The sequence below is a fragment of the Trachypithecus francoisi genome, unplaced genomic scaffold (genome assembly GCF_009764315.1).
Source record: "Trachypithecus francoisi isolate TF-2019V2 unplaced genomic scaffold, Tfra_2.0 Lachesis_group0, whole genome shotgun sequence".
In the NCBI taxonomy this organism is placed as follows: Eukaryota; Metazoa; Chordata; class Mammalia; order Primates; family Cercopithecidae; genus Trachypithecus; species Trachypithecus francoisi.
The window spans coordinates 21216534-21286519 of NW_022681453.1; the positions used below are offsets into that span (position 1 = coordinate 21216534).

General features: G+C 54.0%; 1 protein-coding gene across 3 annotated transcripts; it reads left to right on the top strand.

Moving 5' to 3' along the window:
* Positions 1 to 25860: 25860 nt before the first annotated feature.
* PRKCD (protein kinase C delta) lies at positions 25861 to 57588 on the top strand. Of its 3 annotated transcripts, none has more exons than XM_033210128.1 (19): positions 25861 to 26091; positions 29682 to 29793; positions 43020 to 43153; positions 44522 to 44721; positions 46169 to 46229; positions 46406 to 46568; positions 46663 to 46694; positions 48069 to 48154; positions 48395 to 48524; positions 49788 to 49888; positions 50518 to 50614; positions 50841 to 50941; positions 51079 to 51252; positions 51516 to 51607; positions 52234 to 52296; positions 53595 to 53733; positions 53925 to 54113; positions 54747 to 54875; positions 56983 to 57588. In XM_033210128.1, exons 3-19 carry the CDS (start codon positions 43039 to 43041, stop codon positions 57139 to 57141), a joined length of 2031 nt encoding a protein of 676 aa, XP_033066019.1. In that variant the 5' UTR covers positions 25861 to 26091; positions 29682 to 29793; positions 43020 to 43038; the 3' UTR covers positions 57142 to 57588. The 3 variants fall into 3 exon arrangements, with proteins under 3 accessions (XP_033066019.1, XP_033066021.1, XP_033066020.1); XM_033210129.1 differs by having other exon boundaries at positions 25862 to 26091; positions 44522 to 44655; XM_033210130.1 differs by lacking the exon at positions 29682 to 29793.
* Positions 57589 to 69986: the final 12398 nt, after the last annotated feature.

Here is a 69986-nt window from a genome sequence, read left to right on the forward strand (position 1 = left end):
GAGCCTGGGGCACCCCCAGGTCAGATGGAAGAAGCAAAGAGGGAGGTCAGACTCCCTGAGACACAGTCACGTGTATGGGGAGCAGCTGCCCTGAACTCCAGGGTTACCCAAAAAGGACTTCAGAGGCAGTGGCCCTGGCTCAGGCTACTAGACCATCTTGGGAAGCCCTGCCGCCTCTGCGGCTTTCTGGCCTCCGTCCTGGCTGGGCCTCAGCCCTCTCAGCCCACACCACATTAGCCAGGAGCCTTCTCACTGATCTGCCGAGCTCATGACTGAGAGGAAGTATGTTTCCAGATAAGATGAAAATAGATCCTTCTCCAAATATGCTCATCATGGCTAAGAAAAATAAATAGAACCAAGAGGGAAAAGAAAGCAGGGAGCAGCCATCAGAGGAGGCCAGGCCTGGATCGCCTGGAGAGGCAATCTGCCCATGGGTGGGGGTTGAGCTTGTGCAACAGAAGGGGGTGAGTGTGCATGTGTGTGTGATCAAATGAGTTTGCATGACTACATGAGTGTGCAGGTGGGACAGCAAATGTAAGTATGTAGATGAGTGTGAGTGAGTGGTTATGTGTGCATGTGTGTGAGGGTGTGTGCCTGTAGGAGGGTATGTATGCTGGTTGAGCATGTGAGCATATGTGTGAGAGACTGTGTTAGTGCATTTGTGAGGTGAAAGTGTGTGAGCATGTCGCAGCATGAGGGATTGTGTAAGCATTGTGTGGGTGTGAGTGATGCAAGTTAGTGCATATATGGCTGTGTGCAAATGAGTGTGTGAGCATGTATGAGTACAAATGTGTGTGATCGTATGCCTGTGTTCATGAGTGTGTGTGTGCATGTGTGAGAATGTGTGTGAAATAGGATGTATAGGAGTACATATGTGTGTGTGTTCATCTGTGTTGTGTGGTGTGCTTGTGTGACTATATATGGGCAACTGTGTGTGGAGGGCATGCATGCAGGTATAACTCTGTGTGTGTGTGTGTGTGTGTGAGAGAGAGAGAGAGAGAGTATGAATGTGTGTGCATGAACTGAGCATGTGTTCCTGTGAGTGGTTGTGGTACTGTGTGTATGTGTGCCCTGAGTCACGTGCTAGGGTAGGTGGTCCCAAAGGAAGGGAGAAGGGAGAATTCTCTAGGCTTACTCACTCATGGCTCAGGCACAGCCAATCAGAAAATATTTCAAAATAGACTTGTCTGCATTTGTCATGGCAACTTCCTGCTACCCAGTGGCCAGAAGGCTTCCTAGAGTTGCAGCTTGTCAGGGACCTTTCAGAGGCACAGAATATTGGAACTCAAAGGGGTCTTGAAGCTCATCTCCCCAAAGACCTCATGTTACAGGTGGGGAGACTGAGGCCCAGGGTCACATAGCTGTTGAGGGCAGAGCTAGGCTTGGAACTCAGGCCTTCTGTCTAGTGTGCTTGTGCCTCCCCCCACCTCTGCCTCCCGGGCTGTCATTCATTCATTCATTCAGCAAATGTCTACCAGTCCCTATAAGTGCTGGGCTCCAGGGTACAAATCTTGCCTCAAGGAGCTTTCCTCCCAGTGCAGGGAGGTGGGCTGAGAATTCTAGATCCCAATAAGTACCCTGAAGACAGGAAGGTAGGGTGATGTGATGTCAAGGCCTGCTTCAGCTGGGGGTCAGGGAGGGCCTCTGCAGTGTGACACTGTGGTGGAAGCCAGGTGGATGGAGCCTGCACCTCACAACCAGGTATCCTGACCCATTTCCTAATCAGCCTTGTGGGAGCTGATGGAGCAGTCAGAAGAGCCCCAGGTCAGGAGGCCTCCTCCATTTTCCAGTTCTGATGAGAAGTGGTGGAGAAAAGACTCTTCCTTGTGGGTGCTATAGTAATCCTCCTTCAGAGAAGGCCAAAGCTGGGAATCAAGTGGGTCCTGAGGCTGCTGGGGACGTGAGGAAAGTGTCACCTTCAAGTCATGCTCTGGAGATCTGGTCTCATCCTCATGAAAATCATAGACACCGATGATGTTAAATAATTGTAACCACTGATGTTAATGAAGCTTGTAGCTTGTCTCAGACATGGGCTAGGGGCTTCAGAAGCATTATTGTTTTTAATCTCCTCAATGTATCTTAGGAAATGAGCAGATATCACCCCCATTTTACAGATGAGGAAAGTGAGGTCCTGCTGAAGTAACTTGCAGGAGGTCATACCACCAGGAAGGGGCAGAGCCTCAGGGCTTTTGTGACCCCAAAGACTGGCACCTCTGAGCACATACCCAGCCCCTCCTGCCTACCTGACTTCATGTCTCACTGATATGGACGCTTCTGCCTACACTGGCCCTCGCAGATCACCCTGCCTGCCCTTGGAGCTCCTACTGACTCAGCTTCACGACCTGCCACAAACCCTGAATATACCTCCCTTTGCAAAGGCCGTGATGAACATCAGTGTCCGAACAGCACCTACTGCTCCCCAGGAGCATCGGGACCTTTACAAGCACGATCTCATTCTTCAAGAGAATCCTCCAAGGTCAGGCTTTATGTGTCTCATCTTTTTTCTTTTTTTTTTTTTTTTTTTTTGAGACGGAGTCTCGCTCTGTCGCCCAGGCTGGAGTGCAGTGGCCAGATCTCAGCTCACTACAAGCTCCGCCTCCCGGGTTTACGCCATTCTCCTGCCTCAGCCTCCCGAGTAGCTGGGACTACAGGCACCAGCCACCTCGCCCGGCTAGCTTTTTGTATTTTTTAGTAGAGACGGGGTTTCACCGTGTTAGCCAGGATGGTCTCGAACTCCTGACCTCGTGATCCGCCCGTCTCGGCCTCCCAAAGTGCTGGGATTACAGGCTTGAGCCACCGCGCCCGGCCTATGTGTCTCATCTTACAGGAGAGAAGGTAAAGGAACTGGCTGAAGGTCATGCAACCATAGGAGGGGATCAGGTAATCTGACGCCACAGCCTGAGAGTCCCCCATGCCTTCCTCTGCGGGTACTGGCCAAGAGCTCAGCCTGCTTCACCTCGCCTAAGCCCCCACATCAGTCACTGCTTCCTGCCACCAGCCTTGACCTACGCAGAGCTCAAATTCATGCCTCAGCAATGCTACAAATGACAAAATCCCCGACCTTTGAGGTCACTCTCGAACACTTGTAACCTCAAATATGGAGACGGTAAATGCAGAAGGTTTTCCATGTCTGCACTTCAGGGCAGTGAGAGAATACATCTAAAATAGCACAGCCTCATTTTGGAGTAGGGACCCTGGGCAAGTGACTTGACCTCGCAGAGCCTGTTTCCCCGTCTATACAATGGGATTATACAACAATGCCCACCTCATAGGTTCCAAGTCGGGTAAAACCAACATAACATAATGGTGTCTGGCACACAGCAGATGCTCAGTAAGTGTTCATCAGGTTGTTGGAAATTGGCCTCAAGTCCCTGAGGGTTTGGCGCTATTTGGAGTCTGGACGATGGGATGGAGATTTCAACTTCCTGGGTTTCTGGGGCATGGCTTGGAGGACCTCTGTCCTCAGCTCTCTTCCCAATCCCCTGGTGATTGGGCTCAGCAGGCACTGGCTCTCCCTCTGGACACTGTAGAGGCAGAGGGGCAGCAGCACAGGCCCCAACCTCTCCAGCTTGCAGACAAGCTGGGCAGGGGAAGCAATGGGTTTTCTAGCCAGCTGTGCTGCCGGGCCTGCAGTCAGGGAGGGAAGTATGTTCTCAATGGGGAAGTTTCTGCCGCAAACATTTCGGTTGAGAAACATGGTGGGGAAAATCCAGCAGGCTGCTGATCTCCGGGTGGCTCATGCAAACAACTGCCTCCTCCCTTTGTCCCTCTAGCCTGGGAGTGGTGGTAGCTTCCTACTGGTGCTGCCCTCTGGACTGCCTTTCCATTCCCTTGATAACTTCTCCAGTCTTTCATCACTTGTATAATGGATTCCCTACCTTCAATTCCCTCTATTTGAAATACCTAGAATGGCTTCTTTTTTCCTTTTGGACCTTGAAGTCCGGAGAAGTGAAGTCGGACCTCTGTTCTTTTGGAGATCTGCCTCCCTCACCCTGGCTCTGTGCTAACCTTTTTGCCAGCTGCCATCTCCTTTGTGGAGTTCTGTCTGAGAATGCAGTGAGCTTAAGGAAGCTCATCAACTGATTGTTACTAAAGTATTACTGACTGATACTTGGGTCATGTGGAAGAAGCTGGAACATCACGGGGTCTGTCTAGCAGAGTCTGAGGCCACAGAGGAGATGCAGCCACAGCTGGAAATACTGCCTCAGGTGTCTCTCTTCCTGCCTCCTTCCATTTTCCCCTGCAGGCCAAACTAGGCCACACATCATGGGAATACAGCCTGAAGAGGCTGGGCCCTTCTGCCTTAGACAAAGATCAGAGCAGGGGAAGGATGAAGAAGGATTTGAGGCAAACAGGCCCAGGATGGGCACACTCCCCTTCTGTGTACTGTGGCAGGCGATTGGACCAGATGGTCTTTGAGGACCCTTGTTCTCTGAAAGTCTACAGATCTAGAACTCTTAGGGCAATGACATAATTTTCCTGGGTTCTGTCACAACTCTGATCTTATGAGGCCTCCTGATCCCTCCTCTATCTGGCCTCAGTGTGCCTATCTGCTCCGTGGAGGAGTTGGCCAGCCTGGTCCAAGAAGGCCCTGGAAGAAGACCCAAGTGTGTAAGCTGATTGCTCATCCACGCTTCTCCAAGGAATCTTCTGCCCTCACCATCCCTGACCACTGATGCCTTCTTCATTCTGCTGTCCCAGACTGTAGTCCTGTGCCCGCTTCTCTCTCTCTTTTTTTTTTTTTTGACTGAGTCTTGCTCTGTCATTAGGCTGGAGTGCAGTGGTGTGATCTCAGCTCACTGCAACCTCTACCTCCTGGCTTCAAGCGATTCTCCCGCCTCAGCCTCCCTAGTAGCTGGGATTACAGGTATGTGCCACCACACCCGGCTAATATTTATATTTTTAGCAGAGACAGGGTTTTGCCATGTTGACCAGGCTGCTTGCAAACTCATGACCTGAAAAGATCCACCCACCTCAGCCTCCCAAAGTGCTGGGATTATAGGCGTAAGCCACCACGCCTTGCCATGTACCCACTTCTCTCCATAGCTGTGAGCCCATCAGCCATGAGCCCAAACCTGCCAACCCTGTGAGGCCAGGAGTGACTCCAGATGTCCAGGCTCCACCTTCTGTATGGGGATAAGGAGCCCTTTCCCCTCAGAGGACTAGGAGGCACCTCCTAGCCTTGGGCAGGAGTCCTCTTGAGCCCTGCCCCATCTGTCCAGGACTCCTCCTTTCTTCTTCTCCAGAAAAGAAGAATGGGCCAGTTTCTAGAAAAGTTTATAGAAAGACTCCAAAAGAGGTGTAGACTATAAGAGACAACAGGACTCCCTCCACAGAAGCAGAGGTCAGACCCTCCCAAAGCTTCTGCATACTCTCAGCTCTCAACCCAAGTAGGTTAAAATGCACCCACTTCCCACATTATAACTTTTGAATCACTTTGTATGAGTTAAGGTGTGCTACAGTTGACAGGTTGTCCTAATATTACATTTTGCAGATGTTTAATTAAACATGCAGGAATTTCAAGCTTCCTGTGACTGAGCTCAGCTCAGGCCTTTTTCTGTGTGATCTCAATCTATTCTTCAAAATTGTATTATTATTAACCCAATTTTACCAGGGAGAAAACAGGATGCAAGAGGTCCAGCACCTTGTTGCAGGCCACACAGCCAGGGGCATGGTGGCATGTGCACTGGCTGCTCTTCCTCGGCCCTGGTGGGCCTCTCCCTCAGCCTGACGTCTGTCAGTGCCTCCCTGCCACCGCTCCAGTTCCTGGCTTTGCCCTGGGCTGACGGGGCCAGGGACTTCAGGCCCATGGGGCTCACACCTCTCTAGGAGAGTGAATGATCTGACCTGCTGCTGGACCAGAGCCCTCCTCCTGGCCCAGTTAGGACCATGGTGCCAGCACCCCAGGACCCCTCCCTGGGGTGAGCTGCAGGGCACATAATTTACCTGCCAGGAGCCCAGAGGTAGGAAAGCAAACACCATAAATCATCAGGATGCCCATGTAAATATTTTATAGCTGGGACAGTAAATAATGCAGCTCCCTAGATATGCCCCACCCAGTTCATCTGTCCCACATCCAGCACCCAGGACAGTCTGGGCCTCTCTCTTACCTTGTGTTTTTAAAACAAATGCTGTGGCCCAGTGCTGGGCATTTTCACATGCACATCTTCACTGATTAGCCTTTGCTCAGGCCTGGAACAACTTTCTCCCTCCTCCTTCAGGAGTCACCTCCTCCTGGAAGCTTTCTTTGATTTCCTGAGTGGGGTCAAGGTTTCCTCTGGCTCTCAGTCCCTAGGCTTCCCCATCTGGGCTCTGCTCACTCTGTGTGATCATTTCTTGGCTCCTATTATGATTCCTGGTGACTAGTCTGCCCGCCCTCTGACCGTCAGCTCCAAGAGAGCAATCATATCCCCAGAGCTGAGGGCAGAGGTTGGTGTAGAGCAGATGCTCAACAAATAATGTTGAAGGACAGAATAAATTATCTTGCTTAATCCTTAAATAAGTCTGCGGTATAGGCATTATTCTGTGTATTGTTTCTATTATCCTTATTTTACAGACAAGAAAACAGGCCCAGGTGGCAGTACAGGGATTGACCTCAGTCTGTCTGGCCCAAAGTCTAACGCTTCAATAACCCATCTGGGAACTTGACTCTTTCCTCTGAGGACCCCAAGTTCCTTGAGTCAGGGACCCTCTGTTTTCGCTCAGGGAGGCTCTTGACCCCTCCCATCGGCTCTGGTGCCCAGTGGGCGCTAATCCTGGTGTTTGAATGGCTGGAAAGCGCAAGGGAGAAGTCAGACTTCAGTCCTTGACCTGGGAAGGAATGCACAGTGAGCACCTTGGGAGCAGAAGGCTGGGCAAGGGGACCTGTGATCCCTGCATCCCAGAGTAGCTCTGAGAAGATGTATGTCTGGGGAGGGTCTCAAGTCCCAGATGGAGGCGGGCGTGGAAGGTGCTCTGATGCAGCAGCCCAGATGCCTTCCATTCAAAGGCACTGCGCCGCTGTGAGGCCGCGTCCCTAACCAGGCTATCGCAGCCTTGCAGGAACTTGAGACAGAAGACAGATGATACTGTCTGCCTTCTCCCCATCTTGTGTCAGGCATTGAGAACGAGGACAAAGAAATCAGGGCATGGGCAGTGCAAGGGGGGGACAGGACACGGACAGCTTTGCACAAGAAGCCCTGGCCTGACCCTGGCCTCAAACCTTGGCAGGAGGTGGGCTGCAAAGGGAGGGCCAATGGATTTCAACTGATGTATCAATTCCAGCTGGTCGCCAATGGCTCCCTGGAGCTGTGTTGACAAGGATTCTGAGCTATATCCCTCCAGGCTTAGCAAGAAGCACTGTGATCACTTAGCAATATCTGCCTCAAGCACAGAAGTGGGCACAGTAGCTCACCTACGAATTTGCCACCCCCTCCTTCTACCTTTCCTCAGCTCTCAGCAGAGTAGAGATTTAATAAAGCTTTGTGGATTCATTGTTGACTAACAAGGTCAGTGCAGAAGTCATTTGGAGTTACCATTTTCTGCGTAGATGAGAAATATGAACACATGGCCTATTTACTATTGTCTCTGCAAGAACCAGAAAGGAAACCAGGGAGAAGAGAAAATGACAGACAGCAAATGAGAAGTCAGTTAGACTCCCACAAGAACTTCCTAGCAGTATGGACTGAGACCTTAGCCCAGGGACAAGCGAAGTCACAGCTCAGCCCTCACGAGTCAGCAGAGACTGTGAGTCTCTGCAAATTCCAGACAGCAAACTTGGCTAGGGTCCAGGCAGTGAGTCTTGTGTGGCAGGAGATGGGGCGCAGTAGACTCACACACCCCCACTGGGCCCAGGACAGTGCGAGGGGCACAAAGGGGTCCTGGGTGGAGCCTCTGCCCTCACACCACTTCCCATGCTGTAGGTGGGGAAGAGCAGGCAGGGACACATAGGTTCCCTCTAGGCCGGGAAGATCTGGGCAGGCTGCAGGGGAGATGGCATGGCCAAGAGTGCCGGCTGTGAGGCAGCCAGATTGTGTGCCTACCCTTGCCTTCCCCAGTCTCTCGTCTCCCCCCAGATACCCACCCGTGAGGCTACACAGGCTGACTGCACAGCCTTCAGGTTGGCGAATGAGCTTTCAGAAGGGAAATTCTGTCCTTCCCCTGCCAGCTGTTGACGCCTCCACGCCAGTCACTTGTCTTACTCCACCCAGGCCGGCTACCCACTGTCTCACTCTTGCCTCTGTGGCTATAGGGACAAGCTGGCCTAGTGGTTGTGAAGTCTGGCCCAGAATCCAGGGTACTGTGGGCGACCAAGGGCATGTCACTTAGATTCCCCGGGCCTCAGTATCCCCTCCTGTAAAATGGGACTAATGATGATACCCACATCATAGGGGCTTTGTGGGAGGCTTGTGAATTAAGGAACATCAAGTGTTAGTTCAGGGCCTGGTAGATAGTGAGTGCTTGACATGTGAGGGCTGGAATTACTGTTCTTGTTATGAGGTGAAGTGGAGACCGAGCTCTCTTCACACCCTCTGCAGGTTCTGGAATCCACCCAGACCCCCCGGGGAGCACAACCAAGATCCGGAGGCCTGTAGGCTGATGGGGGGCCCTGGAGCTGGCACTTGGAACACTCTGCACTATGCCTGGTGCAGAACAAGGGGGGCAGGGGCAGGGCTCCCTGCAGCCTGTGGCCCTGGGCCTGCTGAGCTTGGGGCTATAGGCAGAGCTGGCCACCCCAGGCCACCTATAATTACCTTTTGGCAACGCTCTGCAGTACTGGGTGGGGTAGCAATTTTCAGGTTTTATTTTGATGCCCAGACAGTGCCTTTGGGCAGCCTAGCACCAGCTGCTGCCAGACAGGGTCAAAAATTGAGTTCTTCAGGGAGGAGGCCCTTCCAAGGAGGCTGACCTCTGAGTGCAGTGTCTAGGGTTCAAGATCCCATGGTCTCCGCCAGGCACGGTGGCTCACGCCTGTAATCCCAGCACTTTGGGAGGCCGAGACGGGCGGATCACGAGGTCAGGAGATCAAGACCATTCTGGCTAACACGGTGAAACCCCATCTCTACTAAAAATACAAAAAATTAGCCGGGCGTGGTGGCGGGCGCCTGTAGTCCCAGGTACATGGGAGGCTGAGGCAGGAGAATGGCGTGAACCCGGGAGGCGGAGCTTGCAGTGAGCCGAGATTGCGCCACTGTGCTCCAGCCTGGGCGACAAAGTAAGACTCCATCTCAAAAAAAAAAAAAAAAAAAAAAAACAAAAATCAGCCGGGTGTGGTGGCGTATGCCTGTGGTTCCAGCTACTCAGGAGGCTGAGGCAGGAGAATTGCTTGAACCCAGGCGGCAGAGGTGCAGTCAGCCGAGATCACACCACTGCACTCCAGCCTGGGCGACAGAGTGAGACTCCACCTCAAAAAAAAAAAAAAAAAAAAAAAAAAAGAAAAAAAAAGAAAGAAAAGATCTCCTTTGAAACCAATGAAAACAAAGATACAACATACCAGAATCTCTGGGACACATTTAAAGCAGTATGTAGAGGGAAATTTATAGCACTAAATGCCTGCAAGAGAAAGCAGGAAAGATCTAAAATTGACACCCTAACATCACAATTAAAATAACTAGAGAAGTGGCCGGGCACGGTGGCTCAAGCCTGTAATCCCAGCACTTTGGGAGGCCGAGACGGGAGGATCATGAGGTCAGGAGATTGAGACCATCCTGGCTAACACAGTGAAACCCCGTCTCTACTAAAAAATACAAAAAAAGTAGCTGGGCGAGGTGGCGAGCGCCTGTAGTCCCAGCTACTTGGGAGGCTGAGGCAGGAGAATGACGTAAACCTGGGAGGCGGAGCTTGCAGTGAGCTGAGATCCAGCCACTGCACTCCAGCCTGGGCGACAGAGTGAGACTCCGTCCTAAAAAAAAACAAAAACAAAAACAAAAACAAAAAAAAGAAAACAAACTAGAGAAGCAAGAGCAAACACCTTCAAAAGCTAGCAGAATGTGAGAAATAACTAAGATCAGAGCAGAACTGAAGGAGATAGAGACACAAAAAACCCTTCAAAAAAATCAGCAAATCCAGGAGCTGGTTTTTTGAAAAGATCAACAAAATTGATAGACCACTAGAGCAAGACTAATAAAGAAGAAAAGAGAGAAAAATCAAATAGACACAATAAAAAATGATAAAAGGGGATATCACCACCGACCCCACAGAAATACAAACAATGCAATAAAAAATGATAAAAGGGGATATCACCACCGACTCCACAGAAATACAAACTACCATCAGAGAATACTATAAACACCTCTACACAAATAAACTAGAAAATCTAGAAGAAATGGATAAATTCCTGGACACATACACTCTCCCAAGACTAAACCAGGAAGAAGTTGAATCCCTGAATAGACCAATAACAGGCTCTGAAATTGAGGCAATAATTAATAGCTTACCAACCAAAAAAAGTCCAGGACCAGACAGATTCACAGCCGAATTCTACCTGAGGTACAAGGAGGAGCTGGTACCATTCCTTCTGAAACTATTCCAATCAATAGAAAAAGAAGGAATCCTCCCTAATTCATTTTATGAGGTCAACATCATTCTGATACCAAAGCCTGGCAGAGACACAACAAAAAAAGAGAATTTCAGACCAATAACCCTGATGAACATTGATGCAAAAATCCTCAATAAAATACTGGCAAACCAAATCCAGCAGCACATCACAAAGCTTATCCACCATGATCAAGTGGGCTTCATCCCTGGGATGCAAGGCTGGTTCAACATATGCAAATCAATAAATGTAATCTAGCATATAAACAGAACCAAAGACAAAAGCTACATGATTACCTCAATAGAGGCAGAAAAGGCCTTTGACAAAATTCAACAGCCCTTCATGCTAAAAACTGTCAATAAATTCGGTATTGATGGAACGTATCTCAAAATAATAAGAGCTATTTATGACAAACCCACAGCCAATATCATACTGAATGGGCAAAAACTGGAAGCATTTCCTTTGAAAACTGGCACAAGACAGGGATGCCCTCTCTCACCACTCCTACTCAACATAGTGTTGGAAGTTCTGGCCAGGGTAATCAGGCAGGAGAAAGAAATAAAGGGTATTCTGTTAGGAAAAGAGGAAGTCAAATTGTCCCTGTTTGCAGACGACACGACTGTATATTTAGAAAACCCCATCATCTCAGCCCAAAATCTCCTTAAACTGATAAAAAACTTCAGCAAAGTCTCAGGATACAAAATCAATGTACAAAAATCACAAGCATTCTTATACACCAATAACAGACAGAGAGCCAAATCATGAGTGAACTCCCATTCACAGTTGCTTCAAATAGAATAAAATACCTAGGAATCCAACTTACAAGGGATGTGAAGGACCTCTTCAAGGAGAACTACAAACTACTGCTCAAGGAAATAAAAGGGGACACAAACAAATGGAAGAACATTCCATGCTCATGGAAAGGAAAAATTAATATCGTGAAAATGGCCATACTGCCCAAGGTAATTTATAGATTCAATGCCGTCCCCATTAAGCTACCAATGACTTTCTTCACAGAATTGGAAAAAACTACTTTAAAGTTCATATGGAACCAAAAACCCTCATTGCCAAGACAATACTAAGCCAAAAGAACAAAGCTGGAGGCATCATGCTACCTGACTTCAGACTATACTACAAAGCTACAATAACCAAAACAGCATGGTACTGGTACCAAACCAGAGATATAGACAAATGAAACAGAACAGAGCCCTCAGAAATAATACCACACATCTACAACCATCTGATCTTTGACAAACCTGACAAAAACAAGAAATGGGGAAAAGATTTCCTATTTAAAAAAATGGTGTTTGGAAAACTGGCTAGCCATATGTAGAAAGCTGAAACTGGATCTCTTCCTTACAGCTTATACAAAAATTAATTCAAGATGGATTAGAGACTTAAATGTTAGACCTAAAACCATAAAAACCCTAGAAGAAAACCTAGGCAATACCATTCAGGACATAGGCATGGGCAAGGACTTCATGTCTAAAACACCAAAAGCAATGGCAACAAAAGCCAAAATTGACAAATGGGATCTAGTTAAACTAATGAGCTTCTGCACAGCAAAAGAAACTACCATCAGAGTGAACAGGCAACCTACAGAATGGGAGAAAATTTTTGGAATCTACTCATCTGACAAAGGGCTAATATCCAGAACCTACAAAGAACTCAAACAAATTTACAAGAAAAAAAGACCCCATCAAAAAGTGGGCAAAGGATATGAACAGACACTTCTCAAAAGAAGACATTTCTGCAGCCAACAGGAACATGAAAAAATGCTCGTCATCACTTGCCATCAGAGAAATACAAATCAAAACCACAATGAGATACCATCTCACACCAGTTAGAATGGCAATCATTAAAAAGGTCAGGAAATAACAGGTGCTGGAGAGGATGTGGAGAAATAGGAACACTTTTACACTGTTGGTGGGACTGTAAACTAGTTCAACCATTGGGGAAGACAGTGTGGCGATTCCTCAAGGATCTAGAACTAGAAATACCATTTGACCCAGTCATCCCATTACCGGGTATATACCCAAAGGATTATAAATCATGCTGCTGGCCGGGCGTGGTGGCTCAAGCCTGTAATCCCAGCACTTTGGGAGGCCGAGACGGGCAGATCACAAGGGCAGGAGATCGAGATCATCCTGGCTAACATGGTGAAACCCCATCTCTACTAAAAAATACAAAAAACTAGCTGGGCGAGGTGGCGGGCGCCTGTAGTCCCAGCTACTTGGGAGGCTGAGACAGGAGAATGGCGTGAACCCGGGAGGCGGAGCTTGCAGTGAGCTGAGATCAGGCCACTGCACTCCAGCTGGGGCGACAGAGCGAGACTCCGTCTCAAAAAAAATAAAAATAAAAATCAATCAATCAATCAATCAATCATGCTGCTGTAAAGACACATGCACACATATGTTTATTGCAGCACTATTCACAATAGCAAAGACTTGGAACCAACCCAAATGTCCATCGATGACAGACTGGATTAAGAAAATATGGCACATCTACACCATGGAATACTAAGCAGCCATGAAAAAGGATGAGTTCATGTCCTTTGTAGGGACATGGATGAAGCTGGAAACCATCATTCTCAGCAAACTATCACAAGAGCAGAAAACCAGACACCACATGTTCTCACTCATAGGTGGGAATTGAACAATGAGCACACTTGGACACAGGAAGGGGAACATCACACACCCGGGCCTGTCATGGGGTGGGGGGAGGGGGAGGGATAGCATTAGGAGATATACCTAATGTAAATGACGAGTTAATGGGTCTAGCACACCAACATGGCACATGTATACATATGTAACAAACCTGCATGTGCACATGTACCCTAGAACTTAAAGTATAATAAATAAATAAATAAATAAATAAATAAATAAAAGATCCCATAGCTTCCACAGACACCCCAACTTTTTTTGTTGTTGTTTGTTTGTTTGTTTTTGAGATGGAGTCTCAGCAGCCTGAAGTGCGGTGGCATGATCTTGGGGCTCACTACAACCTCCACCTCCCAGGTTCAAGCATTTCTCATGCCTCAGCCTCCTGAGTAGCTGGGATTACAGGCACGTGCCACCATGCCCAACTAATTTTTTGTATTTTTAATGGAGGCAGCGTTTTACCATGTTGGCCAGGCTGGTCTCAAACTCCTGACCTCAAGTGATCCATCCACCTCAGCCTCCCTAAGTGTTGGGATTACAGGCGTGAGCCACTGTGCCTGGCCCACAGATTACCTTTTGCCCAGTCCCTGGAGGCAGGGGCTGCGCCAGGGAGCCTGGGTAGCTGGGAGAGTCAATGGGAAGCAACGCAGGCCCTCTGGGACATGGAGTAGAGCACGCAGGAGGATCCAGGCAGGGAAGGCACGGCGGACTATTTTCCTTGTCTGCTCTGTCCCCTTCCCCTCCTCCCCTCGGGAGGGAAGGCCTTGGTCTTACGTGGAAAGAGGTTGGCAAAACTTCCGCTGGGGTGGTGTGGAATGAGGGTGTCTCGGGGTCGGATCCTGAGCCTGAGCCATCTCTGGAGGTCACACACTCTTACCTGCTTATACCTGGCACCTCCTACCCTGCTGCCCCCACGCCATGCCTCTTAAGCATAAGAATGCATGCACATGTGTGTCCTTGCACATTCACCCAACAGCGACCAGGGTGATGATAAAGGAAGTGATGGTAGCTTCCCACCCAAAACTCCCTCATCTTGAAGCAGGCAGAGAAGGAAGTCAGGCTCCAGGTAGGAGAAACAACCCCGTGTGTGCCTGAGTACTTACGGACCACATGACCATTAGCATGGCAGGCCTGCCCCACAGTGCTTAATCATGCACCACTGCTCCCTCTTCTCTTGGGCACATTCCTGCCTGCTGCTTCTGACCCCCATGGCAGAGATCAAATATCTCTGGATCCCATAGAGACTTCAAGGGCAGGGTCTGCTAGTGCTCCTGGGTGCAGGGAGCCCCAGAAGTCCAGGCCAACCCCATGCAGTTTGACTTTCAGCCCTTGCCATATGGAGGCCGGGGGCTGAAGAAGCCAAGAAACATGCAGTCACTACGGTTGCTGAGTGCTGTCTCTGGGCACAGCGATGTCAACACAGGAAAGCTGGTCTTCACTGAGTACCTGCTGTGTAACCGGCCCTCACAGGGTGGGAGTCATATGTGTGGTGGCAGTGGGGAGTGATCAGGAGGAGAGGACATGGCACTCAAGGGGTGACCTTGCAGCTAGGGAAGGAACAAAAACATCCAGGATCTAAGGCTCAACTGCCAAAAAGGATGGCTCCTGGAAACCAGAGACCTGTAGACTCAGGTTCTAGAATTGACAGTGAAGGAAAGGAAGGGTTCAAGGTGGCCCAGGAGCACCCTATACTCACCGCTGAGTCTGCTGGCCAGAGTCCCAGCAGCCCATCATTTAAGGGCTGAGCCAGCCAAGTTTGCAGAGCAAGGGTCAGAAGGGCAAAGATTTATTGGAAGGTCTCCTTGCACTCGTACCCACGAATGCCCTTTCATGTGGGCACATTTTGTGCTTCTGGAGCAGACTGCAGTTGGCCTTGGGTACTTCCTTGGGACAGGGAAGCTGGGCATGTGGGCCGGTGGAAGTCTTGGGCTCTGAGGTTCCACCCCTGCATTGGGCTGGGGCATGACCAGCACTCTGGTTCCTGCCTGATTGGCTCTGGAGACCCAGAAAGCATTCACATGAATTATATAGGTCATGGCTTCATGTTTCCACTCGTTTAAAGGTGCCTGGCGCACTCACACCTACCTCCAGCCTTTGCTCTTACTGTTTCCTCTGCCTTGAGTGACCTTCCTCCAGATCTTCTCCCCTCCAGTTTCTGCCTGGAAATTCCTCTTTCCAAGCTTCATTTCCCATGATCTTCGCCACAAGCCCAGGCTGTTGTGTGGCACCCAAGGCCACTGTGAGCGTGAATCTTCAAGTGGCCCCTGGGGCACCTGCCAGCAGTAACCAGTGCCCTGTGAATCCCACCCTGCAGCCCCTCAGCCTTCCCTAGAGTCAGCCTTGGATGCAGCGCGCTCATTACCTTCAAGTCTTTGCTCAGGCTGTTCCTTCTGTCTGGAGTGCCTTCTCTGCCTTCCACCACTGCCCACTAAGGAATTCCTTCTTGCTCTTCCTGGCCCAGCACCAAGGGCACCTTTTTGGTGAAGGCTTCCCTGCTTTGTTGGCCCTCACACAGAACTTTCTTTTTTTTTTTTGAGATGGAGTCTCGCTCTGTCACCCTGGCTGGAGTGCAGTGGCATGATATTGGCTCACTGCAGCCTCTGCCTCCCAGGCTGTAGCAACTCTCGTGCCTCCGCCTCCCGAGCAGCTGAGATTACAGTCACGTGCCACCACGCCTGGCTAATTTTTTGTATTTCGTAGAGATGGGGTTTCACCATGTTGGCCAGGCTAGTCTCAGACTCCTGACCTCAAGTGATCTGCTCGCCTTTTCCTCCCAAAATGCTGGGAATACAGGCGTGAGCCACCGGGTGTAGCCAAGCCTTAGATTTTATACAGAGGGCTTGAGGCCATGCAAGCTTTCCTGTCCTACCCTAAAGTACACCCTGGGGATATCAAATTAAATCATAATAACAAAGCTGGCAATAATCCACTGAGCACTCACTCTGATCCAGGCACGGTGCTATGCCCTCCTCTTGTCTACTGTCTACAAGGTTCTGTTAGTGGCGAGTGGAAGCCAGAGAAGGAAGGTGATGTGCCCAGGGTCACATAGCTGAGTGACTAAGCTCCCTGCCAGAACACCAGCCCCCAGTAGCTCCAGGACACTCCTGACCTTGGCCACCACTTTCAACACCTCCAGTAAGAATAGGCCCTTTCACTCATGCATTCTGACTCCCTCAGCAGACTCAGGCTCAGGGGCTTGGGCTGCCCCTCAGGCATGAGGAGAGGAAGAGGGGACCCTGGAGGGCAAAGGTGGGCAGAACACTTGAGGTCAAGAGTCCGAGACTAGCCTGGCCAACATGGTGAAACCCCATCTCTATGAAATACAAAAAATGAGCCAGGCGTGGTGGCACATGCCTGTAATCTCAGCTACTTGGGAGGCTGAGGCACGCAGGCATGTGACAGCAGGGAGGCTCCTCTGTAATCTCTGTGGCAGAGGAAAACAGTATTTGTGGGCCTCCCTCCCTTCCTCTGGTGGGCCATGGGCCGAAATCCAGGCCACTATCTGGTCCCCCGCAAGCAGGCCTTGCAGAATGTCCACCCCTGCTCTAGTTTCCTGAGACGTTGTCCTGGTCATGTCCCTGTCAGAACTGACTACCAGGCAGCAGAACTGGCCCCAGAGCAGCATCCATCTTTGGCTAGGGAAGGGGCTGAGACCCCCCGCAGGACATTGAACACACCAGGTCTTGGACTCCGGCCTCAGCGCCCTGCAACAACCTGTGTGGCCTTAGGCCGGGCTTCACCTGAGCCTCAGTTTCCTTGTCTCTGGGATGGATGGGAATCCCTGCTTTACCCCAGGTGTAGGCAATTAGACAGCAACGAGGTGGCTGCCCCCTCCTGTCCATCCTCCCATCAGGCCCTGTGCTCAACTGGCAAGGAAGTCAGGCATCTTCTTCCTCCTCTCCTTTGCTCCATCAGTCAGTCCACATGACCACTGACCGTTGGGTCTTTCATCATCCTCCCAACGTGTTTCAGAGAAGCTGAGCCACCTGCCTGAGGTCACACAGTTAGAGTGGGCTGAACCAGGAGGAGAAGCCTGCAGCTTGGGCACGCCTGCCTCTGAAGCCATCGGGTTTTCATCCTGACCTTCATCCAGCCTTGCACAGATGCGGGGCCTGGCCCTGCCACCTGGCCTTGGGCTCGCCTCTCTGAGCCTGGGTTTCCTCCCCTGTAAACTGGGGTTGCTTTTACTCTGCAGGTTGTCCTGATAGGTGGTTTTTAATCACTCAGCCTCTCCCTGGTAGCAGGGATAAATTAGTTTCTACTATCCCATCACCTTTTCTGGGTAGCTGGAGCCACAGAGACCAAGAGGGGCAAGGCCCTGCCGGGATCCTGCAGCTAGTCAGAGGCATGGCTGAGCAGGCCTCTACCTGGGGTCCAGCATCTCCTCAGGCTCACTGGCATTGGGTGTGTCCACCGAGGGCCTGTGGAAGCCTCAGTGCTGCCACAGCTCACTGCCTGGACACAAACCCGCTCACTAATGTTTGCCCAGGCCTACCCTAGTCTGGTAAGCACTTTAACGCTTAGCCTTCTCCCAGAAGCTTCACCCTACACCCACCTGGGCCCCCCGTCAGACAAGACCCAGGAAGTTGGCCTGCCCCTCAGCTTCTAGGGTTCCCTCAGAGCTGGGGATAGCCAGGGGACCTGGAACAGTGGTGGTGTGGGGTCGAGGCAATCCAGGGGAGGCAGATTTGGGGGACAGTCCGTGGTACCAGCTGCCATGTGAAGGACAGGGGGGTAGGCATCCTGATGCCCCCTGGTCATCCCCTGTCCTCACTTCCTCCTGGTCACCCTATTCTGTCTTCCTCAGTGAACTGGGAGATGAAATGGAGCATCAGATTGTGGCTTGGCAACCACACATGGATTGGTGGGGAGGCAGAGGGAGGAAGGAGGTCTTAGATTGTGTTGTGGGATGAAAGGCACACATTGCCCTCATGTCTGAGCACTACCTAACCTGGCTTAAAGGTTAGCCAGGGAGGCTTCCTGGAGTAGGTGGTAACTAAGCAAGAATCTACCAGAAGACTGAGAGGAGTTAGCTAGGCATGGTGTGCTAAGCAGAGGGAAGGGCATGGGCAAAGGCCCAGGGGTCAGAAGTTGAAGGATGTTGTCTGGTAGGAACTGGAAGACGTTCCTATTCCTGGAGCTCTGAGGCTGGCAGGGGGACGGGAGGCAGAGGCTAAGTCACACTGGGCCAGGTGGCCACAGGAGAACTTTGACCTTTATTCTGAGAGATCCATGGTCAGCCTCAGGGCTAGGGAGTGAGTAGTCCTTGACACTTTATGAGGATTGTATGGCTGCTGTGAAGGAAAAGAATTGCTGGAGGTGGGGAGGTGGTATTCTGAACAGAGGAGACCATCACAGATGGCCAGACAAGAGACACTGGTACCCAGACCAAGGTGATGGCCTGGGGACAAACAAATGAATTCAGAAGTCAGGATGGGGAGTGTGAGGCACCAATGTGAGAGAGATCTGTGCAAGATTCTGCGGTGAACTGGGGCCTGGCTGGGGTGCAGAACATCGTGTGGCAGAAGGTTGATAGTGGGGCCAGGGTAGAAGGTACCCCGGTGCAGGCCCACTGGGATCCTACCCAGGGGCTGGGAGTCCTTTCCTCTCTCACCCTCTCTTGGAGAAAGGCTTCGGCCCGGGGAAAGAAAGTTCATTTTTTCTTCCTTTGCACCACGGCTATGCCGTGCACACCCGCAGAGCACACCCACGGGGAGGCTGTGGTTCCGCTGCTGCCTGCCTTCTCCAGAGCCTGGGGAATGGTGGAAGCTTCCTTGGGACCTTCTCCTCCGGATTCCAATGGCTTGGTGTGGGTGGGGTGGGAGGAGGGCACTTGAGGAACAGGAGGGAAGACTTGGCATTTCCATTACCCCGCTTCCCTCCAAGTATCCCCTACCACTGACACACATACACATCAGCTGGCACCTAGGAGCACACACCTGAATCCAAAGTCAGATTCCACAGAGCACTCCTGCCACAGCCCCTACAGCCCAGCACTCAAACCCACTGACACTTCCCCCAAGTCTCCCATGCAATCCTCCAGCTCTCCCTCCAGGGAGGTACCCTAAGGTTGGAGCAGCCCACACACCAGGGACCCACCCTTCGGCTCCAGCAGACAGACCAGCAGGTCTGCTCTAGCAACATGAGGGTGCTAGGGCAGACATCAGCATGAACTTCCCAGATATCCAGGTTGTAAAACACGAGGGTAAGTTGAAATTCTAGTTCATCATTTTCACAAGGCCCCCCGGCAGGGTCCCAGACCTCCTCCATACCTGGAGACCCCTATGATCCTGGGCCTTGTACCTGAAGCTGAGGCCTCAGTTCCAGTGCCCACCCTGGTACAACTATTAATAAATGTCAGAAGCTGGCAGGAGTCCCCACTCCACTGGCTTAGAGTGAGGCTGTAAGAGGCCCCGCATGGGGCCCACCTGAGGGCTTAGATTCAGTACCCCAGCTCTTGACCCAAATTCCACCACTTACTCAGAAATCCCAGCCTTCTCCCTGCTCCCTACTGCCCTGGGATGCCTGCCCAGTACCCATGGGCCCTGAGGGGCTGCCCTGGGAACTGGCTGTGTTTCCGGCCCCAAGGCCTCACCATTAGTGCTGCCCAGGCCTGCCCAGTGGCCTGGCCGCCTGCCTAGCCACCGTGGCCAAGATGGCCACAGCCTGTGCCCGCAGAAGCCTACAGGCAGAGGCAGGGCCCAGGCGTGTGAAGGTGGTGGGGTGGGCAGAGCCTGAGGGTGAGACTCATCTCCCTGGGGAGGCTCCTCCCCTGCCAATTTCTTCCTCTGCCCACTGCAGGCTGCTGGGCATTGGGGGAGGAGGCATGTCTCTGCCAGGGGAGCTCATGGTCTGGGGGAGATGGACATGAACAGCCCAGCTGCCTATTTCTAGTGCTGGGCACAGAAATGGGCACTCTGCTTCCAATATTTTAATTTATCTTCAGAGCAGCCCCAAGGGCTGGAGATTTTATAGATGAAGAAACTGAGGCTGAGAGAGGGCTGGCACTTGCTCCAGGTCACACAGCCAGTCAGCATGGGGGCTGCATGCTAGTTCTTCCCACTCTGAAGCCTCTGCACTAGACAGTGTGGAGTTGGGAGGTTTACAGGAAGCAGAGGATGCCTCTGGTTAGGGGCAGATATCTGGGAGCCTCCCTGGAGGAGGATAGTTTGCAGGAGGACCATTTGCATGGGATCTCGTCAAATGGCTAGAGCTTAATGGAAAGGCATTCCAGGGCAAAGCACAACCTGAGCAGAGGCTTGGTAGGGAGGCCTCGATGGGCAGTGGCTGGGGGAGTGGAGGGGGTTGGCAGAAGTGCCCTCGTACCCAAGGCCTCTCATATCACTGGAGGACCTGGGATGGAGGGTGCTGGCTGCTCAGGCTCTGCCAGTCCAACTGGCCCAACCACTTATCTCTGGCACTGCCCACTGTCCCTGCTCATAGTCCTGCCAAGAGTTGTTGGCAAGCCCTGGGTGAAGTCTGGGTCAGGGGCTTAGGATTCCCCCAATCCCTGTCCCAGGGCAAGAATTACGGAGTCCTGAGCCCCAGGCTGCTCTGCTCAGTCTCAGAAGGCCTCACAGCAACCCCCTTCACAAAGGCTGCCCCGATTGTGTCCTCAATAGACAATTTGTAGCATGCAATGACAGTGCGGAGGGCAGGTCTGTCTGGGGAGATGAAATGACTTGTGCGATTACGGGAGATTCCTACTTTCCTCGGTAAACTTGTCTCTGTCTTCCTTGCTTTAATAGACATGTATTACTTTTTTTTTTTTTTTAAACAGAACGGCCAACGTGTGTGGCTACTTTTCTAGGTTTCGGTGACTCTCCTTCTTCACTTCTCATCCCATATCCAGCCCCCAGTCCTCAAGGTCTTCTCAGAGGTTCCCACTAGGAGGCCAGCTGTAGTGCCCCGGACAACCCTCACACTTAGGACCTCAGTCGCGCCATCCAAGGAATGGGTGAGCTCAGGTCTTCCTGACTTTCCTGGAAGGAGAACAAAGGGGGCGAGGAGGCGAAGGCGCCACCCAACGGCTGGAGCCAGGGGGCTGCCGGACCTGAGAATAGAGCCGGGTGTTTTATAGTGGGGCTTGAGTCACCCGGCTGGGCAGGCATCTCCGCCCCGCGCTCCGAAAGGCTTCCCTGGGGCGGGGCGGGCACGGGGAGGGTGGGGCCCCGGCGGCCTCCCTATGCTGGTGCACGGGAGTCGCGCCGACCAGCGGGTGCCTGGCTGTGCGGTGGGTATGGAGGTGTGTGAATGGCTTGGGGGACCCTGGTGTGCCAGCAGTCAGTCCTTCCCAGCCTGCCCACCTCGAGCGGCTGCCTTTCAGCTCAGGGCCACCCCCCACACTGTTTGCCATGGGCCAAGCTGGGTTTGGTGAGCTGTCCTCTGAGGATGTGGGGGATGTGGGGGTGAGGGGTGGGGACAGGGAGTTGAGGCACCCTCAGGCCAGGGAGCGAAAGGAAAGGCGGGTGAGGCTCATAGCCCTCCCTGCCCTACCTCCCCACCGTGAGTGATTAAGCCCCAAGAGCCTCCCAGTAGGGACCCTGTAAATCAGAGCTGAGTGGGTGGGGGCGGTGGAGGAGAGCTGGGAGGTCCCCTGGCCTCCGTGCGGGGGAATGGCTCTTGCTGATGACTATCCCAACACCAGTGCCCCTTCTCCCCACCTACACACACGTTTGGGGGCGGGGCAGAGGAGCCAGGAAAGGTGACTCAGGCTGGCAGGAGCTATGCCATTTTCAGTGCAGAGAAGGGACAGTCCAGGGTACACAACCCGGGAGAGCCACAGGAAAGCCTTGTGTTCTGCACTCCCAGGATGCACCTTCCCCTTGTCTACCCCCAAGTATGTCTCAGGTTTTACCCAAACACAAATGTGTTGAGGAAGGAACATGGAAGCGATTAGCCCAGCCTCACTAACTCTCTGCCTGGCAGGTAACACCAACATGGGATGAACTTGAACTCTTCCATCCCCTCAGCCTCAGGAAGTCGATCTTACCAAACTCCACTTCACAGATGAGGAAGTGAGGCACATTTAAGCTGCAGTGCAGGGCAGAGCCAGGATGTGAACCAGCCCCCGGCCTGGTACTTCCCTGCTATGCAGTACTACCCACAAAGCCACTGTCCCCTTAGCCTGTCCTTGCTTGTCCTTAACCTAGTGCCTGAAGCTGATACTCCTGTTGATGACAGTCTTGGTGGCCTGAGGCATGGGCATGTCCCAAGTGTCCTTCCTACTACACTGTCCCCAGTGGGCACCTCCCAGGCTCTTGCCCAGGTGCACTATCGCTGTTGACTGTGTCTCCTGCTCCAGAAACACAAGCCCACTCTGTCTTGGCCAGGCCAGTGCTCTGGGTGTGATGGGGATTGCCGTGGCAACCAAAGCTTCAGGGACAAGGATGGTGACACAGAGAGACAGAAACAGAGAGAAGGTACAAAAGGCAGAGAGGCCAGGACAAGGACCAACTCTTGGCAGGGATCAAGTGAGGGACCCCATTTGCCTTCAGCTGTATGGGCCTCAGGGACAGAGGGAGGCCTTTTCCAGGTTGCTTGGACTTCAGGAGTGGAGGAGTCTGGAGGCCTCCCAGGGTTCATGGCCTTTGGAGGAGGCAGAAGTGACAAGGGTCAAGCTGCTTCTCCTTTGGATAAATCTTCCGGGAGGTCCACAGAGGGAACAGCCATGGGTAGATGCCGTGGGTGGGAGTCTGGAAGCTGCCTGGCGCCACCCCTAGCCCATCTCCTTGGCTGCAAACCTGGAGGAGGAGGAAAGTATCACCTCTAGGCAGCTGCTATGAGTCTAGCCCTGCTCAGGGATTTACGTCCCATGTCATGAGAGGCCATTGAAGGCTCTTTCAAGGCTGACGGCCTATGACTTGGCACATGACCATGCCAGGTCACAGGCTGTAACCCTGGGCAATGTGTCTAGCCTGGTTGAGGCTCTGTATATATCATCTCATTTAACCCTTATCATCTCATTCAACCCCTGACATGAGTCTGTCATCAGCTCTTTTCATAGGTGAGAACTCTGAAGCTGGGAGAGGCATGGTCACCTACTCAGGGTCATACAGTTAGCATGTGACACAGCCTAGGTTTGCTCTCAGGCTTCAGCAGGCCCTTCTTGTTGATGCCAGGCAGATTATGGAGACACAGATACTAGCTCATCAGGACCCTGCCCTGGCCCACCAGTGTGGCACCCAGAAGCAGCTCCAAGATGCAGGTTGGTTCTAGTCAAGCTTGGCCTGGACTCTGGACTCCCTGGACCTCATGCAAACCTGTTCTCCCTGGGGCCCTTGGACCTAAGGCCTGGAGGGAAGCCCACCTTCATCCCTTCTCTGCCCTTGCTACAGCATAGCTAGCACAGCCTTAGCCCCTCTGCCCCCCTCTGAGTACATCACACTTCCCCTTTCTCCAGAGGAGAAAGATTGGCTGAAGCCCGTGTATGCTTGCAGCCCCTGAGCTCACAAGTTTGCATATCCTGAGGATCAGGAAAGTGCTTCCTATTGTCTAATGTAAATCTTGTTCCTGTAACACCAGTATATGTCAAAGCAGTGATTCTCAACAAGGGGTAATTTTGCCCTGCAGCAGACATTTGGCAATGTTTGGAGACATTTTTGTCTGTCACAAGTTAAAGCAGGGAGGTACTACTGGCATCCTATAGGCAGAGGCCAGGGATGCTGCTAAACATCCTTACAGTGCACAGGGCAGCCCCCACAGCAAAGAATCATCTGTCCCAAAGGTCAGTGGTGTTGGAATTGAGATCCCTGATGTAAACTATGGGCTTTGGAGCCAGAGAGACCTCGGTCTGAATCCGCCTCTGCCACTGACTGGCTGTGTATTCTGGGGCAAGTCTCTTCTCCTTTCCCTGAGCCTGTTTGCTCATCACCAAAACTGGCACTAACAGCAGCCCTCACCTCTTAACTGTTCAGATTGCACACATCCAGCACCCAGCACAGAGCCTGGTGCTGGGTAGCCCCTATCAGCGATAGCCATGATTATTCATTTCCTTCTTCCAAGGTGAACCACAGGGAGTGGGAACAAAGGTCTGGTGGCTGGACCTGGAGGCCACAAAGGTCTGCTGGCTGGACCTGGAGCTCTGCAAGGGTCAGTCCTCCCTCTGGCTGCAGTCCCTGGCACGGGGTGGGCCTATTGTTTATGTTGAGGGAGAGGCTGGGTTGGCTGACTGTGGACCTGAAGGAGGAGCCAGAAGGAAACCTGATGCCAAGTGGGCAAAGGTCACTTAAGGCTCACCTTGTGCACCCTTTCCTCCAGTCCAACCCCAGGGAAGCCATGGGGCAAGAGGGGTGGGGTGGGATGGTATCAGGACAGAGAACATGCTAATGAATATGGTCCTTCGCTCAGGGAAGTGCTGTGCATTACAACTGGGCATCAGGGAGGAGGGGCATTTGAATGGACGCACCCAGGGCAGGTAGAGGTTTGGGGGTGGGGTGGGCAAATGGCATTCAGGCCCAGAGAACAGCATGCTCAAGGCCTGGGTGTGAAGAGAAAAATGTTTTTCCCAAAGGATAGTCCTGGAACCCACCTGGTCTGACATTTTCTCCCCATCCATCTTCCCCAATCTCAACCCAGGTGGCTGACAACATGGCAGCCCTTCTGTCCCCCATCCAGCCTGTCCTCTGCCCTGCCCTCCCTTTGCCCCATCTATCCCGCAGGAGCCCTCTAGAGCCTGTCGTCCTGACTGGTTGTAACAGCTTTCACCACCTTCTCATTGCTCCGTGAGAAGACCAAAGTCCAATAACCTGTCTCTGTCACAAGCCCCTTTCTCAGCTCAGGCCACCTCAGGGATTGTCCCCCACTTCCATCCCTTGCGTTTAGACTTTCCCTATCCCTTCTAGGTGGTTCCCCAGGACCTGGAACCCTCTTTTTTGTCTCCTGGGAAGTGACATTTCTTTGGATCAATATAAGGATAATGTCTTGGCTTTCTGAGCTCTGGGGACAGGGGAATGGACACCCTAGAACCCCAACTGGTCCCTAGACTTTGAGCCTAGGGGACACTGGATGAATAGATGGATGAGTGTATGAATGAATGAATGAATGAGTTATGGCTGATAACAAAGTTCCACGTCTGGAAAGGAGGCTCAGACGCCTGCCAGGAGCAATAGAGAGGTCTCGAAGATGGGGGCAGGAGAGCAGAAGACTGCCAATTGGCGTAGGGGCAACTGCCAGTCGGGGTAGGGGCAGGTCCCAGAACCGCCTGAGGAGCAGTGCAGCGGCCGACCAGCGAGAACCTCTGGCCCTGGAGTGTAACCAGCTCAGTCTTTGGGGCAGAGCCGGGACAGCGGGCTTGGCGGCGGGCACCGAGCCCGGCCGCGTCCGAGTTCCAGCCAACAGGAAGAGCAGGAGTGGGGCCAGGAGAGGCGGGCCAGTTGGCCAGTGGGGAGTCCCGGGCGTGGGTGTGGGGAGCGGGGGAACCCCCGCCGGTACCTCCCAGGCCCCAGCGGGCGGGGGGCGCCTCCCCATCGGACCTCAGCGGCCTTCTCTGTAAAATGGGCCCCTTATGAGGGCTGCGCAGGAGGATGCGAAGCGGGCCACGGAGGGCAGAGGGGCTGGGAGACTCAGTGTCCCGCGCAGAAAGAGGCAGAGGGACACAGTCCCTGGTTGCAGCTGGTGGGGCGGGGCCTGACAGGGGCGGGGCCTGGCGGGGGCGGGGCCGGCGGCACCTGGGTGAGGTCGCGCGGCCCCGCCCCCTCGCACTTCCGTGTGCCGCGGCGCCGGAGCCCGAAGCGGCTGCAGCCCAGATCCCCCGAGCGACCCCCGGCGCCCGCCCGCCGTGCCGAGGCCCGGGCCACACCTCACTGGCCGCTGGGCTCGTCCCAGTCAGCGCCGCGCCGACCCCCGTCCGCGCGCGCCGAGGAGCCGCCCCCCCGCCACCGCCGCCGCGACCCTTGGCGCCTGCCCCTGCGCGGGGAGGTGAGTTAGGGCCGGGACCGGGCGCGGGATCGGGGCTACCCCGAGGGCGCGACGCCCTTCCTTCCCCTCCCCGGCCCGGTTCCCGTTTCCGAAACTGAGAAACTGAGCCGCGGTCAGCGAAAGTCCCGCCGCGCCGAGACCTGCCGGTGACTCTGTCCTCCCGTCCGTCTGTCTGTCCGTCCCTCCACCAGATAGTGGGGGCTGAGGTCTTTCTGTCCGCCCGCCCGTGTGTCTCCCGCTCCTCCGAGAGGCCCGTCCGTCCCTCCCGACTATCTCCCGGGCCCTGTGACCGTCCGTCTGTCGCCACCCACTCTGTGTTCTCCCCCTGCGCGCCTCTCCAAGACCCGATCCGTCAGTCCCTCGCCCTCCGCGTGCTCCATCGCCCCACCCCCACCCTTACCCCCGCCGGCCGCCCCCTCGATCCCGTTCTCCCGGAGCCGCGCCCCCGGCCCACGCTTGCCGCCCCCTGCCGGTCCAGCCGCCTATCCGCTCTACCGCGGGGCCCAGGCCAGGCCGCCCGCCGGGCCTCGCCTCCCGCCCCTGGGTCCCTGGAGGCCCGACCCGCGCGGCGCCTCCTCCTCGCTGTCTCTTCTTTCGGTCTCAAGAGTCTTTCTCGGTCCCTTCATCCGTCTCTGGGCTGGGCGTGGCTCCAGTCTCCACCATCCCCCTTACCGCCCCTCCCCTCCGCCCCTCTGAGACCCCTCCCAGGGTGGTCCCTGCCCGGTGCGGTCTGCACCCGCCCCCAACCCAGATGCCACTCGCGTTGTGGGGGCTCCGCCAGGTGAGGGGAGAGAGGGGGGAGCCCTCCTGGCTGGTGGTGGAGAGGCAGAAGGAGAGCACCGTCGGAACTGCTCCCACTTCCCCAATTCCCTCACTCTTGGGGCACGGGAGAGCCCCACTGAGCCCCCACTTAAACCTGGTCAGAAGGATTTGCTGTGAGTGTGTAGGGGGGGGTCCCCTTCTCTGACGCCTACCCTGTATGCATGGACGCTGTCTCCTTGTGCTAAGTCACTGGTATCTGGGTGTGTGGGTATGTCGTGTGTCTGTGTCAGCTTCTGTGCTGTCACTGTGGGACTTGCCTGTGCATGTGTGTCCTTTTTCGCAAGTGTGGCTTGCTTGTGTGTATGTGTGTATGTCTGTTTGTGTCCTGAGGCTCTGTGTGTGTCTTTTGCAACTGTGTGTACCATTCTTGGTGTTTTTGTTGTCACCAGACTCGTGTGTGTGTGTGTGTGTGTCCTTGTCTGCCAGTGTGTGTGTCCTTGTGTGTCTGGAGATTTCACTGTTGCATACTGGGTATATCACGGTGACCAACTGGCCACGAGTACCTTAGATCTGTTAATTGTGGAAGCCCCTGGTGTTGGGTGCCTGCCCACCAGGCTCATGTGTGAGTGTATCTGTATGAGTGTGTGTATGTGCGTGTACTCATGTGTGGCTCTCCCTGAGCCACTGAGCTTCTGTGACCAGGCTCACCTGGTCACTAAGGGAGGGGACTGATCCCTGGGGTTTCCTCGTTCCTACTGTGGAGTGAGCTGGGGCGTGGTTGGCAGGCCAGCAGAGGGAGGCTGTATGGCTCGTGTGTGATGTGTGCAGTTGTGTGTGTGTGTGTGTGTGTGAGACAGGGAGGTGTGGAGGTGTCTGGGCAGCTGTACCTGGCTGAGGGGTGGTGTGAGGGCTATGTGATGGGACAGTACTGGGGTAAGCCTGGCAGTGTGTGGTCACGGTAGGAGTGTGTGACTGGTGGGACACGGTCTATGCTTGGGGAATGACTGTGATTGTGGGGAACGGAGAGTGCCTGGGCGTGGGTGTTAGCAGCAGGAGGGGGTGTGACAAGGTGTGTGGTGACAGTGCTGGGAGGGAAGGTGAGAGCCCAGTGTGGGTGTGTGAGTGTGTGGGAGACCATGAGGATGTGGGTGTGCACATGGAGAGGGCTAGAGGGCAAGTCTTGGGGTTAGCAGTGTTGTGACCAAGACCTCGGGCTCTGGATCCAAGAATAATTTGGGCTCCAATACTTGCTTGTGCCTGTTAAGAGCAAGAGACCCAGGCTAGGCCTCTCAAGGCTGAGTGTCCTTATCTGCAGAATGGAGAAAGTTGTGAGGACAAAAGGTCCTATGTTAAAGGTCCTTTAACACAGTCTTGGCCCATAGTGAGAACACAGCACATGCGAAGTCTTATGTTGTCACCACCCCCGGCTATGTGGTTCCCATTCTCCTGGGAGCTGGGGTTAAAGAAAGCCCAGACAGTATCCAACCCAATTTCCTGCCTGTCTGTTGCCCCTTCCCATCTCCTTGACCAAGCAGCTTGAGGGAGGGAGGATGCCCAGACAGAGCCCCTAATACCCAGCCCTGTTCAGCCTGCATGACAGCCCCTCCCTCACCAGCCCTTAGTGTCAGTAGCAGCGATGGGGGAGAGAGGGGTGGGGGGTGATTCAGAGCTGTGACTGCAGGGCGCTGACACCATTTAACTGGCACAGTTTAGATTAAAATTAGAAATAATTTAAAGTACAGACAAAAAGATAAAGCCAAGGATGCCTCTACCCCCAGGGAATGGTGATGGGGGTCTCCAGCTGGGGGAGGGGCTCACATCTGGGGAGCAGAATCTTTCTTAGAGGCTTGAGCTGGCCTTCAGAAAAAATGCTTAGGCCTTTCAGCCAGGAGACACAGAGTACCTTGCTACCTTTGCCATTTCTTCCTTCCAGGATATCTCCAGGCCTCAGTTTTTTCAGCTGTGTAATGGGCACAATAGTAATGTGAGAATCACCTGAACTACAAGAGATTAAAAAATGTCACTCTTCAGGCTGGGCACGGTGGCTCACACTTGTAATCCCAGCATTTTGGGAAGCTGAGGCGGTGGATTACTTGGTCAGGAGTTTGAGACCAGCCTGGACAACATTTTATCTCTACTGAAAATACAAAAATTAGCTGGGCGTGGTGGTGCGCGCCTGTAATCTCAGCCGCTTAGGAGACTGAGGCACAAGAATCACTTGAGACCAGGAGGTGGAGGTTGCAGTGAGCCAAGATTGTGCCACTGCACTCCAGCCTGGGTGATAGAGCGAGACCCTGCCACATTAAAAAAAAAAAAAAAAAAAAAGTCAGTCATTTGGCATTCTCAACGTGAGTCCAGCACAGGAGCTGGCCCGCCACATCATTGGAACCTCAGAACCACCTGGGGAGAGGGGGCTAGTAGTTTCCCCATTAAAAAAACTGAGGCTCAGGGGAATTGCTCTAGGCCATAAAGTGGTGTGGTACTTCATTGCACCCTAGGACTCCTAAGCCTGCAGGGCAACCTCCCGCAGACAGGAGAGTCGGGAACAGGTTTTTGCTGTGTTATTGGCTTCCTCACCAGGCTGGAAATGTGCTGAAGGCAGGGACACAGTGTTCCAGCCCCTAACATGGAATGGACACATAGTGGTGTCCAGGAAAAGTTGGACCCAACACCACATTTCAAGGAAGGGAAAGCCACATCCAGAGAGACCCGAGGTTTTAGGGCCAGGAGAGACTGAACTGGGCCTGTCAGCCATGCCGGGACTGGCAGATGGGGAGAGCCTGTTTGGCGGTGCCTCCCGGCTCAGCTGTTTCCTCCTGTTCCTACAGGTCCGCAGGGAACGGGCCAGGCAAGGGTGCAGGCCTGTTTCTCCTGGTGGTTGGTGTGTTGCAGCAGCAGCAGGAGCCAGGACTAAGGACAAGTGGGAGCTGGGAGCCCCAGGTAGGACTGAGTTCTCTTAGGCAGATGGACGGTGCGCAGCCGTGGCTTTCCTCTCTGTCCTCCCTGTCCTTTGCTGTGGGACTGGATGGTGTTGGGCATGCATGCAGAGTCCTTGATCTGGTTGTGGGCCCTGTGTGGCCAGGGGCCGCAGCTGTTTGCCCTGTCTATGGAGGGGGGCTCTCTGCTCGTGAGGAACTTCCCGCCTGGAACCTGGCTCTGGCCCCGAATGCTCTCGCCTTGGAGCTCAGAGGCCTGGGGCCTACTATTAGTTTGGGGCAAGAAGTAGTAACACTTTTTTGGTCAGTTAGAGAGAGGGTGGCTCGTGGGCCAAAGATTGAGGGTGGATGTATCAGCTTTTCCTTGGCCCTGTATCTGCCTCAAACTGTCCTCATCGTCACACAAGGACGATGAGATTCCCCGTGGGCCCCACAGTGGGTTGGACACTGCAGGGGGATGGAATGGGGTCTCCAGCTCCAGGTACAGCTGAGCTGTCTTCCACACCCCAGGCCCCTCCATTTTCCCCACTTCTCTGGACCCCGAGCAGGGCTCAGTCCCTCTCGTCAGCTTCCAGATTCAAGGGGAGCTAGGCAGAGTCTGGAACAATGCCGGGAAGGCTGCAGTCTCTCTGAAGAGCCTCAGAAAGCTGGAAATTCCTCGTTTTGAGGCAAGCCTTGCCTCCTTCAGCCCCACTACCATGAAAACATTGCTGTGGGTGACTCCATACACACTCCAGGCTGGTGACTGGGCCCCAGTGAGTAGGGTTCTGGCGGTGGGTATGGGTGCTAATGAAGCTGGAGCCTGGGAGTGACAGTGGGGGGATAGCAAAGACCGTTTTTCCTCCAGGAGTGCTCCCTGACCAGACCCCCGCAGCCAGCCCCACTGGCTGTTACACACTTATAGGTCTGTGAGTAGAGCCATAAGGGCTGGGCTTCCTGGGCCTGACGCTGGGTTAGGGGGCAGAAAGGAGGTCAGGGCCCTCACTCCTGGGGTAGGAGTTGGGGCAGAACAGGAATAGTCTTCACTGGGCCTTCAGTGTATTGGACCTATCCCTAAACCTGGTATGGAGGAAGTGAAGTGCCTTTGGCTGTGTAGGGGCCTCTGCCACCTGTGTTCTGAAGAGCCAGCCCTTTCCGTCACTCAGCCTTGTTTTCTAAGGAGTTTGATTAGTCTTGGAGACAGCCCACGGTAAATCCTCAGACATCACCCGCCAGCTGCACAGACATATGCGTGCTCACACGGGGATATGGCAAGCCAGGCTGCAGTGGCCATGCACACCCACAGACTCATGAGTTCCTGTGCGTGCACCACCCATGTGGGCATGCAGGTTCACAGGTGCTCACATGCAGCCACTCATGGCACACTCACGCACACACAGATGATCTCCCAGTTACCATTGGCATCCATGCACTCAAATGCCTTCCCACACATACCACACTGTGCCCATTCTGGGGTCAGGAAGGGGGGCCCTGGTCAGAGTCACAGCCCAGCAAGGTCCGACCTGCATCTGGCACCTGAGGGGGAAGTTCCAGGTGTGGCTGTGATCTCAGGGGGTTAAGGGGGGCTGGGCCACCCTGGTAGGTGGGCTCTGCCCATGCGTTCAGCAGCCACCCTCCCACCTGGCCCCAGGCTCCAGGCCGACCAGGGCTTGGCATGGGAGATGGGAGATACGAGTGCAGGGAAGAGGCGTGTCAGCTGTGCCAGCACCGTGTGCCTAGTGCCACAGCAGAGGAAGTAGGCTGTCTGGCCAGTGTGCCCACAGTGGGTGGGGGTCCTATCAACGCCTGTGTCCCCCACAGCGTCCATGCCTAGAGGGAGTGGAGTTGCTGGGCTCTAGGGACTGAGAGGTTGGCAGGGGTGGTCTGTTCACTTCCCAAAGGCTGGGCCTAGGGGAGAGGCCTGTCTGTCCGAGGCGTTTCCGGAGGCTCACTTCCTCTGGGCTGCCCAGGAAGTGGTTTTGGAGTGGGACTGACCAGCCCTCTGTCCGCGGCTCTACGCCTTGCTCCGCCCCTGCCTTGCCTGCCCAGGGAAGCAGCATCTGGCCACCGGGTTAGGCTGACTGACCAGGCTTTTCACTGCCAGGGCTGCCCAGGCCTTTTTGGGGGTCTCTAGGAGAAGGGCAGGGGGCAGGTCATGAAGTCCCCTGCAGTCCTCACAACTTTCTCGTCCCCACACCTTTCTTGCTCTGACCCTGTAAGCCGAGGCTCAAGAGCATCAGCTCTGGTAGGCATGGCCCCCTTGAGAGTGGTGATGGCTGGACTGCATCTCAGTGACTAGGCAGCTCCCAGCAGCTCTATGAATGAGCCTGGGCAAGTGGCTTTGCCTCTCAGTGCCTCAGTTTCCCCCTGACAGATGAGATAATGATAACATCCATCTTGATGAGGTTGAGCAGAAATGACAGATAACATATGCAAAGTAGCTAGCATCGTGCTTAGCACATTGTCAGAGTTGAATGAGTAGAAACTGTAGCTATGTAAAGCATTTAGTGCCCAGTTCATGGGAACTATTCAAAAAATAGCAAGTGGGACTGATGAGGGGGAATTATGATCTGATGGGCTGGGCACTGGTCCGGTGTTACATGGCCAGGTGCTATGGAGCCTGGCCGAGGAGCCAGGTCTCTGACTCCCTCATCCCCCTCAATTCTGCCTCCAGTGGCAGCACCCTACTGGTTCAATAGGTTCCATGTCTTCTGAGGAGAGGAGCTCCCGGTGGAGCAGCTCCGCCCACTCAGCAGCCCAGCCCTTGCCTGCTCTTCTCCCCCTCACTCCCTTTCAAAGGGAGAAAATAGATCTCATGACAAATGGATGCAGGGAGGGGAAAGGCAGTCTGCAGCTGCCTGCTGCCCCCTCAGGGCTCCCCTTAGCACTCTCCAGCTCTGGCCTCCTGCAGGACATTAGGCTGGGAGAATTGGCTGGGAATGAGGGGGTGGACGTAAGCCCTCCTGCCAGCCTGCTTACCCTTCAGACCCCTGGAGTCAGCCTTTGGGCTGGGGCAGGGAGTGGGCATCTGGGTATGATGGAGGCTAGAAGAGTAGGGGGAGCTAGAAAACCCCCTACATACACAGCAGCTGGGGGCAGGGCCCAGCCTGTCCCAGGGACACGAAGAAGGTCAGCACAGTCAGGGTTGGGCTGAGCATTGGCCTTCACTGTGTGGGACCAAGAGGCTAGGGGTGAGAAATGTTGAGGAGTGGTAAGGACAGTGATGCAAGCATCAGGGGCCTGAGGGCTGGAGAGCGAAAGATGAATGGGCCTGGGTGGGGAGTGTGGGTGAGGGTATCCTGAAGGCTTAGGAGCAGGACTTATGCGGGCATCAGACAGACCGTGATTGAATCCTTGCTCAATATTTACTGGCTGTGCACCCTTGAGCCAGGGACTGGACTGCTCCCCGCTTTCCTCATCTGTGAAATGGGCAGATCAGGGAGTGTCATGTGAGACATGAATGATGGGAAAGAGCCACTGTGTGGGGTGGGGTGGAGCAGGAAGACGGAACAGCAAGCCCAGAGGCTTCTAAGCGGGAAGGAACTGGCTGCTCCGGGAACTGAAAGGGGTCAGCGTCGCTGGGGCACAGGAGTGAGGGAAAGGCAGCCGCCTGAGAGGTCAGGGAGGTAGCAGCGAGGGGTTGGGGAGGGGGGGTGGCAGGGACCAGGCTGCATGGAGCAGGCTGAGGGGAGGAGTCTGGGCTTGTCAGAGGGGCAATGGGAGGCACTGGGGGCTTGGGTAGGGGGTGACAAAATCCGTCTGAAAAGCCTCGTCTGGTGACTGGAGCAGCGGGACCGTGGGTGCCAGGGTAGAGGATAGAGAGCAGTCAGAAGGCAGGTGCAGAGCCTGGGGATGGTGGTGGTGGGAGAAGAGAGGATTTGAGACTTGAGGACAGGCTGCAGTGGCAGACGGGATGGCCTTATTGTGTGGGGAGCAGGAGGAGCTGTCTGGCCTGAGCCACTGCATGAGCTCGTGCACTCCTAGTGGATGAGGAGTGCTGGGAGGGAAATGGTGGGGTACTGGTGTGGGCAGGCTTGAGCTCTTCTAGAGTCTTTCATGTGGTGAAGCCAGGGAGGCAGGTGGGCCCACAAGCCTGAAGTTCAGGAGGGTCTGGGCCCAAAGTAGAGACAGGGAGCCTAAAGTCAGGATTGGGGCGGAGAGGGCTCAACAGGCCTTCTAAGGGGTTGGGGAGCGTTTGAGAGGCCCCAGGAACAGGACTGGGATGGCTATCCCTCAAAAGTCCCTGCCAAGGCACCCAGGAGGGCAGGCTTGTGGTGGCTGAGCCGCTGTTTTCACAACAGCTCCGGAAGCTTTGGATCATGTCTATGGCCGTGTTGGGTAAACAGGCAGAGCACAGCAGGCAGTCGCCAAGGCCTGAGGCTGGATCAGATGTCTGCCGTGGCACAGCAGGCAGTCGCGAAGGCCTGAGGCTGGATCAGATGTCTGTCATGGTGTAGGTTGTGGGCTGGGGTTGTTGGTGTGGGAGGAGGATCTCAGGGTCCTCCAGTGTCAGGGATGGAGAAAGCTTAGAGGTCTCCATTGTTGAGATAGGGAGGCTGGAGCCCTGGGAGGGGCAGTAGCTGGCCAGCCTCTGCCAGTGGACTCATGCTGCCTGCCTCAGCCCGGTTCTGCCTAGAGCCTCAGGCCAGAACAGGGCACCCTGTGGCTGGAGGGCTTAACAGAGCCTCTTTTCCCACCGATCCAAGGAAGTCTGGAAGACACCAGAGCACTTGGGCCAAGATCGCGGAGCACCCAGGCAGCAGATCTGAGCTAGACCTGTCTAGGTCCAAGCTCGCCGGTTCCTCTGTCAGCTGCCTGCTATGGGATGGCCCACCATGTAGGATGGTCCTGCCTCTCTCCCAGCTTTCTCAAGATCCCCAAAGTGGGAAAGCATCATGTGGACCCTGCCCAGATCCTGGGGATGGCTGGCAGAAGGCTTAGGTGGCCATCTTGTCTTCTCCCAAACACAAAATGATTGTTTCCAATGGTAAACAATCTGGAAAATCATGGAAACTCTGTGGGAGAAAGAAGGGCTAAGGAGTAAGGCTCTTGTATTGGGGGCTGATGGAGCTCTTCCTACCTCCAAACACATGCCTTCACCCCGTTGGAGGCCAGATGGACAGTTCTAGGACTAGAGCTGGAGGCTCTCTCCCCACTTCCCCCGGGTCTGCCCCATTGGCTTTGTGGCTTTGGTTGAACTTGCTCAACCTCTCTTTCGGTTTCTGCACAGTGAGCCTGGAGCTCATGGAACTTGCGCCTGGGGTGCCCGGCTTACTGCCCTACCAGCACAGGTTCAAGCCCTCCCCTCCGCCTGTGCACCAGGCCTGTGATTGCCACCTGTGACCATCAACCTCCACCACAGCTTCAGGTCCCTGCAGGCAGGTGGGCGGGCGGGCAGAGGCCTGCCCAGTGATGCGCCTGACCAACCCACTCCTTCCCTTACACACTTTAGACTTTGCTCTGGACTAAGAGGGACTTTCTTCGCCTCCCTGGGTGGAAAGGCCCAGCCTAGCCTGACACCAGCTGCCCTTCTGCCCCTCCTCCATTCCCCAGCTATTGTGCCTGGGGGCTGCGGTGGAAAAAGCTAAATTTGGACTTTCATGGTGCCAGACTAGTCAGGGATGTGGGGTCCTTCCAGGCCTGTATGTTTGTTTCTGTGTCTGCCTCAGAGCATCTCTGTGCCAGTGTGTACATTACAGCTTGTGGCACCCCACGTGCATGTGGAGCCTATGTGGTCGGGTGTGGTCTGTGTGGGCCTGGGTGTCTGTTGAGATGTGAGAGCCGGTGAGGGGGTGTGTTTCTGTGTGCGTGTGCGCCTGAGTCATCATAGCAGTGTGTGTACGTACCTGTGGCTCCAGCTGTGTGCATGTGTGTGTCTGATGTTGAGCGGGGCTCCCTGTGTCCTGTTTGGGTTGGCGGGTGTGCCTGTGTGTGCACACATGTGTGGTTATTCGTGGAGAGACCCAGCTGCGTCCCCCACCCTGGCTCCTCACAGAGGCCCCTTGTCCTCACAGGATCTGGCCCTCTGGCTCTTGCCATGAAGGGGCCTTTGTTCCTCTCTCGGGGTACCTGGGGCACACCCCTCTGACTGAGCCCAGGGCTCCTCATATCCCAGGGCTGGCTGGTGACTTGAGGCCTGTGCCTGGTGGCTTCCTTCCAAGGAGGCCCCACCCCACGCAAGCTGGCAGGGGGTGGATGTGAGCTGATGACAGCCAGGCTCCCAAGTCCTGCCCCTCTGACCCTTCCAGACCCTCTGGCAGGGCAGGTCATTATGCTCCTGCTGACCCTCAGATCAAAGGCCCCCAGCCAACAGGTCCCTGCAGCCTCCATTCTCCTCCAGCCCCCATCACTCCCTAGTACTCACTGCCTGTGCTGCGCATCCTACAGAGGTCTTACTCTTCTTTGTAATCACATATTTATGTGACTGGCCCCCACCAGGCTGTAGTTCTATGGGCCTGGTGTGGCAGAGGTTACCAGTGGGAAAGCAGCTAGCTTCCTGAGAGGTGGGAAAAGTCCCCCAGGGCCAGCCTTCTGAGCTGCCTGGAAGGATCTGTGGGAATTCAGAAGGCCATTCCAGCTGAGGGAACAACATCTGCAAAAACATGGGGGCTGGGAAATGAGACACATGTTCACAGAGTAGCCAGAGCAGGGATTGAGGTAGAGAGCAGGACAGGGCCAGGGAGTGGGGAGCCTGGAAGGCCTGGAGAGGTCTGGGTTTTCTCCCGGGGCAGTGAGAGCCTAGGAGGTTCCCAGCTGTGGGAAGAATGGGTAGGGGGGGACCAGAGGTGGTGACAGCAGGGAGGGAGCTGGGTAAGGGGAGGAGAGGCTACAGGCAGTGGTTGGTCTGTGTGGGGTGAGGGAGGGGCCCAGGAGGAGCCCTGGCTGGGCGATGAGGTACCTGTGCTGGGAGGAGCAGGTGTGGGGAGCATCCCTTGCCCTGGGACTTGGCTGTGACCTGAGTCCATAGATCTGGTTCTTATCTCAGCACATGTAGAGGCTAGGGGATGGGCCCTGGTGGAGGAACACTAAAGGGTCTTGCTAGCCTTTCCCCTCCCACCTCCTGTTCCTCTTGCTGAGCCCACTTCCTGGGTTGTGAAACCCGCATGGTCTCATTGCCTTGTTTCCGCTGGGAAGGCCATCTAGGCGGCCAGCCTCCCAGCCCAGCTACCACCTACCTGCCTACCCAACCTGGCAGCTCCACCATGCCCGGCCCCCTTGCCCTGCCATGACTGCCGGGACCAGTCCTGCACCCTCCTGCTGATCACACTTCCTCTCACTGTCCTTCCTGCGCCTGCCTGGGCCTTGGTCTCCTCCACCCTCCTTTATTCATCTGCAAGTCTGTGGCAGGCTGCACTGTGGACTCCCCCAGGCAGAGTCTGCATCCTTAGGAGGGCCCCCACTTTGTGCCACCTGCTATGCAGTTGTGGCTTCCGTGACAGGTGTCAGGTGTGTGTGGGACAGGGCTGCAGTAGGTGGCATGGGGGACATCCCCTGCTCCCCGGTAGCCTGTTCAAGGGATCCAGACCCCCCTATACCCACGAGGGGCTGCAACCGGTCTTTCATTACCCTTGCTTTGACTGACCTCAACATGCCACCTCGTTTCTCCCTTAGACATTTCTGAGGCAGCCTCACTCTGCTCTCACACACCTCCCCCCAGCAGCCTGATCAAGCCTCTTTCCTCCAACCCAGCTTACTGCTCTGACCAACGGGCATCACCCTGTGGCCTGTGAGGCAGAATCAAACACCAGGGAAGGGATGGGGTGGAGGGGACCAGGCCGGATCTGGGAGCCAGGGGACCCTCACTGCACTACCTTGGCCTCAGTCTCCTCCTCTGTACAATGGGGAGATGGGCATGCCAGTCTCTGAAGACCCGTCTCTTGTAGAGAGATTGGCTTGTTAGGGTTTTTCACCTTTGACAAAACCATTATCCAACAATTTACATGTGATGTAGAAAAATTAGCAAATGCATTCCTGTTCCTGCTGGCGCTCCTCAGGCCATGTCCCTCACCCCAGCCTCCTTTGCTGGTATACACCAGCACACATGTGGATGTGTAGCACACATACTTGTCTGCTGGAGACAACCCGGAGTTCTGTGCCTGGGAGCTCCAAACCCAAGGTCGCTCTGATCACCTTGAGGCCAGCCTTGCCCGCTGCTGGGTACTGGCTGGGAACAGGTTTCCATTTGTCCCAAAGGAGGTGACCTGCCTTCTCTGGCCTGGCCTAGCTACTGCCTTTCCTTACCTATGGGCTGCTGATTTGGGGCTCACATTCGCTGGGGCTGGGATCCAGTGTGACCAAGCCTTCCCTAGGTTTTGTTTTTGTTTTATTTGTTTTTATTTTTATTTTTTGAGACAGAGTGTCACTCTGTTGCTCAGGCTGGAGTGCAGTGGCATGATCTCGGCTCACTGCAACCTCTCCCTCCCAGGTTCAAGCAAGTCTTCTGCCTCAGCCTCCAAAGTAGGTGGGATTACAGGTGCCTGCCACCACACCTGGCTAATTTTTGTATTTTAGTAGAGACAGGTTTTCACTTCTTGGCCAGGCTTGTCTCGAACTCCTGACCTCAGGTGATCTGCCCGCCTCGGCCTCCCAAAGTGTTGAGATTACAGGCATGAGCCACCGTGCCTGGCCCTTCCCCAGGTTTTGGAAATGGAGGCTGGTCCAAGTGGTGAGGTCAGCGGGGAAGACCACTGGTCAATCATGGGGTACCTGTCTCTTAGAGCCCTTACCTCCCTGTTTTTTTTTGTCTTCATGTGTGTTTGTGTGTGCTGTTCCTGGCACATTTATCCATCTCCACCTCTACCCTCCTCTCTCCACCTCTACCCTCTTATCTCTCTTGGCCTCTTCTTCCCAACATGGCGTACTGGAAAGGACCTGGGCTGCAACATCAGGCAGGCCTGGATTTATCCTTCCACCACTTACTGACTGTGTGACCTTGGAAAGTTACATAGCTTCTCTGAGCTTTGGTTTCTTCATCAGTAAAATGCCCATCAGTAAAATCCCTTCTGGATCCGCATATGGATAAAGTGAGCTAATGTCATTACAGAGGTAATCTGCGACATTGTCGGCCTCAGAAAAGGACTGTCTTTCTTGTACGTGGAGGAGCCAAGATTCATACCTAGACACTGACCCTTAGTCTGGTGCTCTCTGCTTCATAGAACTGCCTCTGCTGTAGGCTGGAGAAGCAGAATAGAGACTAGGAGCCCTTAGGCAGCTGGGAAAGGCCTGGCTGGCTCCAAGGAGCTTATCCCCATGGAGGCTGTGTGGGGTCCAGCCCCAGGCATCCCCTGGCCCTGCAGAGTAGCCATGAGTCTGGGCTGAGCCAGCAGTCTTCCTCTGGGGCCTCCGTGGGCTGGGTCCTATTTGCATGGGGGCTATAAATAGTCAGCACACCTTGCTTTTGTGCTGCTGCTTCACCCCCTCCTCCCTGCCATATACTCTGAGAGGTAGGGGGCAGACTCTGACTCTGCTGTGCAGAGCAGGGACTTGTGGCCCAGAGAGGCCCAGGACCTCTCTCAGGGTCACACAGTGATAGAAGAAGATGTGGGGCTCTGGGTAGTACAAATAGGGGCAGAGGAGGTGGCAGAACCTGGCCAGAGCCCGTGCCCTGGTTTTAGTCCTAGGAGGTTGGGTCTGACCCTATGGTTACTGCTGGTTAGCCTTGGGGCAGCCCATGAAGACCATGGCTCCCCAGTTCTCATGGCGCTGCAGCCTGGCGGTGCAGGTTTAGGCTGGGGCCTGCTGTGATTGTGGTTTTCCCTCCGGTGGCTTCTAACTGTGAGCAGCAGCTGCTCTGAGTGTGGCCTGAGAGAGCTGGAGGGCCATCCTCGGGTGGGAAGGTCCTGGGCTCTGCCTCACCCTCGTGGGGCTTCTCTGACCCACTGTCTCCTCCACCCTCCATGCAGTCCTGGGGTGGTCCCCACGGATACCTCCTGCTGGGCAGGCCAGGGGCAGGGGAAGCCATGGAGCCTGTGGGCTGTCAGGGCTGGGCCCCAAAGGTTGGTGGCTGGGAGGAGGACCTGGCTGGCCGATGTTGGAGCATCTGGTGCTCCTGAGTGAGTTGTATGTTCATGGAGACCTGGTTTCCCTTTCTGAGCAGTGGGATCTGTAACCAAGGCTGTCTTCCCGGGCAGGGGGAATGGATGCGGTGGGGGATGCGAGTGCGCTTTGTAAACTGTGAAGGGAGGTGCACAGTGAGGGATGGATGCTGCAGTGAGAGGGCGTGATAGCGGTAAGAGGGCCCCCTCCCCAAGGCCTGTTGGGTTGATTGTAGCCATCATCCTACATGAGTTTTCATTATCACCACAACTCTGAGCCAACAGACTATTCCTCATCAGGAAATGGGAGGGCTGAGGCTCAGAAAGGCCAAGTGACCTGCACAGAGTCCACAGCCAAGGCAACGTTGGTGTCAGGGTGCAGCACCCAGGCAGCCTGGCCATCATTTTGCCACATTAACTGCCCTGAGCCTCTCTCCCCTAGGAGTCCAGGCCACCTGCAACACACTTGCTCCTCCTTTATCTCTGCGCCCCTGTCCCCTCAACCCTCATCATCCTCCGAGGCATTCAGAAGTTGCTTACTGCTCCAGCTGGGTCTCCAGGTTTTCCTAACAGCAGAGCTGCATCTGCTGGATCAGGCCCTGGATGTGTGGACACAGACCTGGCAATCATTCCAGATCCAGGGAGCACTCACCTGGGTGCTGGATCTCTTGGACCCTCAGGGCCAAGCCAGGCAGCAAGAGGAGCAAGATGTCCGTCTTGCTTACGGGTTTGGGATGCTCAACCAGACTCCTGCATATGTGCGAGGCCAGGCCCACGTAGCTTGCTTTTCACTCCAATATTAATTGAGTGCCCACCATGTGCCACCCACTCCAATGGCTGCATATAATCGCACGCACCAGTAGACCCGTGCAACCTCACATGCACCAATTCATGCATGCTGCAGCCTGGGGAGCAGTCAGCAGCAGCCCCCAGCTGGCCCTCTCTCTGTGGCCCACCAAGAGGTCATGGGCAGCTGGCCTGGCACACAGGCCACCTGCTGGTGTCAAGCTGAAGGCTTTGGGACTTGGGCACATGCATGAGCTTGCACACCCACTCTCACATCCACTGAGTAGGAGCCAAGGCCGAGCAGGGGATGTGGTGGGGTCTGCCCGCCTGGGTCCTGCTCTCTGCTCTGGCAGCTGCTGGCCTCAGAGGGCTGCCTGGACTCACTGGGCTGGGCTGCAGGGTGAGGTCAGCATTTGCTGTGAGTTCATCTGAGCTAGGAGCTCCCAGCAGATCTGGCCGCTGCTCTGGCCACCTTGTGCAGGAGCTGGAGGAAGTCATCTGGGGCTGGGCAGCTGTTGTGTGTGCATGCACACGTGTGTGTCTGAGTGTGCCCCTGTGTGCTGGCTTATGTTCAGGATGGAGTGAATACACGTGCATGTGCACAAAATCAAGTGAGCGCTCCCTCAACCAAGGCTATGGAGCAACCTCGTGGGGCCTGGGCAGAAGCCAGTGTGCACATAGGTGCTTACACACCTGAGTGTCCTTCACAAGTGGGTCACTTACTATAGTAAACATTAACCTAGAGAATGGTGAGAAACCCAGGAGTGTGGGAGCTGCTGTGTGTGAATCTGCAAGGCACATTCAGCGTTACATTGTACATTAAAATACAGTTTGGGTTTTTTGTTTTGTTTTGTTTTGTTTTGTTTTGTTTCTGAGGCAGAGTCTCCCTCTGTTGCCCAGGCTGGAGTGCAATGGCGTAGTCTCAGCTCACTGCAACCTCTGCCTCCGAGGTTCAAGCCATTCTCCTGTCCTCAGCCTCCCAAATGGCTGGGATTACAGGCATGTGCCACCACACCAGGCTAGGTTTTGTATTTTTAGTAGAGACAGGGTTTCACCATGTTGGCCAGGCTGGTCTCAAACTCCCGACCTCAGGTGACCTGCCCACCTTGGCCTCCCAAAGTGCTGAGATGATAGGCGTGAGCCACCGCGCCTGGGCAGTTTGGTTTTTTTTAAGAGACAGGGTCCCACTCTGCTGCACGTGCTGGAGCGCACTGGCACGATCATGGCTGCCTTGAACTCTTGGCCTCAAGTGATCCTCTTACCTTGGCCTCCTGAAGTACCGAGATTATGGGAGTGAGCCACCATGCCCACCTGTTTTATATTTGGGGAAATAATTAGTTTGAAGGTGCAGACAACCTTCCAGGCAGGCAAGAGGCACTTGACCCCAAGAGATCAAGTTAGAAGGGTCAGGCACACTGATGTAGGCAGAGCCTCTCATTGCCCTGATCCCTGGACAAAGTGGGTGCCAAGTTAGTGGAATGTCAGCTTTTGGTTCTGATTCTGCCTTAGAATTTCAGTTTCCCCATTTGAAAAGTGGGGGTGTTTATTTTGGCCCTGCTTGTCTGCCTGGGTGGTTATGAAGAAAAAACCCCAAACTTAGAAAATCACGAAGGGCTGCATGGGGCAGGATGGGAAAAAGAGGCGGCACTGTCCCATCCCCTTACCAGATGACAATGGCACATACCAGGTGCCTGGCAGGGAGTAGGTGCCCAGCAATAGGGTACTTAGGGAGGCACTGAGTGACTCCCCAAATGAATATCTTGGGGTGACAGATGCAAATGCCACCAGGGCCCAGGTAGGTTTTGAGGAGGAGTGAAGAGAGTGCCCTTGGCCTGGGGTAGATGGATGGAGGGCAGCCATCCCATTGCTAGCTGGCTGTTGCCCAGTGGACCCAACGTCACATTTTCCAGTTTTACCAGAGACGCCACAAATCCAGACTTACATAAACCTCTCAATGTTTTTCTTTTCTTTTCTTTTTTTTTTTTTTTTTGAGATAGAGTTTGGCTCTTGTCACCCAGACTGGAGTGTAGTGGCGTGATCTCGGCTCACTGCAACCTCCGCCTCCCGGGTTCAAGTGATTCTCCTGCCTCAGCCTCCCAAGTAGCTGGGATTACGGGCATGCACCACCACACCCAGCTAATTTTCAGTAGAGACAGCTTTTCACCATGTTGGTCAGGCTGGTCTCGAACTCCTGACCTCAGGCCATCTGCCTACCTTGGCCTCCCAAAGTGCTGGGATTACAGGCGTGAGCCACTGCACCCGGCAAACCTCTCAGTTTTTAACACTGGCAACTGAGACTAGTGTGTATATGCACCACGTGGGCCAAATCCAATTGTGGGAGAGGCCTGGGGGAGTGGGTCCCTGAATGCTGCCTGTGACTGTTCCCACTAGTCCTGCCCAGCCGCCTGGCCTCATCCCTCTGTGTGCACAGGCCCACTGCAGGCCCTGCCATGGCGCCATTCCTGCGCATCGCCTTCAACTCCTATGAGCTGGGCTCCCTGCAGGCTGAGGACGAGGCGAACCAGCCCTTCTGTGCCGTGAAGATGAAGGAGGCGCTCAGCACAGGTAGGCGTGGAGGCTGGACCCTGGAGAAGGGCTGGGAATCTGGGCCCAGCTGGAGGGACTGGAGGGGTCTGGCCTTGTTCCCTACAACCTCTGAAGGATTCTGCTCTTCCTCATCCTTGGCTCCCTGCCCCATTCAGCTATGAAGGCAGAGGCCACTGAGTCTCTATAGGGCCGCAAACACTGGCCAAATTGAGCCCTCCTTGGAAGGCTTGGAGTTTCTGGCTCCTCCTCCACTGGTTGTTTTACCCAACAGTTTTTACATGTCCGTCTGTGCCAGGGCCCGTGCTGGGCACTGAGGATACTGTCATGCTCCAGGACTGACTTGGCCCTGCCCTCATGGGGTTCATAGTCAGGTGAGGAAACCAGGCCTGTCACAAAGCAGTGAGTCCTGCAATAGGGAAGCCCAGAGAAGGCACCCTCTGAACCTGAGTTCAGGGAGGACTTCCTGGAGGAAGCACATACCTCACACCATTCCCTCTTGCTTTTGCCCTGGCCTGGTGAACCCCTAGTTGTCCCTCAGCTCTCAGCTAAACTGTCCCTTCCTCTAGGAAATCTTCCCTGACCCTTAGGCTTGACCCTGTGGCCACTTGACCATAGGCAAGTCTAGCACTACCAGCCTTACCCTCTTCAGTCTCATCACAGCTGTGACTTAACAGTTACTTGGCCGGGCGCGGTGGCTCAAGCCTGTAATCCCAGCACTTTGGGAGGCCGAGACGGGCGGATCACGAGGTCAGGAGATCGAGACCATCCTGGCTAACACGGTGAAACCCCGTCTCTACTAAAAATACAAAAACTAGCCGGGCGACATGGCGGGCGCCTGTAGTCCCAGCTACTCGGGAGGCTGAGGCAGGAGAATGGCTTAAACCCGGGAGGCGGAGCTTGCAGTGAGCTGAGATCCGGCCACTGCACTCCAGCCTGGGCGACAGAGCGAGACTCCGCCTCAAAAAAAAAAAAAAAAACAGTTACTTGAGGAAGGAGTTGGTGCATTCACCCCCCGGGCCTGGGGATCCAGGAGGACAGGCCCCGATGTAGCTTTTCTTTCAGCTGTGTTCCACGCCTCGAATATTATGGCTGGCATGCAGGAGCTGTCAGCCCATGTTCCCTGAGTGAATACATAAGGGCAGGCGACATTTAAATGGAGCTGGAGCAAGAGGGACACAGGAAGAGGGACCAGCAGGAACAAAGGCCTGGAGGGAGGACCTAGCAGGGTGCCCGAGACAGTTCTGTGCTCTAGAGGACACTGGGGGACCACAGCAGGCCCTCAGAGCAGAAGAGTCAGGCAGATTCTGCCAGGGGAAGGCCGTGGAGATCCAGGAGGGAGGGACAGAGGGGCCCTGACCCAACCTTCCCTGCCTGGCCTCGTTGCAGAGCGTGGGAAAACACTGGTGCAGAAGAAACCAACCATGTATCCTGAGTGGAAGTCGACATTCGATGCCCACATCTACGAGGGCCGCGTCATCCAGATCGTGCTAATGCGGGCAGCCGAGGAGCCAGTGTCTGAGGTGACCGTGGGTGTGTCGGTGCTGGCCGAGCGCTGCAAGAAGAACAACGGCAAGGCTGAGTTCTGGGTGAGGGGCGCACGAGCCGTGCCGTGTGTGTGTGCGCACGTGTGTGTGTGTGTGTGTGTGTGTGTGTGTGTGTGCGCGTGCGCACGCGCTCACGCTCACGTGCGCATGCCTGCATCAGTGCGTGGGCTCGGTTAGTGAGCACAGCTGAAGGGCACCAGGCCCTGTGCTGGCCACCAGTCCAGCCCTGCAGCCAATGTGGCCTGGGTGTGAATCCCGGCTCTGCAATTCACCAGATTCCCAGCCTCTCTGAGCTTCTGCTTCCACATCTGTTAAGGGAGGGCGCTACTAAATGTGCCTACCTCAGGGTCAGTTGTTCAAATGAAAGGAGCAGCTGGATGTACAGGGCTTATTGCAGAACCTGACACATAGCAGGTGCTAAAGACAGCCAACTTCCTTATTGTGACTACTTTTTCCTTTTTAATTTTGGAAAGGCAGGATATGCACATAGTAAAACATTTTTAACTGCACAAAAGGGTGTGTCCCTGCCCCAAAACCAGGCCACCAGGCCTCCTTCCCAGAGGCACCCATTATTCCAGTTCTTTTTGGAATCTTCGCATATATTCTAGACCTTGGCAGCCATTGAGGGGGCAACATAGTGACCTTTAACAGCAGCGAGGTGGGAGAAGGGGAGGCTTATGGTCCCATCTACTTACCTGCTGAAATGGACACTCAGCACAAGCAAGTGGCCACCTGGCCATGTGCAGCTGTGTATTCTGGGTGGCCACAGGATGCCAGCGCTGGCAGAAGTCCCCTGGGGTTACATGTGGGATGTAACTAAGATGTCTCCACCAGAAAAGGCCCTGTGACCACTGGAGACTCTGATCAGCCTCCTGCGAGGGGTGAGGGGGCTGGGATGGGAGAGAAGTTGACACAAGGCTGTACTGACCCTTGGCCAGTCAGGCAGAGACACAGAGGGGCCTCTGGCTGTGCTGTCTCCACTCCCCCAAGGGAGGATATCAGTCACCAGGTCTGTGTCTTGGGGGAGGTGAGGGGATAGAGGCTCAGGTCCCACCCTCAAGACTGTCCAGTCTGCATGAGGAGCCCTTGGCACAGACGGAGGAGCAACCTGTGTGCACGAGGATGAGTGTGTCTGTCTCTCTCCACATGTGCACATGAGTAGGGGCCTCCATTGCTACGGGGGCCGCAGTGGGTAGGGGTGGGGAATTTCCCTTCCTGCTCTGTTCCCCAGCTATGTGTCTGGGCTGGGTGTGGGCTGGACCCTTTCACTTCCCTAAATGTAATAATACCCCTGGGTACAGTGTGGGAGTGGGGCTCAGGGGTGGGGCTCAGGCAGGGCCCTGCCCACACTGGGCAGACAAGTGTCTGGCTAGGCCTTAAGGGGCTGCCTTGGCCTTGAGGGACCAGCCATGGGGGCGGGTTCTGAGTTCGGCCTGGCCCAGGCCGCCCTCACTGACCTTGTTCTCCCCTGGCCTCTGGCCCCCAACAGCTGGACCTGCAGCCTCAGGCCAAGGTGTTGATGTCTGTTCAGTATTTCCTGGAGGACGTGGGTAAGAACTCCCTGGGGATGGAGAGGGCTCCTTTGCCTGGTTCAGAGGCAGAGCCAGCACTGAGGCGTAGGGAAGCGGCTCCCTTCGGCAGACTGTCCAGGGCCACCCTGGGAGGGAGTACAGGGGTGTCACCCTCCGAGATACCAGGGCTGACTTCCCTGCTCCATGGTCCCCAGATTGCAAACAGTCTATGCGCAGTGAGGACGAGGCCAAGTTCCCAACGATGAACCGCCGAGGAGCCATCAAGCAGGCCAAAATCCACTACATCAAGAACCATGAGTTTATCGCCACCTTCTTTGGGCAACCCACCTTCTGTTCTGTGTGCAAAGACTTTGTCTGGTGAGAACTGGCCATGCCCACTGGTGGTGGTGCCGGGTAGTGGGGGCTGATCCCAGTCCCCACTCACTCACTTTGCCTGGGTTTTGCCTTTCAGGGGCCTCAACAAACAAGGCTACAAATGCAGGCGTAAGTGTCTCCACAGGCCAGTTTGTACGTACGTACCCGTGTGTGCTCACGTGTGCCCGTGCCTGTGTGTGTGCCAGTGCCTGTGTGCGCTCAGAGAGTGTATGCACGTGAATTTTCCCAGTGTAGATACAGCAGCTGAGTTCAGTGAGTGCTGGGGCTGGCTTGCTGCTGCTCTGGAAAACCAGTTCTGCGCCTCTCTTCCCAGCTCTGTATTCAGTGACCGGGAGTTGGTGGATGGCAATTGGGCACAGTAGAGTATTCACGCAGAAACCAACCCAGGCCATGCGCTAGGCCTCTTTTCCCTGGAGAGGCAGTGATAGGACCTGTACTAGCACACAGTGGCTGCATGTGCTTCTGTGTAGATGTGGGTGTCTCTGAGCACACACTCTCCCTGAGGGTGCATGCATGAGATGCCACAGGCTGGTGCCAGACTGCCTGGGTTTGAATCCTAGCTCTACCACTTCCTAGCTATAGGGCCTTAGGCAAAGTTACTTAACCTCTCTGTGCCTCAGTTTCCTGATCTATAGTTTTTTTTTTTAGACTGAGTCTCATTCTGTTGCCCAAGCTGGAGTGCGTGATCTCAGCTCACTGTAGCCTCCCTCTCCCAGGTTCAAGCGATTCTCTTGCCTCAGCCTCCCGAGCAGCTGGGATTACAGGTGTGCACCATCATGCCTGGCTAGTTTTTGTATTTTTAGTAGAAATGGGGGTTTTGTCATGTTGGCCAGGCTGGTCTCGAACTCCTGACCTCAAGTGACGTACCCACCTCAGCCTCCCAAAGTGCTGGGATTACATGCGTGAGCTATTGTGCCTGGCCCTCATCTATAAATTAGATGTAATTATAATGTATAATAGGGTCATTGTGAAGATCAAATGGAGTAAGATATATAAGGCTGTATTTTAAGTGCCTTCCACTGGCAGCCGTTCTGGGTAAGAAGTTTGTTATCATCATTACACATGCTTTGTGTGTATGTACAGGGTCTGTTTTGAGGCATGTCCGTGTGCATGTGTGAGAGAGGGCATTTAGGAGCTGTTTGCTATCCCAGGGCTTGGAAGAGGGAAAGAACTGCCCCCGCTTCTCATATTGAGATGCCCCGTGCCCCCTAACTTCTGCCCACCTCCCTGCCCACTAGGACTCCTTCATTTCTAAGCCCCTGCAGATTGGCCTGTCCTCTCCACCCCATCCTCTCCAGGCCCCTCCTTCGAGGGCTGGCGGGAGGAAGACTCAAGCACTGTGCCTCTGCTGGGTGAGGGTGTGGGTGGTCAGGAGAACGGTGGCTTTGTGTAGAGGGCTGGACTGACTGGCAGGCACCAGCTCATAGACTCTGCCCCTCCCGGTGCCCTCCCTTCCCCCTTCTGGGCCTGTGCCTCTTCAAGAATGTAACGCTGCCATCCACAAGAAATGCATCGACAAGATCATCGGCAGATGTACTGGCACCGCGGCCAACAGCCGGGACACCATAGTGAGCCTGGGGCTGGGGCAGGGCTGGGATCGGGGGGCTTAGCCACATGGGAGGGATTTACGCCCTCTCCCCGCCCTCCGGGGATAGCTTACCCTCCCTCCCCATTTTTCTTAGTCTTTCCTTGCCTCTCCCAGTGGAGCTCTCTTGGGATGTTGTGCCCAGGGTTGGGGGAGAGCTAGGGGCTGAAGAAGGGGCTGGAGCTGGCACTTGACCCTCAGCCTGTGATACCCCCATCCCCAGTTCCAGAAAGAACGCTTCAACATCGACATGCCGCACCGCTTCAAGGTTCACAACTACATGAGCCCCACCTTCTGTGACCACTGCGGCAGCCTGCTCTGGGGACTGGTGAAGCAGGGATTAAAGTGTGAAGGTGCGTGCCACCCTGCCCCTGGGCTGCAGGAGGGGCACTCCCAGCTGGTGGTGCTGTGAATTCCAGCCACCTCACACTGCCCTCGCCCCCTCACCTAGAGACGGGCACCTCATTCAGGGACCTGATGAGGGTGAGGCCTTGGTGGACCCTCCCCACTGGCCTGACTGGCTCTGCCACTTACCTGCTGTGTGACCACAGGTGGGTGACTCCACCCCTCTGAGCCATTTGGAGGGGAAAAGCAGGACCTAGAGAGTCCCTGTTAGGGGCCAGTGAGCAGAGGATGCTGAAGCCAGGCGTGGTGCACACCGGCAGGCGTCCAGACACGCCTCCACTGCCCTCTGCTTCACTTAGAGATGAGACAGAAGACCCTGGAGGGAAAGCGGCTTAAGTTGACCCAGATGTTCTTTGAAGGGTTTTGAATTAGGTCCCATGTCTTCTGGTTTTTCCTTTTTCTTTAAATCATGAAAGATTGGCCGGGCACGGTGGCTCACGCCTGTATTCCCAGCACTTTGGGAGGCCGAGGTGGGCGGATCTTGAGGTCAGGAGATTGAGACCATCCTGGCTAACACGGTGAAACCCCGTCTCTACTAAAAAAAATACAAAAAAATTAGCCAGGTGTGGCGGCAGGTGCCTGTAGTCCCAGCTACTTGGAAGGCTGAGGCAGGAGAATGCCACGAATCCGGGGAGGCAGAGCTTGCGGTGAGCTGAGATCACGCCACTGCACTCCAGCCTGGGTGACAGAGGGAGACTCCATCTCAAAAAAAAACAAAACAAAAACATGAAAGATTGAGGTGCTTGGCCAGGCGTGGTGGCTCACACCTGTAATCCCAGCACTTTGGGAGGCCAAGGTGGGTGGATCACTTGAGGTTGGGAGTTCGAGACCAGCCTGGCTAACATGGAGAAACCCCATCTCTACTAAAAATACAAAATTAGCTAGGTGTGGTGGCGCATGCCTGTAATCCCAGCTACTCAGGAGGCTGAGGCGGGAGAATCACTTGAACCCAGGAGGCAGAGGTTGTGGTGAGCCGAGATCACGCCATTGCACTCCAGCCTGGGCAACAAGAGGGAAATTCCATCTCAAAAAAAAAAAAAAGAGAGATTGAAGTATATATGATGGCTTCAGATCAATGTTTTCCTAAAAACTGGAACCCAGCAGACCCCGCTAAAGCCCTCCTTTCTCATGCTCTCCTGCCCCTCTCCTACACTGCCCACTGCCCTTGGCTGAGCTCCGGGACTGACAGCCCCACTTCTCCCTCACCTCAGACTGCGGCATGAATGTGCACCATAAATGCCGGGAGAAGGTGGCCAACCTCTGCGGCATCAACCAGAAGCTCTTGGCCGAGGCCTTGAACCAAGTCACCCAGGTGGGCAGGTGCCATGGGGACCCTGGACATAGGACAGTGGGGTCAGGGACAATCAAGGCTCATAGCCACTGCTGGGGAGCCACAGACAGCCAAGGTATATTTAGACCCAGGACTCTACTTCGGGAAGATCCAACTCAAGAATGTAGGCAGCAGAGGAAGGGGGGCTTTTGTTCATGAGAAATTCATTATTCAAGCAGTTCTTTCTTTGAGGGTGAACGTGGGGACCACAGGATTGGGTGTTGGAACACTTTGAACTAAGACTTTGGGTGTGGACGTTTGTACATGGGTGGGGCTTGAGGGATGCCACGAAACCTAAAGGTAAAATTTTAGAATCAATCAGCAATGAAGCTAAATAGTCAAATAAAATCTATTGAGTGAGTGGTTGGGAAGGTAGGGTTCTGTTTACGAAACTTCTGTTTGTAATCAGAGCCTTTCAGACCACTGAGGCTTCTCTGGGCTCCGGGAAGAGTGTGCGTGTGTACACGCAGCCCGAGTAGGGGGCCTGGGCTGTGCCCCTGTTGTCTCCTCTTGGTATTGAGGGTGGAGTTATACCTGGGGGTCTTCCTTCTGGACTGGGAGTTCTGATAATGGTCTGACCGTCTGGCCCCCCACCTCTGCTCTCTCCCCAGAGAGCCTCCCGGAGATCAGACTCGGCCTCCTCAGAGCCTGTTGGGATATACCAGGGTTTCGAGAAGAAGACCGGAGTCGCTGGGGAGGACTCGCAAGGTGAAGCTGGGTCCATTGCCCCTGTACAGTTTGTATTCCCCCTGAGGCCAAAGACAGGGGACTGTCCTTCCTTCTGTTGTCAAGTGAGATATGGGAGGAACCCCCGGCCCTGGGGAGTGAGCCCCTTCCTCGCTGAGGCCCCTTCCCCCAGCCTACCCCGGGCCCCGGGGGAGGGGAGTTGTGCAGACTGAGACCCCCATCTGAGGAGGTGCCATCTCTCGGGCAGACAACAGTGGGACCTACGGCAAGATCTGGGAGGGCAGCAGCAAGTGCAACATCAACAACTTCATCTTCCACAAGGTCCTGGGCAAAGGCAGCTTTGGGAAGGTGAGGGCTGTGAGCCGGGCATCTGCTTCCCACCCCACCCTGGCTGCTTCCTGCTTAGGTGGCTGAGGCGGGAGTCTGAATCGGGCTGTGGCCCCTGCCCTGTCCTCCCCTGCTCAGCACCTGTGCCTCCCCATCAGGTGCTGCTTGGAGAGCTGAAGGGCAGAGGAGAGTACTTTGCCGTCAAGGCCCTCAAGAAGGATGTGGTCCTGATCGACGACGACGTGGAATGCACCATGGTTGAGAAGCGGGTGCTGACGCTCGCCGCAGAAAATCCCTTTCTCACCCACCTCATCTGCACCTTCCAGACCAAGGTTCCTGGGCCTCCTGCCGTCACTGCCCCATGCCGCAGCCATGTCCCACAGCCCCTCAGCCCCTCTAAGTCAGGGCTGTGTCTCCCCCTCAGGCCACTTAAAGCAGGGCCATGCTTTCCCCCCGCATGCCTCCCAGGGCAGAGTTGTCCCCCTCAGCCAGGGCCTGTCCCTGCTGTTTCCTGTTGGGGCTTGGCCCCAGTGGCCCTGAGTGAGGGAGCCTCCTGCCTGTTCCTCACCCCTGCTCACCACCCTCCCCACCCCAGGACCACCTGTTCTTTGTGATGGAGTTCCTCAACGGGGGGGACCTGATGTACCACATCCAGGACAAAGGCCGCTTTGAACTCTACCGTGCCACGTATGTGAGGGCCATGGTGGGGAAGGGCCCAGCGTGGAGGAAGGGCCACTGGCTCAGAACCCACTGCCAGTCTGCCCTCCATGCCTTCTTCCCTCTCCCTAGAAAAGCCAGCATAGGCTAGAGCAGCAGCTGGGGAGATGTGGGGATAGCCTGGGTCCACACCACATAAGAAGCCATGGGTGGCAAGTGAGCTGCGGCTGGGGGCTCAGCACAAATACTCTGGGTCCTGGCCCCTCCTGTGGGCCACAGCCAGGGCAGCCTTGCAAATGGTGGTCCTACACGACACAGGACACAGGACCCTGGTGCATGGCCCCCAGACCTGCTTTTCCCCATTCACATGCCCCCCCCAACTAACCATGTGTGTGTGTGCATGCAAACACATGTGTACATGCATATAAATGCATACACTCTTAGAGAACTGGCTCACTGAGAGCTTTCCCTTCAGAACTTTCTGCCTGGGCTGCCAGCCCCCACTTGCCTGATACAAGATGTACTTGATCATGCTTAGGTTGTCCATGGAGTTATTTGCAGCATTTCTTGCCCCTGGAAGTGGGATGAGGGCCCGAGGGGAAGCAGAGGCTGCTCGGCAGAGATCCTGGAACACTTTGTCTCTCTCTCTTGCCCAGGTTTTATGCAGCTGAGATAATCTGTGGACTGCAGTTTCTACACAGCAAGGGCATCATTTACAGGTGCAGGGGTTAGGGTAGCGAGGGGCTCTTGGGAGGGGAGGCTCCAGCCCCATCATATCTTCTGAAATGCTGCAAGCAGGATTCCCCCAACGCCAGTTCCTTCTCTGCTGGAAATCAATCTTTAGCTGGGGATTTGCCTAAACCTCCCACCCTGGTGCGAGCATTCCTGTGGCCCCCATTTGAGGCTGGTTTAGCTCCAGGAACTAGGAACTCACTGCCCATATTTGACACCATCGCCCCGCCCATCCTTGGAGCCATCAATCTCGCTCTGAAGACCCATCGAGTCATCTAAGCTTCTGCTAGAAGAGACTGGTTCCATAAAGTCTCATCTAATAAGTTATGATTCCATCCTATGGTAGGAACTGTACACCCACGAAAAAGGCTGCGGCCAGGCTCTGTGTACTGACGTGGGATAATGCCAAGACACATTGTTAAGTGGAAAACCAACCTGTAGGAGAGTGTGTATCGAATATTAGCATTCAGGCTTTAAAACGTGGGAGAGGCTAGGCGCGATGGCTCACGCCTGTAATCTCAGCACTTTGGGAGGCCAAGGTGGATGGATCACCTGAGGTCAGGAGTTTGAGACCAGCCTGACCAACATGGTAAAACCCTGTCTCTACTAAAAAATACAAAAATTAGCTGGGCATGGTGGTGGATGCCTGTAATCTCAGCTACTCAGGAGGCTGAGGCAGGAGAATTGCTTGAACCCGGGAGGCAGAGGTTGCAGTGAGCCAAGATTGCACCACTGCATTCCAGCCTGGGTGACACAGCGAGAGTCCATCTCAAAAAAAAAAAAGTGGGAGCAAGCTGCATGCTGCCATATGCTTGTCCATGCCTAGAATTGCTCTAAGGAGAGCCTGGTGGTTGAGCTCAGTGGAAGGCAGACTTTGTACTGTTTGCCATTTCTAGTTCCCATATGCATAAAGTATCTACTCAAATGACTAATTACTAAATATAGACATGGTCCCCACCTTTGGGGAGTAGACAAAACTGAACCTGGGGATCACTTCTGCTGCTGACTGCTAGGGGACCCTGGACAAGTGACATCACTTGTTTGAGCCCCATTTGGGTTTCAGGAAGTAGGGCGGTGTGTGCCCAGCATTTAGCACACAGTAGCGGACTTGCAAGAAGCACCTGTTTTTAGGATCTCTTTCTCCTGCTTCCTTTTCTTTTTCTCATTCCCTTGTACTCTTGGGGACAGTCCTGGACTAATATGGCTGAAAATTAGGACATGGCGGGCAGGGTGGGGAAGGAGAAGAAATGGCCCCTGCTGACTCTTACCTGTCCCCTGTCCTTAGGGACCTCAAACTGGACAATGTGCTGCTGGACCGGGATGGCCATATCAAGATTGCCGACTTTGGGATGTGCAAAGAGAATATATTTGGGGAGAACCGGGCCAGCACCTTCTGCGGCACTCCTGACTATATCGCCCCTGAGGTGAGCCGATACCTTTCCATACCCCCGCTCAGTCAGGCACCTTGCCTCCCCACGGTGGGCGGGGGAAGGCTTCCCAAGGGCAGTGAGGTCCAAGCCAAAGCCCATAGGCCAAGGCGGCCTGGCTAGGGCTCGTGCCCAGGGGCCCCTCTCAGCCCCAGCACCTCAGCTCCTGCTGACCTGCTCCCCCTCAGATCCTACAGGGCCTGAAGTACACATTCTCGGTGGACTGGTGGTCTTTTGGGGTCCTTCTGTACGAGATGCTCATTGGCCAGTCCCCCTTCCATGGTGATGATGAGGATGAACTCTTCGAGTCCATCCGTGTGGACACACCGCATTATCCCCGCTGGATCACCAAGGAGTCCAAGGACATCCTGGAGAAGGTGCAGGCCCTGGGCTGGGCTGGGCTGGGCAGGGGCAGGGGCAGGGGCAGGGGCAGGGGCTGGCAGACACTGGGCTTTGGGTGAGGAGCTTCCTGTCTCTGGAATGGCAGCCTCAGTGGTGCCACAGTCCTAACATACAGGGTATTGCTCTCTCACCATGTTCCCAGGAACTCCTGTCGAGTCCTGTGCATGGAATCAGCCTGACATGGTGACTAAGGGCCCAGGGTCAGGAGACAGACCCGAGGCCAAACGCTGGCTCTGCCTGGGACTAGCTGGTCACAACCTCTTAGAGTTTGTCTCCTTATCTGCAAAATGGGGCTATGAGCAGTCTTGCCTCACAGAGTTGTTGGGAAGAAAATAGAAACATACGATGCTCAGCTGTGGGCCAGGGAGATAGTAAATAATAAAAAGTCCCATTAGCAGAGTCGTGGATGTCCAGCCCAGAGCCTCTCATCTCTGGGGAAACTGGGAGCACTGCATGCCAGAGTGACCTCCCTCAGCCCCACTGTTCCCCAGGCTGACTGCAGGGCTGGGGCAAGCCTGGCTTTGCATCCCTGGGCCTGCTGGGGATTTGCTGACGCTCCAATTTCCCATGGCCCTCGGGTGCTAACCAGGATCCCTGCTGGGTTGCAGCTCTTTGAAAGGGAACCAACCAAGAGGCTGGGAGTGACTGGAAACATCAAAATCCACCCCTTCTTCAAGACCATAAACTGGACTCTGCTAGAAAAGCGGAGGTTGGAGCCACCCTTCAGGCCCAAAGTGGTATGTGATCCTGCCCCGCACTGTCTCCGGGCTGGGCTCCTCCTCCCCTGCCCTCCCTCTCTCCTACATCACTCACACGCTTTCCACCTCTCCCTTCCTCCAGCGAGTCTACTTCCCCGATCTCCACAGCATGTTCAGTCACAGCTGCTGCCCTTGTATTCTCATCCTCTCCCTCCTGACTCAGTCAGTCAGCACACACTGGGGACTGTGGATCTATGCACAGGACCCTGTTTTGGGAAATAGAGTTAACACTTCATGTTATTACTCCATTCAATCCATTCTCCAATACATATGGGGAGTCCTGAGTCCCTGTTGAATGCAGAGCACAGTGCTTGGCTGCACAGCAAAGTGGGAGACGCAGTCCCAGAACCGGAGGAGTTCGCAGCTAGTTGGAGAGATAAGAAACTTGCACACCGATGACAATTTGTGATACGAGATGACAGCATAAGAGATACCCCAGGACACATGATCAGTTGCTGTTGAGTGGGTCTGTCGGCAGGAGCCCAGGTGGCAGAGAAGAGGGTGGGTCTCAGAGGCCCCCTTGGAAGAAGTGAGACAAGGGACAGCTGCTGGGATGCATTCCAGGTGGAAGAGGGGATGGTTCACTCACAGGCCCAGAATCTACAGGGCCACCAAGGAACCAGCCTGAGAGCAGAGGCAGGTGGGGCCACTAAGAAAGTTGGGGCTATGTGGCCCCTCTGTGACCACAGTTCTTCCTTCCCACTCCCTTTGTCTCCTTTGATTCCCCTCCTCCACCAGGGCACACAGCTCCCACTGGGCAGCCTGTGTAATGCACCCCACATTTGTGCTTTGAGGCTACAGAGCACTTCCCCTACACCAAGGACCTCAAACTCAGACGTGTCCTGGCTGAGCATGTAACTGACAGGCTAGGCCAGCTGCAAGAAAATCACACAGCCTGCTTTCAGTCTCACTTTTGGTAGATTTCCTTCTCTGCACTAAGAAACACAAAGCAGGTGTGATGTACCCCTTGTCAGTGGGGCAGGGGCTGTCCAGGGGCTCTCATCACCAAGAGTGGGCAAGAAGTAGGCCCAGGGCTGCTTTAGTCTGCCAGTTTTCAAAAGAAGCTGGAAATCTGGATTTTTATGTTGCATTGTTCAATTTTAAAATAGAGGTTCAGGCTGGGCGCGATGGCCCACACCAGTACTTTGGGAGGCTGAGGCAGGCAGATCACCTGAGGTCAGGAGTTCGAGACCAGCCTGGCCAACATGGTGAAACCGTCTCTACTACAAAAAATTAGCCGGTTATGGTGGTGGGCGCCTGGAATCCCAGCTACTCGGGAGGCTGAGGCAGGAGAATCGCTTGAACCCGGGAGGCGGAGGTTGCAGTGAGCCGAGATCATGCCACTGCACTCTAGCCTAGGCAACAGAGTGAGACTCCATCTCAAAATATATACATCAATAAGAATAAATAAAATACAGGTTGAAATTCCATTAAAACTCAGTTCAAGCTGAAATGATTATACTTGCCAGTTCAGTTTGGCCAAAGGGCCACCAGCTTGCGGTCTGTCTGTGTGACCATCCCATCACATCCTTAGAAGCAGAGAATCAGCAAATTTCTCCTGTCAACAGCCTGATAGTATATATTTTGGACTTTTCAGGCTTGATGGTCTCAAAGCAGTCACAGACAGTACATCAACAAATAGGCATGATTGTGTATTACAAAAGCTTTTTTTATGGAAAGTGAAATTTGAATTTCACCTAATTTTCATGTCATGAAATATTTTTCTTTTGTTTTTTTTTTTCCAACCACTTAAAAATGCGAAAGCCATTCTTAGCTTGTGGGCTCCACAAAAACAGATGGTGAGTGAGATTTGGCCTCCCTGGGCTGTGATTTGGTGGCCCCTGAGCAGGAGGCTACCACCTCTCCTCACCCAGGCCCAGAGCTCCCTGGTCACTTTCCTCCTCCTGTTGGGGAAATGGCAGCCTCTTTCCTGTGGGGCTCCTTTTAGGCTGCTAGGGGAGGCTCCCTCTTCTGTTCTGGGTGAGGACAGCTCTGGCCTGGCCCAGCCCTGCAGGGACTCCAGCCTGGGGTGTCTACAGGGCCATTCCCTACGTCCTGTTCGCTCACCCCTGCCCTCTGCTTGTAGAAGTCCCCCAGAGACTACAGCAACTTCGACCAGGAGTTCCTGAACGAGAAGGCACGCCTCTCCTACAGCGACAAGAACCTTATCGACTCCATGGACCAGTCTGCGTTTGCCGGCTTCTCCTTTGTGAACCCCAAATTCGAGCACCTCCTGGAAGACTGAGGTTCCTGGACAGAGCAGGCTAGCCCCGCCCTCCACCCACATCTGCCCGCTCCCCACGATAAGCACCAGAGGGACTGTGGTGACTTCTGCTGCTGGCCCCGCCCCTGCCCCCAGAGCGGCCTTGGCTCCTGTCTGGCCAGGCTCTCATGGTACTTCCTCTGTGAACTGTGTGTGAATCTGCTTTTCCTCTGCCCTCGGAGGGAAATTGTAAATCCTGTGTTTCATTACTTGAATGTAGTTATCTATTGAAAATATATATTATATATATAGACATATATATATATAATAGGCTGTATATATTGCTCAGTAGAGAAAAACCATGGGGGACGGGTGACATGTTGATCTTTTTCAAAAAAATATATATACGACAAAAAAAAAGGAGCACAAGCTGTTTGAACCACCAGGTTCTTTTATTTGTGTGTCTAAATAAACACCAAATGGTACCAACCTGGTTGTCAGGACACATTTGTCCCAGGAAGCTGGTGGTGCCCACTCCCACTTTCGGCAGCACTGGCCCGGAAGCTAACTGGCCCAGAAGCTAACTGCTGGGCCTTCATGCAAATGTGTTTGTATTTATGGGTTTCCTCTGGCCCAGGACCCTGGGCCTAAAGCAGAAGACTTTTCCGGGTGGCTACAGGGAGCTCCAGATGTCTCTGTGGGGTGATGGGGCCAGCTGTAGCTGTCTCTGGAAGGGCAGAGAAGTAGAAGGCATAAGCAGAGGCTTTGAGGCTGGCCCCAGATGAGGGAGGAGAGGAAAAAAATACAGCTCAGGCTTCAGGCATATCTGGATTTAAATCACAGAGTAGCCAAAGGATGTGGGCACGTCACTTGATCATTTTAAGCCTCAGTATTGGGTGAGCGTGGTGGCTCACACCAACAATCCTAGCCCTTTGGGAGGCTGAGGTGGGAGGATTGCCTGAGCCGAGGAGTTTGAGACCAACCTGGACAACATAGCAAGACCCTGTCTCTTTTAAAAAAAAAAAAAAAGGAAAAAAGGCTCAGTTTCCTCTAAAATGGGGGCAAGGCAAGGAGACCATAGCTGTAACTCCTCATCTCATTACCATTTATCCCTGCCTTTGCCGCAGAGGAGTCTGTGTCTAAGTTCTAGAATCTATATCATAGCAGCTTTTGCCTACCTGGGGAAGGAGACACAGGCAGGGTGGGAGAGAGAGGTGGAAAAATGCCGAGTGACTGGGCCAAGGTTGACAGACATGCTCCAGTGTGCCTGTCGTGCAGGTGAGGAATGGCTCCAGGAGACCAGGAGGCGCTGGCATCCCCCCTGAGTGTGCGCAGCTGGAGACAGTGAGTCTACTCGGCCCTCCTCCCCACCGACTCCATGTCTCCCCCCTCTCCTGGCTTTTCATTGCTTCCGCCTCCCTCACTACCTCTCCCTCTTTCTGTTCCTGCCCTGCTGTCTCGGGCACCGGTCTCAGGCAGAGCCTGCTCTTCAGACCCTCTGGTCTAGCCCTGGCCCTCTGTCCCTAGATGGGGGCGAGACACTCCTAGCACCAGATTGGCTGGCCCAGGCAGCCAAGCAGCTGACTTCCAGCAAGTTCATTTTTCTGGGCTTAGGTACAAGTTTCCACAACTGGAGAGGGCGGGATGGTATGGGGCTGGTGCTGGCTCAGGGAGGGGGCTGCAGGGATGGGGGCCAAACTCTCCCCAAAGAGACCAAATGTCCCCTTCTCCCCACCTCCTATCTTAGGAAAACTTCCTCTTGAATTCCTGCTCTGCCTTGGGCCAGCCTGGGTGTCCAGGACAGCAGGCAAAACCTCAGAAGGGCTTGTCCCGTGGGCTCACAGGTGGAGGAACTGGCAGCATGGCATGGGCTCTGTTCTGGGACACTGGGGCTGTAGCAGCCCAGAGGAGGTGCCTGGGGGCCCCCATTCCCTGCCTCTGCCACAACACACACATTCCCCAAGAACCCCATGGAGCCATTCAGAGGGAGGTTAGAACAAAAACATGGTTGGTGTCTGAACTCAGAGCTTCCCAACATCCTCCTGAAGCACCAAAGTGAAGCCTTGCACCTCGAGCCCAGTTTTCTCCAGTGTGGAACGGGGGAATAGGTTGTTTATCAGCCAGAGGCAGTGGAGGGTGGTGGGAAGAACATGGTGCCTGGAATCAGAAGCCTGGGGTTTGAATTCCACTCTGCCACCTACATACCATGCACTCGAGTTCCTTCATGGGCCTCAGTTTCCTCATCTGTAAAACCAGACCATTAATCCCCTGCCTCACGGAACTGACTCTGGCGGGCCCTTGTAGGACTGTTGCTGATACTCAGTGGTGCCAGGCAGAACCCAGGAAAGGACAGGGGCTGTGCTGGTGAGCTCCACCTCAAGCAGCCCAGGACAGGAAGCAGCTGCTAAGGACACTGCCAAACCGCCTGGGAGGCTACACCATTCCAGGCCGGTTCCCAGCCATCGGGTGGGTGCCAGGCCTGACCCAGCAGCCTCAGGAAATACCTCTTATGGCTGGGCCCTGAACCACACTTTCGCTGGGACCTGGGGACCCTGAAGCAGGCAGACTGCCCTCTGTCTCCCACCTGCCAAGTAGGTATTCGAGCAGCAGCCAGCCTGGTCCCCCTGTGCAAGGGCCAAATAGAGCTGGGTGCCCCATCAGTGCTGGGCGGAGCGACATGGGTGCAGGAGGGCCTGGAGGCAGGAGCACGGGCTCGGCTACTAGACAGCCCTGGGTTCGAACTGTGCATGTCCCTGGTTGTGTGACCTCAGTAAATGACTTAACCTTCCAGCACCCTAACTTCCTCTACTGTAAAATGGGGAGTGCCATGATGGCTGCGGTGGACTGTGACGATGTCTCTAAGTGCAGGGCATGAGCTCAGCATGCACTAGGTGCATAGGAAACAGCAGCCGCTGTGACCCCATGCTCCGGTGGAATGAAACATGCTCAGGAGAGCAGGCCTGTCCACTGCACACTGCACTTCAAGTGCAAGCCCTCTAACTGGACTGCAGGTGGCCAGTTAAATGCACCCACCCATGACCCAGTGGTGCCTTTCAGGCAGAGCTACCTGGGAACTTCACCCAAGGGCCCCAGGAGGCTTGCCAGGAAGCCCACCACTGCATGGATTAATTGGGAAAAACTGGAAGCAAGCAGAAGGCCCAGCAGCCGGGGAACTGGTTGAATACTCTTCTGGCGTGGAAAGTGGTGCAGGGCCAAGTGATCGGCAAAAAGCCATTGAGAGAATCAAAGATGCAGCCAGATTCTACCCTGTGGTTCCATAGGCCAGCTCGTGAGGGCACCCAAAGTCTTAGGCACAGGGAAGGGCTGCAGAGATGAAGGACGGATGGAAGGATGGATGGATGGATGAATGAATGAATGAATGAATGAACGAGTGAATGAATGAATGAATGAATGAATGGACTGCCCAGACCCCAGGTCCCTTTAAGGCAGTGGCTCTCAAATTCAGCATGTGCTGGTCCTGCGTCAAGTTCTAACCAGCGGATCTCAGCCCTGGCTGTCACTGGAAGCCGATGCCAGGCTGCCCTGGTCTACTTACGCGGTGATCTGTGGAGGGCCCGGGCATCCGTACTTTGAAAGCTGCCCCTGCGGTCCCACCTGCTCCAAGATCCAGAGCCAGTTGGGGAATCTGCATTTTGCCCAGTTACCCTGGTGAAGCCAGAAAATGCTACTCTGAACAGGTTACACCCTGGAAGGCGAAGTCAACCGCCTGTACGGCCCAGCCGTGGCCCGCAGAGGCCCGAGCACCCCCTCCGCAACCTGCGCGCCGCCTGCACGGAAGACCACGGGCGGAGGATTGGTGGCCAGGGAGGGACCGTGCGGAAAAGCATGCGGCCCCAGCTGGTCTACAGCGCCGTCTGGCGGCCAGAAGGCTCGCGGGCGCTGCGGGCGCTGCGGAGGCCGCAGACCCCAGCAGGGGAGGACTTCCGTGGAAGGGAGCACTGGCTTTCCCACTTCATGTCACTACTCCCTGGGGAAATATTTCAACAAAGAGATACTGGGGGACCATTTTGGAGAGGTTCAGAGATGTGGAGGTTACAGCTAGACAGCTCCCTGGTATTTTTAGAATCTCCAGACGGCCCTAAATTCAACCATTCCAACGTCACAGCCACATTCACCCATTTATTATTTATTAATTTATTTAGAGATAGGGTCTTGACCTGTCACCCAGGCTGGGGTGCAGTGGTGCCATCACAGCTCACTGCAGCCTCGACCTCATGGGCTTGTCAAGCAATCCTCCCACCCTCAGCCTCCCGAGTAGCTAGGACCACAGGCATGTGCCACCCTGCCTGGCTAATTTTGTATTTTTGGTAGAGATGGGGTTTCATCAAGTTACCCAGACAGGTCTCAAATTCCTGAGCTCAAGCAATCCTCCCATCTCGACCTCCCAAAGTGGTGGGATTACGGGCGTGAGCCACCATGCCCATGAGCTCACTGTGCACCTGCTTCTTCCTTGGCCTCCCTCCAAGCTGGATGGGATCTTCAGCTCCCTCCTGCACCCTGACTGTGCCCAGCACGTGACCCCGGACGACTACCCTGTGTGATGCCAGAGGCTGGGGAGCTGGTTATGATTTCCTGAGTCCTGACCATCCTCCCAGGCACTTGATCTCCTTAGGTTGGGGCAGGGGGAGATACATGCAGCTGAAAATATAAGACCCGGCAGCAAAGAAAGGAAATGGGGACAGAGAAAGGCCCCCAAAGGTGAGAGCCAGGTCTGAGGCAGCACAGCTCAGACCAGGCCAGACGTGTAAGGTTTGGGGCACTCCTTGGGTCTGGTCGTCAGATTGAATCAACCCTTCACATAACCTCAGTGATTTAAGTCTTCAGAACTTGAATGCCAGTTCTGAAATCAGGCTTCTTAAGTGGGCCTTAGAAGTTTGATATGATTTTGCTGTGTCCTCACCTAAATCTCATCCTGAACTGTAGTTCCCATAATCCCCAGGTAATCGTGGGAGAGACCCAGTGGGAAGTAATTGAATCATGGGGGTGGTTACCTCTAGGCTGTCCTCATGATAATTAGTGAGGTCTCACGAGATTGGATGGTTTTATAAGGGGCTTCCCCCACCCCCCCGCCCCACCCCACTTCACTCTGCACTTCTCCTTGCTACTGCCACGTGAAGGACGTGTTTGCCTCACCTTCTGCCATGATTGTAAGTTTCCTGCGGCCTCCCCAGCCATGCAGAACTGTGAGTCAATTAAAACTCTTTCCTTTATAAATTATCCAGTCTCAGGTATGTCTTTATTTTATTTATTGTTTTGAGACTGAGTCTCACTCTCACCCAGGCTGGAGTGCAATGGCACAATCTTGGCTCACTGCAACCTCCACCTCCCAGGTTCAAGTGATTCTCCTGCCTCAGCCTCCGGAGTAGCTGGGATTACAGGCATCTGCGACCACACCCAGCTAATTTTTATATTTTTGTAGAGATGGTGTTTCACCATGTGGCCAGGCTGGTCTTGAACTCCTGATCTCAGGTGATCCTCCTGCCTTGGCCTCCCAAAGTGCTGGGATTACAGGCATGAGCCATCGCGCCTGGCCTTATTTATTTATTTATTTAGAAACAGAGTCTTGCTCTGTCGCCCAGGCTGGAGTGCAGTGATGCAATCTTGGCTCACTGCAACCTTTGCCTCCCAGGTTCAAGTGATCATCCTGCCTCAGCCTCCCAAGTAGCTAGGATTACAGGCACCTGCCAGCACATCTGGCTAATTTTTGTATTTTTAGTAGAGATAAGGTTTCGCTATGTTGGCCAGGCTGGTCTCGAATTCCTGACCTCAGGTGATCTGCCCACCTTGGCCTTCCAAAGTGCTGGGATTACAGGCATGAGCCACTGAACCTGGCCGATACGTCTTTATTAGCAGTGTGAGAACAGACTAATGCAAAGACCCCTAATTTCTTCTCTGTCCCTATCCTGAAATACGTAACTCTGAAGGCCCTGACATTTGCTGCTCAGCCCACATTAGGTACTGGACAAAGCTCAGAGCTTTGGAGAAGGTACTTTTCCTTTTTCTTCTTAGGAGAGGGGAGTTTAGCTTTCTATCAATTTCACCTGGCATGGTGGACGCAGGAGCTGTGAGTGGAGTGGGCAGTGCTGTGCCCTGTTCCCAAATTTGTATATTCCTTCATGGAACAGGTGACTGCTGTGTGCCAGGACCTTGATGAGCATCACTCAACAGGCATGACTGTGCCTGGCACTCATGGCGTGTGACCTGAGAGCCCATGTCAGAACACCCTGGGACAAGCACTGTGCTTGATGCTTTTCGTGCATGATTGCCTGCAGTTCACCCTCACAACAGCCCCGTGAGGAAACAGCCGCGACTCTCCCCTTTTACCAGTGAGCAAACCCAGGCTCTGAGAGGTTGAGGGATGTGGCCTACAGCTCTGGAATGGGGGCTCCTTCCATCTGTGAGTTGGTTCCCTTGTCATGTTTCTTGTAGAGACAACAGAACATTCTCCCATCTTTTCCTGGTCTTGCTTAGGGACTGTCAGAGAACACGAGGGCTCCCTACCCCTGGTCCTGTCGTCAGAGGGTCCAATAAGAGAGAAGTAAGCCAGTGGCAGGCAGGGACAGCAGAGGGCAGCAATGATGGGCACAGGCAGGCTGACTTGGAGCTGGAAGGACCCTGGGAGATTACGGATCTCTAGTGGGAATTTCCATGGATTCACAGTGGGGAAGCTGAGGCTAAAGAGGAGAAGGGGCTGGGCCAGGGTTGCACAGGAAAGTAGTGGCAGGGATGAAGGGAGACCCTCAAAGAAGACAGCCAGCTGCCTCCCCAATATGCCACCTCCTAGAGGGCAGAATCCTGGCTCAGTGTCTTTTCCACCCATTGCAAGCCCACAGTGAGCCCAGCACGTGGTGTGTGGCCAGTCAATGCTGAGGAATGAGCACAGGTGAGTGAGTGAATACTGAGTGTCCACTGAGCGCTCGCTCCACCCCAGCACAGCCTGCCTCTCACGCTCTCTTCCCCTCCCCTGCTCTGGTATGGGGAGGGACAAGGATAAGAAGTAGGTAAAGTTAGGAGTGGCCTCTAGTGCTGCCTGTGGCATTAACGGTGGCAGGTGACCAAAACCCAGGGCCTTAGAACTCATGTGCTCCAGCAGGTGGGTGGTGGAGGCTAGCTGGCCCAGCCGAGGGTGGGGACCCGGCTCAAGAGCAGGGCAGCGGCCAGACACGGCGGCTCACGCCTATAATCCCGGCACTGTGGGAGGCTGAGGTGGGCGGATCACTTGAGGTCAGGAGTTCTAGACCAGCCTGGCCAAATATGGCAAAACCCCATCTCCACTAAAAATACAACAAAATTAGCTGGGCATGGTGGCAGGCGCTTGTAATCCCAGCTCCTTGGGAGGCTGAGGCAGGAGAATCCCTTGAACCCAGGAGGCGGAGATTGCAGTGAGCTGAGATTGTGCCATTGCACTCCAGCCTGGGCAACAGAGCGAGACTCTGTCTCAAAAAGGGCAGTGGCAGCAGGCCCCAGCCCATTAGGCAGCCCATTGCCATCAGTAGCATTGGCAAGGCCTCTCCAAGCCACTTTCTGGGTTGTAAATCATGAGTTGAGAAACAGTTAAGCCAATTAGACTCACTTTACGTGAGTAATAAGTTAAAAATAATGTGCTTCACAAAATATTTGCATTGAATCAAAAATGGATTTTGTTATCTTAATTGTTCCCGAATGCCCTGTCTGGAAAAAAGGTATGTTTTGAAAAAAAAAGTCTTTAAACCCTAGCTCAGGTTTGTTAATTGCTTGATATCAAATGCCCCTGTTTATAATGGACCCATATGCATACTCTGCCGGGCGTGTGCCAGGGAGTGGCAGTGCTGATGGCCAAACCATAGGACAAGGGCTCAGAGTCAGATCTGGGTCTACACCTGCCTGCCCCATCCCAGTTGTGTGGCCCTGAGCAGGCTGTTCAGCCTCTCTTAGCCTCAGTTTCCTCATCTCCAGCGTGTGCATAATAGTACCTGCTTTATGATTGTTAAGAGGTCAATGCATGGAAAACTCATACTGCAACCAAGCACCCAGAAATGTAAGAATGTGATTTTTAACTCCATGAACATTTCGCATGTCGTCATACATGATCTCTTCATAACAATGCTATAAGTGTAAGGAATTCTGTAGGAAGGGGACACACTTTTCCTAGCTTGGGAGTGGGGTACAGAGCCCTGAGTCATGAATCAGCAGTGGGCTGCAGTCCCTGAAACAGGGACTTTCACTTCTCCTCTCACCATGAGCTTTGGGCCAGCAGCCAGCTCCACAGCAGAAAATGTATCTAAGATTGATAGGAATAACAAGTGGGTCTCATGTGAGTTTAAATTGTGAGAAAGAAAATTTGAATGTCAAATACCCCAGTTCTTAGCACAAATTAAAATCAAACCCTAGGAAAGGTGGGGTAATTACCACTGTCACAAAATTCCATGGAAAGCTGCAGCAGCAGTAGAAAGAGCAGCTGACACCTGCGACATGGCCCCTTCTCTGCCCCTGTTTGGTCTTACAGCCCATACTGAGCTCCCTGCCTCCACTCTCATGATCTTCCCCAGCCTATTCCAGAGGTTCAGCTGCAGAGCAACCTGGAGACCCCCAAATGTACCCCCTACTGGTAGCATCTGAGGCATGAATATGCAGGTTGAGCTGATGTTTCTTGAGCAGCTACTAAGGGCAGATCTGGTACTGGAGGCTTTAGTGCATTAGTGGTCTTGACCTTGAAATGAAGGCTGGACTCATTAATTCACTCTGTGATGGCATGCTGGGGGCTCTGCAGGGTGGTGGGAAGCTGATGCAATCAAGGAACAGAACTCATGGCCTCAGTGGGGAGGCAGATGTGTAAAGACAATCACAGTACGTGGTGGTGTGGTGACTAGGGGTGCCCACCCAGGCTGTGGGCATACAGAGGAGGTGCTGGCTCTTCCTGGGTGGGCCATGGCAACCAGGGAAGGTCTCCTGGAAGTGGGTGAAGTAGGAGGTGAGACTTGACTCTGGAGATGGGGCTCAGACACTGGACCCAATTGAGGACTAGCTAAAACAGGGAGGGGGCAAGCAGTTTTCTGTAAGATGCAACCACTGGTGTGCCATGTCAGTTTACTGTTGCCATGGCAACACCCAGCCATTACCCTTTTCCATGGCAACAACCCAATGACCTAGAAGTTACCACTTATTTCCTAAAACTTTCTGCATAATCCACTCCTTAATTTGCATGTAATTAAAGGTGGGTATAAATATGACTGCAGAACTACCTCTGAGTGACTACTCAGGGCACACTGCCTGTGGGGTAGCCCTGCCCTGCAGGAGCAGTGCCTTTGCTGCTGCTGTACACTGTTGCTTCCATAAAAATAGCTGTCCGCTGGGCACGGTGGCTCACACCTGTAATCCCAGCACTTTGGGAGGCAGAGGCAGGTGGATCACCTGAGCTCAGGAGTTCAAGACCAGCCTGCCAACATGGTGAAACCCCATCTCTACTAAAAATACAAAAATTAGCCAGATGTGGTGACACGCACCTGTAATCCCAGCTACTTAGGAGGCTGAGGCAGGAGAATCACTTGAACCCAGGAGGCAGAGGTTGCAGTGAGCCAAGATCATGCCACTACACTCCAGCCTGGGCAAGAAAGGGAGACTCTGTCTCAAAAAAAGAAATTGCTGTCTAACACCACTGCTTGGCCTTGGATTCTTTCCTGGGTAAAGCCAAGAACCCTCCCAGGCTAAGCCCCAATTATGAGGCTCATCTGCCCTGCATCAGGAGGAACATGTAATCCTGAGACCCAAAGAATGAGTAGTAGGTCCCACAGTCAGACTGGCAAAACTTTTCAAGTCTGATAATACCCAGTGCTGGTGGTAGGTGTAGGTGTTGGGCAGGGTGGCGGCAGCAGGGAGGTGATATTCGCAGCAGTGGGAATGTAAGTTGCCCCCATTCTCCTGGAAAGTCATTTGGCACTCTGTGAGCACTGAAGACCAGCAATGTCTCTGCTGGAGGCTGCCTTGGTGGTGGCCTCAAGAGTCACACAGATGAGGATGCTCATTGCCTATTTTAGTCTCTGTGCTTGTCTCTGTGTTCTAAATGATCCATAATTTTTTTAAGTGTCTTTTAAAGAACATGTAGGTGTTCTGATTCTTGATCTGATGGCTGGTTACCCAGGTGTCCTTTTATAATAATTTGTTACACTGTTCTTTTGTTCTATGTGCTTTTCTTTATGGATATGACATTTCACAGTTTTTAAAAGTTAAAAAGAATGAGTAGGCGAGACACTGGGGTCAGGCAGTCCCAGGTAGAGGAACCAGCCTGAGCAAAGGCCGGGGAGCCGGACAAAGGCTGGGGTGTGCATGACTCTGGGAATCCTGGCCCAACAACCAGGCACCCTGGCCCAAGGACGTGCGGTCCCCTGAGGAACAGCATCTCTGCTCCCACCCCTGGGCAGCCATCGATGCAGCACCTGCACTGCCGAGGCCAGGCCTAATTTAGTGCTACTTCAGCCTGTGTGAGGCTGGATCAAAAGTGAGCTCTCAGGGAAGGGGAGCCAGTGGAGGTGAGATGATGGGTTTAGTAAAGTAGTTTAACCACCACCACTTGGTGTGGTTAAGAGGAGGTTGCTGTGGCCAGCAGGTGGAGGTTATAATGAGCCTGGCATTTCTTGTGAGAGACGGCAGGCAGTGGTTGTGCTGATGGTAGAACTCGTGGCAGCGGCAGCTTGACAACCTGTCTGGAGAGAGAGGGCGGAGCAGTGGCCACCAGTGGAGGCACAGGGGCAGCTGTGCCCACAGGGGTACCACTGACGGCTCCCCAGCCAGCTCCGCAGGCTTTTCTGGGGGCTTTTAGAAGGTTGGAGGAGATGGAGCACAGGCAAGGGTGGCAGGAAAGTTGAATTTTTTCAGTGGAAGCAAAAGACAAACTTCAAGAGAAGAGGAAAAATTTGTTAAACTCTCTAGTGGTTCTCTGCATTGGCGATGGGAAGTCAAACCAAAGCACTGGGCTGGTGGCCTCAGCAGGGTGCTGCACCTGCAGGGGATGGAAGGGCCCCTGGCATGAGGGAAAATGAGTGATTTATCTAACAAGTTGTCTTATTAGGAAAACGTGGCAGCTCACCCCTCTAATCCTAGCACATTGTGAGTTGTGTTACAATTTCCAGGTGGGAGGATCACTTGAGCCCAGGAGTTCGATGTCATCCTGGGCAACACAGTGAGACTCCCTCTCTTAAAAAATTAGCCAGGCATGATAGTGCACCTGTGGTCCCAGCTGCTTGGGGAGCTGAGGCGGGAGGATCGATCGAGCCTGGGAGGTCAAGGCTGCAATGAGCTATGATTGTGCCACTGCACTCCAGCCTGGGTGACAGAGTGAGACCCTGTCAAAATACAAACAAACAAAAACCGGGCGCGGTGGTTCACGCCTGTAATGCCAGCACTTTGGGAGGCCAAGGCGGGTGGATCACCTGAGGTCAGGAATTCGAGACCAGCCTGGTCAACATGGTGAAACCCCATCTCTACTAAAAATACAAAAATTAGCCAGGCGTGATCGCATGCGCCTGTAGTCCCACCTAATCGGGAGGCTGAGGCAGGAGAATTGTTTGAACCTGGGAGGCAGAGGTTGCAGTGAGCCGAGATTGCGCCACTGCACTCCAGCCTGGGCCACAGAGCAACACTCCATCTCAAAAAAATAAAAAGAAAAAATAGCGGGGCACAGTGTTGGGTGGGCACCTGTGGTCCCAGCTACCTCGGAGGCTGAGGCAGTAGAATCGCTTGAGCCTGGTAGGCAGAGGTTACAGTGAGCCAAGATTGCCTGAAAAGAGGCAGGGCATGGTGGCTCACACCTGTAATCCCAGCACTTTGGGAGGCAAAGCCTGCCGGATCACTTGAGGTCAGGAGTTCAAGACCAGGCCAGGCACAGTGGCTCACACCTGTAATCCCAGCATTTTGGGAGGCTGAGGCAGGGAGGATCACTTGAGGTCAGGAGTTCAACACCAGCCTGGCCAACATGGTAAAACCCTGTCTATACTAAAAATATTAAAAAATTAGCTGGGTGTGGTGGCGGGCACCTGTAATCCTAGCTACTCGGCTACTTCGCCTCCAAGCTGAGGTGGGAGGATCACTTGAACCCGGGATGCAGAAGTTGTAGTGAGCAGAGATCATGCCACTGCACTCCAGCCTGCGTGACAGAACAAGACTCTGTCTGGGAGAAAAAAAAAAGCCTGAAAAGATATCTCAAAGGGCCAATTTGTGATGTTATTTACAGGAGTATCGGGGAAGTTTTAAATCTTGTGACCTCCAGAATAATGGCTGGTAATCATTTAATTATTAGGTTGGTGTGAAAGTAATTGTGGTTTTTGCCATTACTTTTAACTGCAAAAACCACAATTATTTTTGCACCAACATAATACTATTCTTATCAGAATCCGGGCCCCTTTCATCCTCCTAACTTAGTGGCCTTTCATTAGTTTTGCAAAGGCAGTTTAGTTTTGGGAAGGGTTACTATCATTTAAACCACAAATCTAATTTCTCCCAAGGTTAGCGAGTCCCATGCCCAGGAATGACCAAGGGCAGTTTGGAGGTTAAAAGCAAGATGGAGTTGGTTAGATCAGATTTCACTGTCATAATTTTCTCGCTGTTATAATTTCTGCAAAGGCAGTTTCAGTGTAGCCTTGGAAATTGAGACTCTGCCTCAATTTTTTAAATTATAAATATATATGAGAGAATAAAAAATTTTGATTCCAAATAAGTAATTTCAAATCAATTTTTTGTGAGGTAAAATGTACAAAATATAAAATTTACCATTTTAAACATCTGTAAGTGTACAATTCCATGGCATTAAGTATATTTCATGGTGCAACCAGTTCTAGCGCTTTGAGAGGCTGAGGCAGGGGTATCATTTGAGCCCAGGAGTGGAGTTCAAGACC

Coding starts and splice junctions, on each gene's coding strand:
- PRKCD (XM_033210128.1), top strand. CDS start 43,039: ATGGCGCCATTCCTGCGCATCGCCTTCAACTCCTATGAGCTGGGCTCC. Junction 46,230..46,405: donor GTATTTCCTGGAGGACGTGG/GTAAGAACTCCC, acceptor CATGGTCCCCAG/ATTGCAAACAGTCTATGCGC. Junction 53,734..53,924: donor CTGACTATATCGCCCCTGAG/GTGAGCCGATAC, acceptor GCTCCCCCTCAG/ATCCTACAGGGCCTGAAGTA.